Source organism: Dama dama, chromosome 7 (genome assembly GCF_033118175.1).
Source record: "Dama dama isolate Ldn47 chromosome 7, ASM3311817v1, whole genome shotgun sequence".
NCBI lineage: Eukaryota > Metazoa > Chordata > Mammalia > Artiodactyla > Cervidae > Dama > Dama dama.
This window is the reverse complement of record NC_083687.1, coordinates 35,467,136-35,539,224: the sequence shown is the minus strand read 5'-3', so window position 1 is coordinate 35,539,224 and position 72,089 is coordinate 35,467,136. Positions and strand designations below refer to the sequence as shown.

General features: G+C 37.9%; 1 long non-coding RNA gene across 1 annotated transcript; it reads right to left on the bottom strand.

Annotated features, from left to right (window-relative positions):
* Positions 1 to 34,777: 34,777 nt before the first annotated feature.
* Positions 34,778 to 67,010, bottom strand: LOC133059155 (uncharacterized). The gene is made up of 3 exons (XR_009693487.1): positions 66,931 to 67,010; positions 61,732 to 61,840; positions 34,778 to 34,986 (listed from the first exon to the last, which is right to left on the bottom strand). It is a non-coding gene; the product is annotated as an uncharacterized LOC133059155 (long non-coding RNA).
* Positions 67,011 to 72,089: the final 5,079 nt, after the last annotated feature.

Genomic DNA, 72,089 nt, shown 5'->3' with positions numbered 1-72,089 from the left:
AGGCATGAGGAGTCATTTTTACATTCACCTACCTCTCTCCCTTTTGTTTCCCTGAAATCTGGGGAGGAGAAACAGAGGCTGTGAAAAATGACCCCAAACAAGCTAACAAGCTGAGAACCAGCTGGGGCAGCCCCATTTCAGGGTGGCCCTAGAGGTGCCATTTAATTACAGCTCATTACACAAATAAATTCTAACTGGAGGGAGCTTAACATTTCAGTTTTTTTTTTTTCCTCATGCTAACCAAACCAATACTGGGCACAGCTGGAAGGTGACTGCCATCTAGGAGGGATCCTCTTCCTTAGTCTTTAAACACTACCACATAAGATTGCTTAAGTAACGCTCAGTAGCAACTACTCCAGAAAATTCCTAGACTGAAGTAGATAGTGCCTGATTCTTCCACCTCCTGAGATATATATACTAGTGGCCTAATGAAATACTTTAGAAATCAATTAGTAGGATGGCTAAGAGTGTGAGCTTTAGCAATAGACCTAAATTTTAATTTCAGCCCTGCCAGTTTCTGGCAATCTTATATCAGTAAAAATAGCATAAGTTCTCAGATTCACTTTTTCCACACAGGAAGTGCACTTTAGGGGTATTGTGAATATGAATTTCATACATAATAAGGATAGAATACTTAGCCCAAAGCCTGATCATGCACTCAAGAAATGATAGCTATCACTATAAAAATTAAATTATTATACTTCATTACATGAGTCACCTCAGTGATTTCCTACTATACATGAGAAAAATCCATGTAAGTCCAAATCCCTAGTAAGTCCCTTCATGCGTGGTATCCCACATATCTCACTCAATGAGCCGCATTATTTTTTCTGTTTCTTTTTTTTTTTTTTCATTTATTTTTATTTGTTGGAGGCTAATTACTTTACAATATTGTAGTGGTTTTTGCCATACATTGACATGAATCAGCCATGGATTTACAAGTATTCCCCATCCCGATCCCCCCTCCCCCCTCCCTCTCCACCTGATTCCTCTGGGTCTTCCCAGTGCACCAGGCCCGAGCACTTGTATCATGCATCCAGCCTGGGTTGGTGATCTGTTTCACCCTAGATAATACATGTTTCAATGCTGTTCTCTCGAAACACCCCACCCTTGCCTTCTCCCACAGAGTCCAGAAGTCTGTTCTGTACATCTGTGTCTCTTTTTCTGTTCTGCATATAGGGTTATCATTACCATCTTTCTAAATTCCCTATATATGCGTTAGTATACTGTATTGGTCTTTATCTTTCTGGCTTACTTCACTCTGTATAAGGGGCTCCAGTTTCATCCATTTCATTAGGACTGATTCAAATGAATTCTTTTTAACGGCTGAGTAATATTCCATGGTGTATATGTACCACAGCTTCCTTATCCATTCGTCTGCTGATGGGCATCTAGGTTGCTTCCATGTCCTGGCTATTATAAACAGTGCTGCGATGAACATTGGGGTGCACGTGTCTCTTTCAGATCTGGTTTCCTCAGTGTGTATGCCCAGAAGTGGGATTGCTGGGTCATATGGCAGTTCTATTTCCAGTTTTTTAAGAAATCTCCACACTGTTCTCCATAGCAGCTGTACTAGTTTGCATTCCCACCAACAGTGTAAGAGGGTTCCCTTTTCTCCACACCCTCTCCAGCATTTATTGCTTGTAGACTTTTGGATAGCAGCCATTCTGACTGGTGTGTAATTTTTTTCTGTTTCTTTAGTGTAACAACTTCTTTTCCCATGTGAGGGTCTTTGCATAGTTCTGTTCTTATTTCCAGATCAGTTTCTGCCTTTTTTTTTTTTTTTTCTGGAGAGCTAATTCTTCACCTTTAATTCCCATTTAAATGTTACTTCTCCACAGAGGTCTTGATTATCCAAGTCACAGTCTCATATCACCCATCACACCATTTATCATGTATAAAAATACATGTAATATCTGTAGTCTTTAAAAAATATATACACCTATCATGTCAGTCTGTAAGTTCTGAGAAATCCAGAACTTTCTTCCCCAGACACCAGTGCAGTTCAGTTAGTTCAGTTCAGTTGCTCAGTCGTGTCCAACTCTTTGCAACCCCATGGACTACAGCACACCAGGCCTCCCTGTCCATCACCGACTCCTGGAGATTACTCAAATTCATGTCCATTGCATCAGTGATGCCATCCAACGATCTCATTCTCTGTCGTTCCCTTCTCCTCCCACCTTCAATCTTTCCCAGCATCAGGGTCTTTTCCAATGAGTTGGTTCTTCGCATCAAATGGCCAAAGTATTGGAGTTTCAGCTTCAGCATCAGTCCTTCTAATGAATATTCAGGGCTGACTTCCCTTAGGATTGACAGGTTAGATCTCCTTACAGTCCAAGGGACTCTCAAGAGTCTTCTCTAACACCACAGTTCAAAAGCATCAATTCTTCAGCATCAATTCTTTCTTTATAGTCCAACTCTCACATCCATAGATGACTACTGGAAAAACCATAGCTTTAATTAGACGGACATTGTCAGCAAAGTAATGTCTCTGCTTTTTAATATACTGTCTAGGTTGGTCATAACTTTTCTTCCAAGGAGCAAGTGTCTTTTAATTTCATGGCTGCAGTCACTATCTGCAGTGATTTTGGAGCCCAAGAAAATAAAGTCTGCGACTGTTTCCATTGTTTCCCCATCCCTTTGCCATGAAGTGATGGAACTGAATGCCATGATCTTCATTTTTTGAAAGTTGAGTTTGAAGCCAGCTTTTTCACTCTCCTCTTTTACTTTCATCAAGAGGCTCTTTAGTTCCTCTTCATTTTCTGCCATGAGGGTGGTGTCATCTGCATATCTGAGGTTATTGATATTTCTCCTGGCAATCTTGATTCCAGCTTGTGCTTCATCCAGGCTGGCATTTTGCATGATGTACTCTGCATATAAGTTAAATAAGCAGGGTGACAATATACAGCCTTGACGTACTCCTTTTCCAATTTGGAACCCGTCTGTTGCTCCATGTCTGGTTCTAACTGTTGCTTCTTGACCTGCATACAGATTTCTCAGAGGCAGGTCAAGTGGTCTGGTATTCCTATCTCTTGAAGAAGAAATACAGCTCCTGGCATCCAGCAGTCACTCCACAAATGTGTGCTGACTCAACAAGCTCACTGACCTAGGTCACTGGAATATAATTCAGGGAAACACTTAGCTATAAGTTTCATGGTCTGAAGGCTTACTACAGTGTCTGAGTACATGAGTATGGTATATTATAGGTCAGTTCAGGGAAAAAAATGCATTTTATTATGCTTTGGACAAGGCACATCCCAAGCATCCATTGATTAAAATGTTGGTCACTGTTGCTTTTTGTGTATTTAATATTATCCTACAATTCAAAATCTACTAAAATACTTTATATACTTTTCACAGTAATTTCCTTGTCAAATATGTATATATACCATTTTTGCATATGTGTAGGCAGCAGAGAGAAAGAGAAAGGGAGAGAATGTATGTATATGTAAAACTCTCAAAAGCCACAAAAATAAACAAGAAAGTTAGTGGTTCCCATCACATTTATTTTTATTTTAAAAGGTATGGAATATCTCCTTTCTCTCTATTCTATTCAAAACATACTGTGGCTCTCTGTAAACACTCTTTATTTTGTCAGCATTAGAATCTTATGACACATACCAGGCTGTAATGCACTTTCATATAGCTTCATTTTCTAGACTTTATATGAATGACCCATGTGGGAGGGGGATGTTATTTTCCATTACTAAATGCCACATGCACTGTAATAAAGAACACAGTTTTGAACACATCTCCAGAGAGACCCTCTCATCTCCTATTTTATTCCCCCTAGCTTAGTCAAACAAAATTGAACACCCAGTAGGAAGGTGTGGCTGATTCTCATTCTCATCCATTAACAATAGTATATTAAAAAAAAAAAAAAAAAAAAAAAAAACAAGATGCTATTCCTTTAACACAGAGCAGAGTCATTTCCCAAAGCTAGAAAAGGAGGGCAGACAAGGGAGTAGTAATGCTAATCCAAAGGCATATTTGACATGAAGCAGAAATCGTACATAGATGGTGAATAATAATGGGACAAAGTAGCAGTTAGTTCAGAGAAGGGAATCAAAGGATTACACCAGTTCAACATACTGGCACAGAATTAATCACTGAAGATTGTCAAAGATGCTGGCCAAGAACCTAAAAGGGCTTCCCAGGTGGCATAGTGGTAAAGAACCTGCCTGCCAATGCAGGAGACAGACATGGGTTTGATCCCTGGGTCAGTAAGGTCCCCTAGAGTAGGAAATGGCAACCCACTCCAGCATTTTCGCCTGGAAAATTCCATGGACAGAGGATCCTGGCAGGCTATCGTCCATGGGGTTGCAAAAGAATGGTACATGACTGAGCAACTGATCACATAGCACATAAGAACCCAAAGCCCCCAGTCCACTGGGTTACTTAAAATCCGTGTCTAAATTGAGAAGCAAGAGAAGACTCTGATTGGTGATTTAGCAGCTTAAATGTTACTAAATATTACTACTTTCATCAGTACTATATTACTAGACTATATTACTATTGTTACCACTACTACGGCATTATAGCCATCATGCAGGGCCACGCACACAAAGGGAGCTCAGTTCATGAAGAGGATACACACACACACAGGTGTATTTGTGTGTATACAGCTAACAATAGTTCCCATGCCCACTTGCTAAAAAGGCATTTGTAAGATAATCACGATAGCTTAGGTTAGCATAATGGTTTACAGAGCATAATGATTACCTTCCATAAAACAGGAAATGCTGATTTTATGCATCTTTGGTAATGAGGGAAACAGAAGGGACATCCAAAAATAAGACCAGGATATTCTGGCTCCAAGTTCTGTTTTCCTGTTGTAACTGATTCTCTCCTCTTGAAGAGACTTCCTTTATGAAGAAGGGAGGAATTGAGGCTGCAACGTATTATTTTCCCTCTTCCAAATACTTATGAAAGTATAAACACAAATACTTTCAAATTTGCTTTTTATCCTCTACTCTAAAATTGCAAAAATAAATGTCAGCCTGAGAATTGTGTTTCCTGACATACTTTCAACTCCAGTCAGATAACAAGATTGGTAGATGTAATAAATAAGAAATTAAGTGCAGAGAGAGAAAAGAGCAAGTGAAACAAAACATGAAGCAAAGAAACATACCCATATGTTATGTGAAAACTTGAAATATAGTGGAGGTGAAATTTGAAAGTAATAGGAAAAAGATATATGTTGCCAAGATAATTGGTCCCATAGATGGAACAATTAAAAATTGATTCCTACCTCAACCATACAAAAATTATAATTTAGGTGGCACTAAAACTAAATGTGAAAAGCAAAGTCACTCAGCTTTTATCAGAAAATTGAAAAAAATATTGTATCTATGTGGCCAGGAAATGATACCTATGTATGTATCTTTCAGAAGCATGTATATATTCACAGGGAGACATGTATAAGAAAACCTATAGCAGTATAGCCTGTAACAGGAAAAGTAATGAAAGTATTCTTTGTAACACCATGGACTGTAGCCCACCAGGCTCCTCTCTCCATGGGATTCTCCAGGCAAGAATACTGGAGTGGGTTGCCATTTCCTTCTCCAGGGGATCTTCCCAACCCAGGGATCAAACCTGGGTCTCCTGCATTACAGGTAGATTCTTTACCATCTGAGCCACCAGGGAAGCCCAATTTAAAGTAATCAATGATAATTTTAAAACCTCTGATGCAAATAGATATCTTAAAATACAAAATTGTGGCTCAGTTATGTTACATGACTTACTGAAGGAATTACAGAGTTTTGATTCATATGCAGATCTCATAATATTCAGTTATCCAGAGATTCCTAGACCACTCATATTAAAGGATAACAAGCTGTTATCAATCTCTTTAGGCTTTTAGGAGACTCACAGGCCAAACGTATGCAATATTATACACAATGAGAACAACAGAAATCGTGTATTTTAATCATCTAGCATTTTATCTTTTTTTATATTTTTATTTTCAGCTTGCAAATATTACACAAAGTTTAAATACAAGTGCTACATAAATATAATTTGAAAACAAAAGCCTCTGAAAATTTCTCTGATCAGAAATAACCACTCTAAGTAATTGGATGCACATAATTACAAAGCTTTTCATGAGTATTAGCATATTTATCATTACTATTAGTTATCTTTACATAAGAATCAAAAATACTATTTTGCAAGTTCAAATTTTTCAGGTAATATAACTTGGGCATATTTCACCTGTCCATACATTATCTAACTTTCTTTTATTTACAAGGACTGTATAGGTTTTCATTATTTAACCAGTTTCAAATTGATGTGTATTTAGCTTCCTCTCATTGGTTCCTTTACAAAGGAAACTATAACAAACTTTCTTGTAGGTGTCTTATCAAACACTTGGGGGAATATTTATATAGAATAAAATCCAAAAAGTAGAAATGCTAAGTATGAAGGTATAGACATTTTAAATTTTTATAAATATTACTAAATCACCCTAAGAAAAGACTAGTCAGTCCCATTAATATTATACTACTAAGTAAGTTTTGACACACTTCATCTTATGAACTTGAACACCAAAAAATTTTGCAGCTCACAATCCTCTATTAAAAAAAGACAATAAAAGTGTCTGACAAATCAATGTCACATTATTATAAAGACCAGATAGAATACTATGCATGAAAGCATTTGATACAAGTCTTTATTTCAAAACTCAATCTTTTAATTAAAATAGAGTTACTGCCTATGATAAAAAGTACCTGCATATGTGTAAACAATACAAATGAGTTTTATAATCAAAAGTAAATATTCCTTCCACACCAGATGCCCCATCCGTTTCTGTGAAGGCATAGAAATGTTCTGTTTAAACACAACATAATCATGTATATGTTTATGTATATATGTATCTCTCTGTGTATATGTGCATATAGAGAGGGGACAAATTAGATGATGTTTTTGATGAGTGTGGCAGATTGTTCAACATCCATTTTAAACTCGTGATGTGCAGATGTGCAGAAGCTAGAAAGTGAAAGCTTATATCCCCTAGAATTCCATACAACTAGCCTTCCAGATCTGGTTTATTCCCCATGAGAATGATGGAGTGGGGTGAGATTTCTAAGGAGAAAACAGGTCAGAGGTGAAGCTTTTATGCTTTTGTGTTTGCTGCTACGGAGCAGGGTCATAGAGGCCTTTGGTTTTTCTTGGCAGTGTTAGTAGAGATGTCAGTATTAAGTCACTGTTTCATAATCATCAAGAGTCAAGGCATGGGCCAGCTGTCTTATTGATGTGGCCTGGTTTTGGAACTGGTAATAAAAATGGAATGCCATTCTCATTGCCTTATCCTGATCTCAGGAGGGATAGAGTTATATGGGTGCACCACTGATTTCCAGGCTAACAAGCCAATGGAACTTTTCAAGTCCTTATCATTTTTTCTTCATGTGCATCACACATAACCTCCCTCAATGTTCAATACTACTCACAGTGCTACGTGACATTTTTTTCATGATTTTAATAGCCTAATCTGCTTTAATTTAATCTGCACTGATATAACTCTCTCCATTCTTTCATTTTCATAGTTACTGAGTCATTTGATTGTTAAGGATGCATTTCTTTAAATACGCTATAGTTCCTGATGGTTTGTTTGAATTATACCTAGTATTAATTTTCTGTTACTTCTGATACTCTTCTATTCAGTCCGTGTACTGATTTTACAAATCAACAATTACCATTTCTATTTTCAGATCTCTAACAACTGCTTGTTCTTTTTGATAGTCATTTTAAACTAAATATTACTCATTTATTTATATATTACATTGTATTTGCAAGTTTCTCCCTATATCCTTAAGGTTTGTTGTTTGTCTTGTTTTTTATTAAAATATAATTTACATTTGAGTCAGTTCTAATGAGGTGGATGAACCTACAGCCTATTATACAGGATGCAGTTGGGGGAAGGATAGAGTGGGAGGAACTGATAGAGTTGCATGGAAACACACATTATCATATGTAAAGTAGATAGCCAGCGGGAATTTGCTTTATGACTCAGTAAGCACAAACCGGTGCTCTGTGACAACCTAGAGGTGTGGGATGCGCTGGAAGGTTGAAGAGAGAGGGGACATACGTATACCTATGGCTGATTCATGCTGATGTATGGCAGAAACCAAGACACTATTGCAGAGCAATTACCCTCCAATTAAAAATAAATATGTCAATGTATGACAAAAACCACTACAATATTGTAAAGTAATTAGCCTCCAACTAATAAAAAAATTTTTAAAAATAAATAAAAATAAATACATTAAAATAAAATATAATTTACATTTAGTAAAATTGTTCACTTCTATAATGAAATTCTATAAGTTTTGACAAAAACTTAGTCATATAAGATGTCCATCACCTCAGTTAAGACACTCATTACCTAAAAAAATTCCTTCTTCTCTTTTTAAAGCTAATTCTTATCCTCATTCCTGTTCCCCAACAGTTTTGCCTTTGCAAGAACATCATATAAGTGAAATCAGACAATATGTACCTTTGAGTATGGTTTCACACTTAGCATAACGAATTTGAGACCCATTTATGTTTTTTAATGCATCAGAGATTTGTTGCTATTTATTGTATCAGAGATTTACTGTATCAGAGATGTATTGGTATTTATTGCTGAGTAGCAGTTCATTGTATACCACATAGTTCATTGTATATCACAGCACAGTCTGTCTCCTTAGTCTCCAGTTAAGGTTAATCAAGCAAGAAAATGTGATTGCTTTCCATAAGATTATGATGTTTATACATATTAAAATAATTAAACGCTAAAAAAAAGTTAACACTTAGATATTTTATTTCTACAGAAGAACAGACATTTAGCTAAAAGAAAAATATCTGAATACTTGATTTTTGCAGCTTTTATTTAAAAGAATGGAGAGAAAACTTCTCTGGATTATCATTTAATAGTTCTGTGTAGCAAAAGGAATTTTCTCTACATTAGAGCACCCAAAAGAAGTTTTGAGATCTCAGAACAGGCCTAAATAAGTTTGCCAACATAAGCAAACCCATGCATTATATCCTAAGGAGAGATAACAGGTGAACACTTCACATTTGCTGGGATGGTTAAGAAATCCTGCAGAACATATACACCAAGTTTCAAAATTTTTACTTTTTCAGGAAAATTCCAATCACTTGAATTAAGAAACCAAAGTGAAAAGTGTTAGTCCCTCAGTCGTGTCTGACTCTTTGCGACCCCATGAACTGTATGTAGCCCATCAGGTTCCTCTGTCCCTGGAATTCTCCAGGCAGGAACACTGGAGTGGGTTGTCATTCCCTTCTCCAAGGGTTCTTCCCCACCCAGGGATCGAACCTGGGTGTCCCACATTGCCGGCAGATGCTTTATTTTCTGAGCCACCAGGGAAGCCCATAAGAAACCAAAATGGAGAGCAATTAAGATTTCTTCCCGAAAGAGCTCAAACATTCACAAGTGCAAATAAAGCGGAAGTCAGAGAGATTATGACAGCAATACGCTGAGATGATGATCTCCCTTTTTTGGCCTGAGGGTCTGTCCCATAAAGCCACATATCAACGACCTCATATTCTGAGTGAGAGATGAGAGAATTCCTCCATCACACCACAAAGAATAGACCTGAATTAGCTTCCCCCAGCAAAGAATACAAGCGTGAGATTTGGAAAAATATATTCCTAGTCCTGAACTGCAAGAACTTAGAAATGCTCTTACTGGTGATGGAAATATCCCAGACCTCCTAACTTGATTAATTCCATGTCAGCCCTATGTATAAATGTCTTTCACTTACTTAAAAAAAAAATCTGCTCTTTGATGTCAAAGCAAATTTTATTTCAGAAAAAATACTGAAGGAACTGGTTCTGATGTTTGCCAATTACTTGAGATAGCTCCATTTTTAGTAGAAATGGCATTTAAAATTATGAATTAAACACTTCAAAAATGTGTCACCCTGAATCTCAACCCCTCCCTTTTAATTTCTTTTTCCATGCTTTCTACAAACAGCAGTAGTTACGAGTGTTGTTTGTATGTAGTTTCAGATGGTGATTATTACTATTGCTTAACACCAATAACTAATCTCTCAGCAACTACCTCATCCTTCAGCAAAGTTCCCTTGCTTACATCTACATTTAGGTTTACATTTTACAAAATTAATAAAATTCCATGAAAATTTCCATGAAAAGTTTTTGACCCTATATTATTATTATTCTTTCACAACAGCCTGATTACTCATTCAAGTTCATCGGAAGATGAATACTAAAGATATATTTGTTCCATAGTTAGAAAAAAATGTGTTTTCTCTGCATTTCTATGAAATGAGGATTAAAATACAAATTCTTCAAATAAAAGCAATAAAAATGACTTTGAATTAACAGAAAGATGGAACTTTGTTTTGTAAGATTTAACCTCCAATTACTGTTATGGTCATGCACTGCTAAATAGACAAAGAAGTAAGATTCACAGTGACAGATTGGGGAAAGAGGAATAATCTTACAAATTCAGAAGACATCTGGGCTTATTCAGACAATAGCAGTCAACATTTAGAAAATATATATGAAATTCTTACAGATTTGTCCAGCTCCATCAGAGTGCTTGTTTTTACTGAAGACATTTTAGACTTTAAACTGTAGAGTAAGCTTCTTAAGAGTCAAATTCTATGTAATTGGCAAAATCTATTCATCTAGATTGCATTTTTAAAAGTAAATAAACAATTATGGTACAAAGATCAACTGATACTTGAACAGCAATCAAGTTCCTCAAAATATTGTTAAATGTGTATGAATTAAAATCAAGTACTAATTCTCTTTCAAGTTAAATTTAAAGTTAATCTTTTTTTTTCTCAACAATAAATTTGGATATTTTGTTATCATTTGGAACCTGATTACTTGAAAATTACAGATAAATGATGACTAGTTTGACAAATTCTAAAAGAACATTCCCTCATATCTCATGCAGTAGTCACTGAAAAACTCATCACTGATCATACACTATTGTACCCATCCTCTCCAAGCCAGAGTGAAGGAAGGAAGGGCTCTGAGAGGAAAGGGGGCAGTTCTAACATTCTATTTAGGTCCTAGGCTTGACCAAAGTATTTCATCCCATGCCAGGAATTCACAAAGCTTGCCAGTCTCTTTACTCTCTTCCCTTTTCTTTTTTCTTTCTTTTTTTTTAGGTCCAGTTTATTCTTAACATCTCCTAGTTAGGTTAATTTGGTTGTCCTGAGTGATTAATCACTGTAGTCAGAAGTAAATATCCTGTGCCACATCAAATTTCCTTCTATGTACTGTGTGTGGTCCTCCTGCATTTCTCTACGGATATGTATGTGTGGTGATTGAGCAAAACCATACTCTCTTCCACCCCCTCATTTTTTTTTTAATCACAAAAACAATTCCAAGTGAGGATGTATTCCTGGAACAGTATAGCTGCAAAGAGAGATTCAATGTGTTACAAAAGCATCACAATTAATGGCATGTTATACTCCCCAAAAGTGTTTTTATCTGAAAACGTTCCTTTTGTGTGTTGTCAAAATACCTTAATTAGAAGTTGAAAATAAGAGAATAATCTGGCAGCCTTTCTTCTCCTTTCACATTTTTAGCCTGCCTTTTGAACACTCAGTAACTGCTGAAAAAGTATTTTAAACTAATGGACGGAGTTAGACCATTGCTTGCTAATTATTGCCACCATTGGCAATAACAATAACAAATATTATTAATTATATCATCAAGTTAATGTTATCAATTATTATCCATACATCTCAGGGGACTATAACAGATTGAGAAGGGTAGGGTTGTCTTAATAATTCTGCATTGACTCGGTGGGAAAGGAAATCCAAGCTGGTGTCTTGACTATAAATTATTATTCATCACAGAATAGAATAAATTAAAGGCATACAGAAGTAATTCCCCCTATATCTAGTTACAGGTGTGAATCTTATCTGTTTACAAAGAAATGCACCTGTTTCTTTGCACAGAAAAAGCTTCTTCCTGCACAACAAGTAATGTGACAGTAGCAAGAAATAAATCTAACTACTGTTGGACAAAGAAGCATCATTTTGGAAAAATAGCAAGTCCAAATTCATCAGAGAAATTTAATCTTCAGTTAAAAATACAGAAAAGGTAGGTAGTTAGGAAAATTACATTGGTAAACATTTTTTTACCAAGTCTACCAAAATGTGTGTGTGTGTGTGTGTGTGTGTATGTGTGGGTGTGTGTGTAGTCTTCAGTTAAAAAAGATTTGCCATTGGGAAATGTGAGTCTATATTTGAAATGAAAGATTAGTAAAATATTAATTTAAGCATTTCACAGACTGTATCATCCTATCAAAATGGAGAGATGGAGAATTTATCCTGGGCCTGGAGAATTTTAAGGGCACAAAATATCTCTATTAGCTGTTCACAAAGATTGCATGCAGCATTTAAAAACTTGAGGCGCTACTTCGTTGGTCTGTAGAGATGATTTTTCTATCAACATCCTAGAGACTGCTCAGTTGCTCAGTTGTGTCCAACTCTTTGCAACCCCATGGACTGTAGCCCGCAAGGCACCTCTGTGGAATTTTCCAGGCAAGAATACTGGAGTGGGTTGCCATTTCCTACTCCAGGGGATCTTCCTGACCTAGGGATCAAACTCTTGTCTTCTGCATCTCCTGCATTACAGGCAGATTCTTTATCACTGTTCCACCTAGGAAGCCCCCAGAGACTATATTCAGCAAATGAACTGTAGTAGTAAATTATGCCATCAGATACAAGTTCCATGGGAAGGGGGAGATTTTTTTGCAATAACTTTGAGTAAAGGAATTTACAAAAGTATAAATCTTATATCAAATGAGTATCTTATATATTGAGATTGCTATAAATGCAGAATCCACCTTAGACTGTTAATGATCAATTAACTTGAAAAAGCTGAAAAAAATATAAAGAACCAACAAAACCAGATCTTTTATGAGAGTGGGAAAAGGCAGTAGCAATCTGCCTCTGATAGCAGGGCTATCAGTTTAAGACATATGCTTTAGTTTATTGGTTTGCTTTTGTTTTCATTTGTTTTTCTCCTTGATGATATAAACTAGCCCAAGTAATCCCATTCTCGTAGGATTAACTAGCCACGAAAACTAAACCACAGTTATTACTTCCTAGTTGATATATGCATAGCAATCTCTCTCACAGAATGGGGTGAGCAGCAGGAATAGGAATAAAATACAGGACCACGGTTTTGCAGTGGTGCATTGGAAGTGTCCAACCAAATCTCAGTTGAGTTGAGAGAAGTTGGCATCTAAGCAAAAAACAAAGGAGGGGAAAAAGCAGATTTAAAACTATATTTCAAAAAGAACTCTGTGTATACTCACTGGCCCATAAAACAGACTGGATGCAAATAGGCAGAAACCTACTAAGTTTCTAGGGGAGAAATAAACTATTTTGCCAAAGAAATCACAAGCCAAAATATACATTCATCATACATATTCATAGGCACACAATCCCTTTGACACTTTGAGAATGGAAACAATCCATAAGCTCTTAATATTTCATGTGGGAGAAGCAGGCTGAGAAATTTTGTAATTTGCAAAGTGGTCATATCCCCCAACATCTATTTCACATTTTGCCAAAGAAGATAATGGAAAAATAAAAACAGCTGAGAAGATACAGCCTGGGTTCCTGGAAAGAAAGGGACCAGGGAGGGAGCTCTTCCAAGAGAGAAGAGTAGGACATAATCAAGACCCCTCTCAAGCTCACAGGGAAGGAGGGGTCTTTAGAGTTTCTGCCCGGGGTGATTTCATAACCTCTACGGGGCACTGACACCTCCATATCATTCCTCCTCCCTCCCAATGGGATTTGTGTCTTTTGTTGCCTCTATCTCATCCCCACTTAAAAAATATATACATCTTACAAGGAGAAGCACAGACATTTTGCTATATTTCATTCACAGGCTTCAGGAGCCAAAGTAGTAACATCTGGACAAGATGAAGATGATATGGGACCACCCAGAGATCTGGGACTTGAGGCAATCACAGTTACTGAACAAGACTGGGTTATCTCCTTTCAGGGTGGGGAGCATATGGACTGTGTGTGGGGGGGGAGAAAGTGAAGAAGTACTGAATGACCAATGGACAGACTGCCAGAGAGGGTTACGGCTGACCAAGTATCTCTGTGCTTCCCTATATTCCCAGCCCTTCTGGAAGTTAGGTTGGAAATATGAAGTAAGTCATTTCTGATCTCAGAGTTCAGATATAGTTTGTCCCTTCTTCCCCATCCTCCCCTGAGACAGTTAATGGCTTTGGAGGCCATCTGTTCTGCTGATATGGCCCAAGTCCCCTCTTGGATGAGAACTACCCTAGGGAGGGGCTGCACCAGAATCAGATTCTGACATGACTGAGAATTAAACTTCTATTGTGTTAAATTGCTGAGATTTGATTGCATGCATTAATTGGCCTAATATAATAAGCGGGCACAAATGCAAGTTTTTAGTTTGAAATCCTCTAAATTTTCAGGCATAGCAAAGCATCACAATTCACAATGGAGATTAGATACCTCTTTGACATCTATTATCCTTCAAAGAGCCTGATGCTGGGACAGACTGAAGGCAAAAGGAGAAGGGGTGACAGAGGATGAGATGGTTGGACGGCATCACTGACCCAGTGGACATGAGTCTGAGCAAACTCGGGGAGATAGCGAAGGACAGGGGAGCCTGGTGTGCTGCACTCTATGGCATTGCAAAGAATCGGACACAACTTAAGGACTGAACAGCAACAAAATCCATTTTTCTGTGTATTCACATTTCAAACATATCTTTTTCAAAGACCAAATTTCTACTCTGTCCATGCAACCTTGGCCAAAGTGCACTTGAGCCTCAGTTAGGGTTAGCAAGAGTGGCTTCATACATAATTCTATTCCTGACACCCTTCTTCTCTCAGGAGCAATGACCTCTCTTGTGTTCTTCATTGACCATTTAATCTCAAGTAAGAGAAACCAAAGAGAAGGGGACAATAGAGGACGAGATGGTTGGATGGCATCACTGACTCAGTGGACGTGAGTTTGAGCAAGCTCCGGGAGATGGTGATGGACAGGGAAGCCTGGTGTGCTGCAGTCCATGGGTTTGCAAAGAGTCGGACACGACTGAGCAACTGAACAACAGCAACAAGAGAAACCAACTGTAGCTCGTTTATTCAGAAAAATAATATGTTAAAGTGTACTGGGCTTCTACTGGGTCCTTTGGGGATCCTTTGGGGACCAATGCCCAAATCACATGCTGGAACTAGATCCATAGAGAGACCGCTGCTGCACGCTTGAGCACAGACCTTTCCTCTTCTACCAACACTGAGAATGGTGAGCATGCAGAGCTCCTTACTCAACAACCTCTGCTGCTCTGGAGCTGAGAGCTGCCACCACGCACACGGTGCTTGATTCTTTGCTCCACTGGCTTTGTCAGCAAAATCTAGCCTGTATCACCCCTGAAATGTGAGGCTGGAAAAGTGAATGAACGCCTTCCCCAGAGAGCAGCAAGGTGCAGACATGGGTTTGGGAAATTCCCCAAACCCATGAAGATTTGTTCAGGGGCAAAAGAAACGGCCAATTTCTACTATAGCCACATACACACCACTACTGTGGACTGTAACATGATATAATAGACACTTAATAAATATCTGTAAATGGATGAAATAACAAAGAGTGACCAGGATGGAAGCATTCGGTTATTACGATTCACACAGCATCATCTGAAATGACACAAGAGGGATTGGATAGTATAGCATGACCACATAGCTCCCCTGAGTTCAACAGAATTATCTTTCAGTCCCATCCAGTTCAATAGCAATCAAAGCCAGAGCTCCAGAGAACGGGCTCCAACTGACACACTCAGCCACGTCCTATAGACAGAGAAGAGAAGCGCAGAGTTTAATAGGATGCTGAAGAAAACTGACTAGGCCTCCACTAGTGAAGTGGGGAATTAGAGCAATTTTGCTGACACTCCAGGCAAAAGTGGGCAGTTTGCCTGGATTATCTAGGTCACTGCCTCAAACTCTCAGATTCATTTTGCCCGTGGAGAACTGTCTATTAGTTCCACTTACCACAGAGTAACTAATTGAGAAGCGTGCTCAGGGTAAAAACAGCCTGGTTCCTAACAATCTCCTTTAAACTCTGCTTAAATGTCCACCATTTTTGATTCTATTGATCCAGGCTGGATTTAAAAGAGCAACTCTTTGGAGATGGATTGCAAATGCCACACGCTCTTAACTTGCTATTATATGTAAGGCAGAATGTGCCAAATCAAACGATAAAAAATGAGGAGCCGATTCTCTTTCAGGCTTCCTTGTAGGTTTCCCCCATGAGTATGATAGGAATGAATCATCTGAAATGATATTTAGGTTAGTAATGCCATTATAATAAAGTGTGTAATTTAGGTTAGTCTCCATTATGTCAAGAGAATTGCCACATCTTCACCTCCTTTCTCTGACTTCTCAGCTTTGCCCCTGTGGCTTACTCGGGGCACTGCTAATTGACACAATTAAGAGGGAAGCCTGATTGAAAGGACTCAGAGGAGCCCTGGGAGAGAGAGCTTTATGTACTCAGAAAAAGGTTTTATATACTTTGTAATGACTTCCTTCCGGATACCCCAATTCTTCTGTCAATCAGTGAAGAAACCAGGGTGGGGTGTGTGTGGGGGGAGGGTGTGTCAACCACAATGCCAGTGTTACAACTTGGTTTCATTCATTTTATTTAAATCAACACCATTTTAGGTCTGGCTCCCTTTAGAGGTAGGGATGTGACTCTAGCTTCCTTCTCATCCTCTTTCCCATTAGTTTTTTTCCTCATTATTTTTTGATACTGTAATAAATTGTAATCAAGTGTCACCCCAAACCAAAGTATTTTCAGAAAGAGTTTTCCCATGCTGAGCAAGGAAAAAGATAGTATGAACTAAATAACGTTTCTTCATTAGGTAAGGAAAATTCATGTCCATTCCCATTAAGAGAATTTAGCTCACTGTTGAAATTTTTATTTACCACGCAACCACTTGATCCATCTAGCTTAACATCTTAACTAGAGAAATGAAAAGAGCCTGGAATTAAGTGGTTGTTTTTCACATGCAGAGTCAGAGAACAAAAACAGGGACCCACATCTGTACTTATTTTAGTTCTGTAAGTCTTGCATCTCTTCTTAGGAGATCAGCACTAGCAAATTGCTGTTAACTGGGATAATTATACAGTTCTCTGAGCAGCGAGCATAATAACACTGTGAGTGTCCAAGGGTTTGAACAATTTGGACTGATTTTGTATGGTGTATAATTTACAGTAAAGATTCAGAACGTCTTTTTTTTTTAAGAACAGCTTTCATCCTTTTGCTCTGGATCATTATACATGGAGACACATATTCACAGTCAAATTTGATACAGATAAAATCTAAACATCTGCAAAACTAGGATAATTTTATTGGCATTTACACAGTGCTGTCTCGGGCCACTTCTGGTTGTGATTGGCAGAGCCCTAGAAGTTAGCTGAAGCTCACCCATGTCTAAAATGGGTAAACTGACATCAAGGCCTCAATATAATTGTTAAGAAATTAGTCAGTTGGGAAATGTGAATGAGAAAGACGAACTGAAAATGTTATAAAGAAATGCTCAAGTGTGTAAAGCAATTAAATGTATAACATACTGAGCTATACGTAAGATGTGATTATAGGGTGTAGTGGTGCCCGCTATAGTCCCAGCTACTCTAGAGGATGAGGCAGAAGGAAACTGGAGCCCAGGAGTTCTGGGCTGCAGTGCTCTCTGCCAATCAGGTGTCCCCACTAAGTTCAGTATCAACCTGTGGCCTCCCTGGAGAATGGGACCACTCTGTTGCCTAGAGATGGGTGAACTGGCCCAGGTCAAGCAGGTCAAGATGTGATTGTAGTTATGGTTAAAAACAAGGCAAAGAAGTTTTTAAAAAGCATGCTTCAATAAGCTTTTTTTCACTTGCTTATTTGTTGAGCATTTAAACAACAACAACAACAAAACATTTACTTTGAGGAAAGGTGATGGTGTTAGTCACTCAGTTGTGACTGACTCTTTGCGACCCCATGGACTGCAGCCCACTGCAGTGGGCTCCACTGTCCATGAGATTTTACAGACAAGGATACTGGAGTGGGTTGCCATTTCCTTCTCCTGAGCATCTTCCTAACCCCAGGATTGAACCCATGTCTCTTACATCTCCTGCATTGGCAGGCAGGTTCTTTACCACTAGCACCACGGAAGAATGCTGGAGACTACATAGCTGAACCACACATTCTGTCCTCAGGAAGCTCAAAAATTATCTTCTTGGTAAATATACATAAAAGGCAAACATAATAGCAATATTTCTAGGATAAATTAGAATTTCACCCCTTTCATAACTAATCAATTTATATTATTTTTCTATTAGGTAATGAAGCTCAAAGAAATCCAAGTCACATAGAAAATATAGTATATAGATAAAGCAAATGACAAGAATATTATATTGCCTGTAATTAATTCTATTAATTACACTCTACCTTTGTGTTAAATCATAGCAACTGTTTTAATGGTCTAGCCCACTTACTGAAAAAGAACTAGATGTTAATTTCTGATTCAATTTCTTTAACAGATGCAGTGTTATTCAGATCATCTATTTCTTCTTGTGTGAGTGTTTGCAGGCTGTGTCTTTCAAAGAATTGGTCCATTTCATCTAGACTATCAAATATGTGGGCATATTTGCATAGAGGTGATCACATATTCCTTCGTGTGTCCAACTCTTTGCTGCCCTCTGGACTGTAGCTCCCCAGGCGTGTTCTTTACCACTGAGCCACGTGGGAAGCCCAGATATTCCTTTACAACCCTTTTAAAGTTAATGAGATCTGTAGTGATATTCCTCTCTCAATTCTGATATTCGTAATCTGTGTCTTCTTTTTTTCTTACTTGGCCTGGCTAGGCACTTAGTGATTTTACTGATTTTTTTCAAAGAGGCAGCTTTTGGTTTTATTTATTTTCTCTATTGATTTCCTATTTTCCATTTCATGGATTTTTATTCTAATTTTCATAATATTTTTCTGCTTATTTTGGATTTAGTTTGTTCTTCTTTTTCTAGGTTCCTAAAGTGAAAGCTTAGATTAATGATCATAGATCTTTCTTCTTCTTCAGTACATGCATTCAATGCTGCTGTGTCCCACAAATTTTGATAAGTAGTATTTTCATTTTGTCCAAAAGTATTTTTAAGAACTCTTGAGAGTTCTTCCTTGAACCTGTTAGAGGTGCTTGTTAATGTCCAAGTATATTAGGATTTCCCGTCTATTTCCCTATTATTAATTTCTAGTATAAATCTGTTATGTCATGAGAGCAGGCACTGTATGATTTCTGTTTCTTTATTATTATTTATTTTTTTTGGTGTGTGTGGGGGGGGGGGTAATTTTTGTTTCTTTAAGTGTGTTAAGGTGTGTTTCCCAGTTAAAAGTGTGGTCTATCTTGGTGAAGGTTCCATGTGATCTTGAGAAGAAATGTGAACTCTAGCTGTTGGAGGAAGTAGTCTATAGATGTCAATTACATTCAGCTCATTGATAGCATTATGTGGTTCGGCTGTGTCCTTACAGATTTTCTGCCTCCAGATATGTCCATTTCTGATAAATAAGTGTTGAAGTATTCCACTATAATAGCAGATTCATCTATTTTTCCTCGCAGTTCTATTGTGGGTTTTTTGGCCTCACATTGGCTGACTCTCATGTAGGTGCATAAATGTTAAGGATTGTTATGTCTTCTTGGAGTAGCAACTACTTGAGTTAGTTAGTTAAGTCACTCAGTCGTGTCCAACTCTTTGCGACCCCATGGACTGTAGCCCACCAGGCTCCTCCGTCCATGGGATTCTCCAGGCAAGAATACTGGAGTGGGTTGCAATTTTCTTCTCCAGGGGATCTTCCTGATCCAGGGATCGATCCCAGGTCTCCCGCATTGCAGACAGACTCTTTAACCTCTGAGCCACCAGGGAACTTTACCATCATGCTATACACATCTTAAACTTCCCTCATAGCTCAGTTGGTAAAGAATCCACCTGCAATGCAGGAGACCCCAGTTTCATTCCTGGGTCAGGAAGATCCCCTGAAGAACGGATAGGCTATCCACTCCAGTGTTCTTGGGTTTCCCTTGTGGCTCAGCTGGTAAAGAATCCACCTGCAATGCGGGAGACCTGGATTCGATCCCTGGGTTGGGAAGATCCCCTGGAGAAGGGAAAGGCTACCCACTCCAGTATCCTGGCCTGGAGAATTCCATGGATTGTATAGCCCATGTGGTCGCAAAGAGTCAGACATGACTGAGCGACTTTCTCTTTCACTTTCATACACCTCTTATCCCTGGTAACATTCCTTGCTCTGAAGTCCACTCTATCTGAAATTAACATAGCTTTTCCTCTTTACTGTCGACTCATGTTAGCATAGTATAGTTTGTTGCATTTATTTCCTTTTAATCTATTTGTATCTTTAGATTTACATGGGTTTCTTGCAGACAACATATAGTTGGGTCTTGTTTTTGGATCCATTCCGACAATCTTTCTTTAGTGGTATATTTAGACTGTTGATATTTAAAGCAATCATTGATATAACTGGAGTAACATCTACTTTATTCATTACTGTTTTCTATTTGTTGTCCTTGTTCCTATGTTTGTCTTAACACATTTTTCCTGTCATTTGTGGTTTTGAGATTTTTATATGGTTTCATTTTCCTCCTTTCTTAATATAATTAAATTATATATATTATACATATTATTATATCAATTATAATGCTTTTAAAACTTTTTTAGTAGTTGCTTTAGAGTTTGCAATATGCATTTATAAATGGTCTCTGATTTATGATGGTATGGCTTACAATTATTCAACTTTATAATCGTGCAAAAGTGATATGCATTCAGTAGAAACTGTACTTCATATTTTGAATTGTGATATTTTCCTGGGCTAGCGATATGTGGGTGCAATACTTTCTCACAATGCTGGGCAGTGGCAGCAAGCCACAGGTCTCAGTCAGCCATGCGATCACGAAGGTAAACAACCTATATGCTTAACAACCATTCTGTACCCATACAATCATTCTGTTTTTCACCTTCAGCCATTACAGTATTTATAATATTCAGGTTATTTCTAGCTTTTGCTATTATAGTACTGCAATCATCTTTTCTGTCCAACTATCTTTATACAGAAAAATAAGCATTTTTCTATGAATAGCTCTTTAGACTTTGGTGAAGATACCCTTAGGGTTATATACAATGTCTCCATGAGGCATGTGAGCATAATTACTTTGAATTAAAGTAATTCATTTCAACTTCCACATTATTTTTTTCTTAAAGTGACCTGCCTGAGAAGGTATATACAGCGGAGGTATTGCGCTGCTTCTCCTTTCCCATCTCCACTTTCAAAATCACCCTTTTCTCACTTTACACAAGCCAGTTAGAACAAGTAAGATAAACCACACAATGTCAAGTGGTAGTGAGACTGGAACAACAGGAACTCTCATAAATTGCTCCTAAAAGTGAAATTGTACCGTCACTCTCAAAAATGGTTTGGCAGTTTGTTAAAACATCAAACATATACTTCACATGAGACCCAGCAATCCTATTCCTATGTATTACCTGATAAAAAAATATATGTTCACACAAAAACCTACACACAAGAATTTATAACAGATTTACTTATTATTGCACCAAAGTGAAAACAACCCAATGCCCTTCAGTGGATGAATGGATAAACAACGGTGGTACATCACACAATTGAATACTACTCAGTAACAAATTATATAAATCCCAAAGGCAGTGTGCTGTGTCAAAATATCTCAAAAGTTTACATATTATATAGAATCCATTTATATAACATTCTGTCTGGCAAATAACTAGTGATGGAGACCAGATCACTGTTTGCCAAAGGTGAGGTCAGGTATGGGAGAGAGTGTGTGATTGCAAGGCATCAGGGTGACACAGGGATGTTTTCGAGGGGGAACGTGCTGAGGCAACTATTCTTTCTCACTGCCATGGTGTTTACATAAATTCATACCTGTGTTAAAACTTACAGAGCTGTACCCATAGATAAGCAAAAGCATCTGCATGTTAATTTAAGGCAAAAATAAAATAAATACCTGTGTATTCATTCAGAATCTCCTGTGGAACATTGCTCAAAAATATAAAAGTCCCTTGAGTATCAAAAGGATAGTTTGAGCCATTGTAGTTCTTTAGAATAAGTCAATAATTCTAAAGACTATTACATGACTTTAGGCAGATTATGTGGTTCATGATACTTTCAAGAAAATTTTAGTGGAGTCTAATCCTTTTGTCAGCTAGTTTATATCTAAGAAAATTCAGTGGTAGATCTCTATGTGGTTTTTGATATGTAATAGATGGAGTTTCAGTAATTAAGAACTACAAGGACATTTTTTTTCCATTCTCATCTAGTTATTTATGTGAGGAAAGTTTCTTAGCTCTTAGATCTATAAAAATGAAAATGAAAAAAAACAACTCATAAGAATAGAACTGACGCTAAAGCTTGGCTTAATTGAACACCTGCTCTTGTTTGCTGACGTCTTTTCATACCTGTCTGAGATCTGTTCCTTGATTTCCTTCATCTTTTATGTTCATGGAGCATTAATAAGAAGACCAGAAACTTTGTGTATATTCATGGGTCGTGGCGATTTTATTAGCGTAATGAGTTGTATCATGTTTACTCCAGCCTAAGTACGTTGTTATGTTTCACTTATGTGTTTAAGTATGTTTCACTTATGGCAGAAAGTGAAGAGGAACTAAAACGCCTCTTGATGAAAGTGAAAGAGGAGAGTGAAAAAGTTGGCTTAAAGCTGAACATTCAGAAAACTAAGATCATGGCATCTGGTCCCATCACTTCATGGGAAATAGATAGGGAGACAATGAAAACAGTGTCAGACTTTATTTTGGGGGGCTCCAAAATCACTGCATATAGTGATTGCAGCCATGAAATTAAAAGACACTTATTCCTTGGAAGGAAAGTTATGACCAACCTAGATAGCATATTAAAAAGCAGAGACATTACTTTGCCAACAAAAGTCTGTCTGGTCAAGGCTATGGTTTTTCCAGTGGTCATGTATGGATGTGAAAGTTGGACTGTGAAGAATGCTGAGCACCGAGAAATTGATGGTTTTGAACTGTGGTGTTGGATAAGACTCTTGAGAGTTCCTTGGACTGCAAGGAGATCCAACCAGTCCATCCTAAAGGAGATCAGTCCTGGGTGTTCATTGGAAGGACTGATGCTGAAGCTGAAACTCCAGTACTTTGGCCAGCTCATGCAAAGGGTTGACTCATTGGAAAAGACCCTGATGCTGGGAGGGACTGGGGGCAGAAGGAGAAGGGGATGACAGAGGATGAGATGGCTGGATGGCATCACCGACTCGATGGGCATGAGTTTGAGTAAACTCTGGGAGTTGGTGATGGACAGGGAGGCCTGGCGTGCTGCGATTCATGGGGTTCGAAAGAGTCAGACATGACTGAGTGACTGAACTAAACTGAACTGACTGAAGTATGTTGTAGCCTTAACTCCCAGTCCTTCACAACGTGACCTCATTTGAAGATAGGATCTTTATAGAGGTAATCAAGTTAAAATGAGATCATTAGGGTGGAGCTGACCCAGGTTGACTGCCTTCCTTATAAAACAGGAAAATATGGACCCAGAAACATGTCTAGAAGCTGTACAGACACAGGGCTATCCCTAAGTCACGGAGAGAAGCTTGAACCAGATCCTCCTCTCATAGACCTCAGAAGAAACCAACCTTGCCAGCACCTTGAGTGCAGACTCCTAGACTCCAGAAATGTGAGACAATAAATGCTTTTTGTCTAAACCACCCAGTCTGCGGTACTCTGTGGTCCTCCTGCCTACTGCCAAAGTGTGGGAAGAAGTCTAGGGCTTCTAACTGCTTCTCATGCAGATTTCAATACTCCATATACATTTATTTCCTGATTTATCCCAATTACTATGTACCTGGTACTGTTAAGCCCTGAGCCTTTTGCAGGCAGGACTCTTGTGGTGTAAATAAAGTGATTTCTTGGCTTTCCTCACTGCCAGCTTCAAATTCAGCTTTTTTAGGGCTGCTAATTCCATTATCACAAGTGTAATGTTCCCTGGCTTTCAAAATGTTAATGCTGTTTTTCCCTTTCCTATTTTCCTCATCCTAGTAGGCTTGTGCCTTCTTTTAAAATACAGTTTTAATTAGAAGTATTGAGTTCCATGATTTCATATGACCTCAGCTACACATTAGATAAGATATTTGATATATTTTGGTGTATGTTTTGAATCAGGAGATATTTTTACAATGACTACTTAGGCATATGGCTGGAAAAGGCATATTGTAACCATAATACTTGCTTATGTTGATTAGAAGATATTAAATCACCTCTGTTCTAGAATCTGTTCTGTTTTAAGGGGCTAGGGTTGATCTAATGATAATTATATTAACCAGGGTTTGCAATCAGCTGTGCTTATTTTACTCCAATACAGGTTGAATTACTAGATAGTAACATATCTAGACATCCACATGGAGATACACTGATTTTGTAGAATAGTTTATACTTATATCTTTACCAATAGATGGAAAAAATGTGTCAAAACGTGACTTCTATTGCAGGTTCTGCCATTTACTAGATGTGTACTGTTATTACATTCAATTTATCTAAAGTCTGCTTCTTCTTCCATAAGCTATGTATATTAGTTACCAAAAATTCTATAATTCTGTACTTTTAACTAAGTCATCCTTCTTCATGCTTAAATTATTATCTAGCATCTAAAATAGAAATACTGTGTATCTATATCAATTAGAAAGCAGCTTCTCATATAATTCGGGCTAAATAGTTCTTTTTTATTTTATGTTAGAAAAAATAGAACACTCTACCTGAAAATCCCTCCACTAACAAAGAAATCTTCTTAAGTTTCTTTCTCTTTCACAAAGAACTCTTTAATTGTGCTAACACACAGATTTTTAAATGGTGATTTTTAACAACTCCAAAGTATTATGATTCAGTGATTTGAGGCACATTCACCATGTGGTACAACAATCATGAAATGGGCCCATAGGCTGGGAACCTACATTAGACAGAAATGTCGATCAGTTCTCTTGGACCACAAGGTTACCAGCTTGGCTCTGCAGGGCCAAGTGCTGTTGTTGACCATAGCAGATTCTTTCAGTGAACACCACCAATCTTGAACACAGTGGGTTCTCCAAGAAGCATCCTTCAATGATGAGAAAGCATGTGTCCACTCTGGATACTCTTTCCCACTGGAGAACCCACAGGTCTAGAGAGTGGGGTTCTTAGTGCCAGGCTGAGCCAGCCTGGTGGAGGGGCATTGCAGGCAAAGTCCTTCTTGGTCTCTGTGGTCCAGGGAACTGCTTCAGGATCACCCCCAGAGTTCTGGGATTTTCTCAGTAGGGTCATGTCTATGGAGAGTTGGTCACTGGTCTTCTTGTGAGGGACTGAAGCCAAGAACAAACTATGCACTGTCTTTATGACATCACCTCCACCTTAGTCAATTTCTACCACCCTTGCACAGCTATATACTTGCTCTGACACAGACTCCCCTTGTTCCACTATGCCTATCCTTTCACATAGCTCCATTTACATTATATTAAAGAAAAATCATGTCACTTCCTGCTAAAAATCCTGAATGACCCCACATATTACCCTGAGAATAAAACCAAGACCCTTGTTTCAGCTTGTAGGGCCATATGTGATTTAACCCATTCAGTTTCACTGATCTCACTTCCTACACTTGATTCCTTGGTCACCATGCTCCAGGCACACCTGCCTTTTTGATTTTTCCAAAACACTCCAGCTCAGCTTCTGTCGCTGTAGTGCTTGACCTCCAGATATCCACATGGCTTATTGCTACACTTCCTTCATATCAGTTCAGTTCAATCATTCAGTCATGTCCGACTCTTTGCAACTCCATGGACTGCAGCACACCAGGCTTCCCTGTCCAACACCAACTCCTAGAGTTTACTCAAACTCATGTCCATTGAGTCGGTGATGCCATGCAACCATCTTATTCTCTGTCATCCCCTTCTCCTTCCATCTTCAATCTTTCCCGGCACCAGGGTCTTTTCCAATGAGTCAGTTCTTCACATCAGTTGGTCAAAATATTGGAGTTTCAGCTTTATTATCAGTCCTTCCAATGAATATTTAGGACTGATTTCCTTTAGGATTGGCAGGTTGGATCTCCCTGCAGTCCACGGGGCTCTCAAGAGTGTACTCTAACACCACAGTTCAAAAGCATCAATTCTTTGGTGCTCAGCTTTCTTTTCCTTCATATATCATATATATCTTTTCCTTCATATATCAACCTAGATATCACCACATAGAGGACTTAGCACTCTCTTCATTCTCTGTTCCCTGATTAATCTTTTGCATAGAACTTAACATCTTATGTAATATTTCTTTGTTATCCATTTACCTCCATGAATTGGACTAATTCATGAGAGTAATTCTCAATACATATTTTGGAAATCATTAATATAGATATAGAAAAATTGGAAAGGAGTGATATGCTTAGTTTTAATTATACTGAACTGGACATGAGCATTGCATATAGCTTTTTTTTCTGAACTCAGGATAAGACTAGCTGGATACAGATTTAGAAGACATTAAGGTAGGTGACAGTGAAGCCATAAATGTGGGTGCTAAGTACATAGTTTGTCATTAATAAAACCATTAGCTCAAAGTTAAACAATTGTAGACGTTGGCATTGACCCTAAGATTCCTTTTATGGACATGCCTGATTAACTTGGCAATTGAGAGCATTGAGGCTATAGGACCTGTAGTCAAGAGCTCTTGAGATTATTGAGATTGAAATGCGTTTAGATTGATACCCATCTCAAAATGCATATCCTGTTAATGTTTGCTAGCAGTGACAAAACACACAGAAATTTAGAATTTCCAAGAATGCTAAACAAGTTGTCTTTTATTTTATTCTATCTTACAAACAAGAAAAAAAGATTTAAAACAGAAGAATTGGATCTTGTATCTAAGAGATTTTGATGTGTACACTTGCAACAGAATGCTGAGTTCTGTTTCCTGTTGCCTCAGAATTAGAGAATGGGGTCCAAAGATGAATACAGAGAGCTGATACTTACTTCTACATTTTAAAGCAGTCAACATTAAAAGGTTCAGAAAGGTTCCCTAGGACTTAAATACAGGCAGTCAAAAGTATTGTTTTGCAGTCATTTACCCATTAATGACTGCCTTTGCAGTCATTTACCTATTAATCTCTTCCAGACAAAGTTCTAAAGGAGGAGGAAACTCAAGGATATATATTCAGTGGTAAGACAATGACTCAGAGGGACAGTCCCACAGCTTTTCTCTCTGTTCCTGCATGGTATTAAGATGGAGACATATTTTTATCCCCTCCTTACAGCCAACTAAGAAGGCTTAAAAAAAGACTAGCAGCTCATTCCTGATTGTTCATCCACTTAGGAGGAGACTTCTGATCTGTCTTGTCCTTTTCAATGGAAGAAGAGTTAAGGGGTGAGGATGAATGTCTGAGCAGAGAAAAGAGGCCACAGTGAAATAACCTGCAGCTTGACAAGTTTTGAGTAGTCAGGTTGAGAGATATTTTGTGTGTGGTTTAAATAGACATAGAAGAAAGAAGACAGTCTTGAGCAGCCTAGTGAAGTCTAAAGATGTGCAGTCCTATATTTTATAAAACCTGGGCAAAGAGGTTTTCCCAGAAGTATGTAGTTTTTAGAATATCCAGCTGGAAAAGGTCGCTGAGGAGGTATCGATGAATGTCCAAAATGAAGTTTTCTTGAAAACCCATCACAGACCCAGTCCATGAGATGCACTGTGAGATAGTTCAAAGGCCCCAGGGAATGACCAGGCTCTGAATTCTTGACCAGAGTCTGCAGAGTCTTGACCTGTGTCAGAAGCCACCAAAAAAGATAATCACAGCACTTGCTAATCAAAAGATCTTGTATGCTTAAAAAAATTTTTCCCTTTCTTTTGAAACATAAGAGAAAGGGCAGAGGAAAGAGAAAGAAGAAGAATGATAGAACAGGCCACTCCTAGTTGTCAGCTAAAATGTCATTGGCAGGAGTGGAAGGGGAAGACTGAGTGTTAACTAGATATGAGATTAAGAAGTTAAGCATATTGAAAGAACTTTTTTTTTTTTTTTTAACTGCAAAAGACTGACTGAGAAGTCTTAGGGTTAATAGGGTAGACATTTTTCAAGCATAGTTGAAGACAGTGATGTAGAAACAAATTAAAACATTCAATTTTGTATTTGGTTGTACAGATTTTTCAAATATTGCATTATTGTGGATTGTAAAAAACATTTGGGGGGCTCTTTATTCCTTCCTGAGAATCGGAGCTTTGAATCGGAGCTTCCATCTGGCATCCTTTTGCTTAAATCTGAAAAACTTTCTTTATAATTTCACGTAGTGCAAATCTTTTGGCAACAAATTCTTGTAGTTTTCTTTTATATGCAAGTGTGTTTATTTTTGCCTTCATTCTTCAGAGGTGTTCTCACCCGAGATGGCATTTCCACTTAGCTTCAGGACTCCATTTTTCTTGAAGATAAATTTGAGATCATTTGACTCATTGCTTCCTTTCATGTGATGTTTTTTTAATCTTTTAAGACTTTAGTGTTCAGCACTTGACTGAGATTGCCTAGGTACTGTTTTCTTTGTATTTATCCTACTTGGGCTTTGCTGAATTCCTTGTATACTTAAATTTATGTCTTTCAACATACCAATATCAACAATACCAATACACTTTCCTGTCAAGTATTGAGTTTTAAATATTTATTCTTTGGATTACTGTTAAAAATATCTGTGAGAGAACTGGACTAATAAAAGTTATCTGGCCATTTCCAAAAGGATACTTTATTGATTTTTACATCATGTAAATATTGTAATATAATGCCAAAGAACAAATATTTAAAACTCAATACTTGACAACGCTGTATAAGGAAGTATACTGGTATTGTACCTAATAAAGATTATTTCAAAGCTTTCCTTTCAAAATAATGATAATTATAGAAATAATCAGTCAGTCAGTTCAGTTGCTCAGTTGGGTCTGACTCTTTGTGACCCCATGGACTGTAGCACACCAGGCTTCCCTGTCCATCACCAACTCCCAGAGCCTACTCAAATTCATGTCCATCGCATTGGTGATGCCATCCAACCATCTCATCCTCTGTCGTCCCCTTCTCCTCTCGCTTTCAATCTTTCCCAGCATCAGGGCCTTATCAAATAAGTTGGTTCTTTGCATCAGGTGGCCAAAGTATTGGAGTTTCAGCTTCAGGATCAGTCCCCCAGTGAATATTCGGGACTGATTTCCTTTAGGATTGACAGGTTGGATCTCCTTGCAGTCCAAGGGACTCTCAAGAGTCTAATTATTATAGCAATAATAATAATCATAAAATAATAATAGCAGTTAATTTCCACTGTATACTTTGTCACGTAGTATTCTAAATACTTTATATGTATCAATTTACTGAATACACAAATATATCACAAACAAGCATATACCATTATTGACTCAGTTTAAAAGATGAGCCCAGACCCAAGATCATCAGGTATTTAAGGAGGAGAAATTCACACTCAGGTGGTCTATGTTAACAGGGTCTATATTTAACCAATAGCTTTCATTGCCCTGATATTTTCCCAGCAAATAATTAAACATCTAATCTCAGTCAAAGGAATTTTAGCTCATATTGTTTTCAGCATAATTTGGCAGTTTTAAAGATATCCCCCCTCAACTTCACTGAGGACACTAGTCTAAGACAAAGAGAAGTGGGGAAACAGAGGCTGTCTGCATGTGTATATTTTCCAAATGGTGGGATAAATGGCTTGTCAAGAGTTAAAATGAATATTAGAACATTCTTACTTTAAAGATCACCTTCATCATTAGATCTTACTTTATACGAACACTAATTCACTGATATATTCGCTTAAACCAAAAGAATTGTTTCAACCTTGACCGATATTGTTGTAAAAGAACTGTTACAGTGTGCTCCTAGGGTGGGGAGACGATGACTGTGATTTTGAATGGTGATGTTGTTTTGGCAACTAACCTTGAAACATGTTTGGTGGTGGTAAGGAAACAAGATAGTAGAACTTTATTGAAACAGAAACACCATCTTGTGAGCTATGTTTCACAAATAAGAAATTCAGTCTAGAGGGCAACACAAATATAAGGACTCTGATCTTCCTATTATTCAACCCTTTTCCAACCTGAAAATAGTTTTTCGAGAAAATGCCTTTATCATTAAGAATGTAGAAAATACAAGTCATGTATAAACCCTCATTTCTCCAAGATTAATAGCCACTGGTGAAAGGTGAATATATACTTTTAATAACAACAAAAAAAAGTAGCCCACTTTGCTCTACCCCGAAATACTCTGAGATTTATATTTGTAGCAACTTGGAAAAGGGCTTAATTCAGAATCATAGAACAAGAAAGAAACTTGACCATCATGATATTTAATTTTAGAGATGAGTAAATCTTGATCAAAGTCTTATTAAGCATTAATTAATCTACTCAACAAACATTGGCTAAGCTTCAACTATGTGCTGGACACATATAGTCATACATGTTAGACTGTGAAATTCATGAACAAAGCAAACAATTGATTCAGAGAATAACACAGAGATAGGCTAAGAATTCAGATCTGCAGCTTCTGCATCACAGACAGATTCCTTCTTTACTGCTCAGCCCCTGGGGAAGTCCTGTAGGTGTCTAGTCCAGCACTTTATCCAGAATAAAAGTGGCTTAGAGCTTCCCAGGTGGCTCTAGTGATAAAGAACCTTCCTGCCAATGCAGGAGACACAAGAGACTCAGGTTTGATCTCTGGGTCAGAAAGACCCCCTGGAAGAGGGCATGGCAACCCACTCCAGTATTCTTGGCTGGAGAATCCCACAGACAGAGGAGCCTGGTAGGCTATGGTCCATGGGGTCACAGAGAGTCAGACATGACTGAAACAACTTGGCATGTGTGCAAGTTGAACAAATTGGTATCAAGAACTTTCCAGAGAAAGATAGGTAGGACTTGATTTTCTTTTACTATCTGAATTAAGCATTGTTATTACCTTCTCAAAGCAGTAGAGAATAAGTCAACCATTTGGCTTTTAGTAAATATTTCTGCGGTTTCAGATATCCTTGATTCAGTAAAAGCAGTTACTTTTTACCATAAAATCATGTCTTATCATTTCCATTAATTCTGAAGGCTTGGGTCGTTTATTTTTCTGGAATTGAGCTTCAGGAGTTGCTTGTATATTTTTGAGATTAATCCATTGTCTGTTTCTTCATTTGCTATTATTTTCTCCCAATCTGAGGGCTGTCTTTTCACCTTACTTATAGTTTCCTTTGTTGTGCAAAAGCTTTTAAGTTTCATTAGGTCCCATTTGTTTAGTTTTGCTTTTATTTCCAATATTCTGGGACGTGGATCATAGAGGATCTTGCTGTGATTTATGTCGGAGAGTGTTTTGCCTATGTTCTCCTCTAGGAGTTTTATAGTTTCTGGTCTTACATTTAGATCTTTAATCCATTTTGAGTTTATTTTTGTGTATGGTGTTAGAAAGTGTTCTAGTTTCATTCTTTTACAAGTGGTTGACCAGCTTTCCCAGCACCACTTGTTAAAGAGGTTGTCTTTTTTCCATTGTATATCCTTGCCTCCTTTGTCAAAGATAAGGTGTCCATAGGTTCGTGGATTTATCTCTGGGCTTTCTATTCTGTTCCATTGATCTATATTTCTGTCTTTGTGCCAGTACCATACTGTCTTGATGACTGTGGCTTTGTAGTAGAGTCTGAAGTCAGGCAGGTTGATTCCTCCAGTTCCATTCTTCTTTCTCAAGATTACTTTGGCTATTTGAGGTTTTTTGTATTTCCATACAAATGGTGAAATTCTTTGGTCTAGTTCTGTGAAAAATACCTTTGGTAGCTTGATAGGGATTGCATTGAATCTATAGACTGCTTTGGGTAGAATAGCCATTTTGACAATATTGATTCTTCCAATCCATGAACACGGTATGTTTCTCCATCTGTTTGTGTCCTCTTTGATTTCTTTCATCAGTGTTTTATAGTTTTCTATGTATAGGTCTTTTGTTTCTTTAGGTAGATATACTCCTAAGTATTTTATTCTTTTTGTTGCAATGGTGAATGGTATTGTTTCCTTAATTTCTCTCTGTTTTCTCATTGTTAGTGTATAGGAATGCAAGGGATTTCTGTGTGTTAATTTTATATCCTGCAACTTTACTATATTCATTGATTAGCTCTAGTAATTTTCTGGTAGAGTCTTTAGGGTTTTCTATGTAGAGGATCATGTCATCTGCAAACAGTGAGAGTTTCACTTCTTCTTTTCCTATCTGGATTCCTTTTACTTCTTTTTCTGCTCTGATTGCTGTGGCCAAAACTTCCAACACTATGTTGAATAGTAGTGGTGAGAGTGGGCACCCTTGTCTTGTTCCTGATTTCAGGGGAAATGCTTTCAATTTTTCACCATTGAGGGTGATGCTTGCTGTGGGTTTGTCATATATAGCTTTTATTATGTTGAGGTATGTTCCTTCTATTCCTGCTTTCTGGAGAGTTTTAATCATAAATGAGTGTTGAATTTTGTCAAAGGCTTTCTCTGCATCTATTGAGATAATCGTCTAAACAGACATTTCTCCAAAGAAGACATACAGATGGCTAACAAACACATGAAAAAATGCTCAACATCACTCATTATTAGAGAAATGCAAATCAAAACCACAGTGAGGTACCATTACACGCCAGTCAGGATGGCTGCTATCCAAAAGTCTACAAGCAATAAATGCTAGAGAGGGTGTGGAGAAAAGGGAACCCTCTTACACTGTTGGTGGGAATGCAAACTAGTACAGCCGCTATGGAAAACAGTGTGGAGATTTCTTAAAAAACTGGAAATAGAACTGCCATATGACCCAGCAATCCCACTTCTGGGCATACACACTGAGGAAACCAGATCTGAAAGAGACACGTGCACCCCAATGTTCATCGCAGTACTGTTTATAATAGCCAGGACATGGAAGCAACCTAGATGCCCATCAGCAGATGAATGGATAAGGAAGCTGTGGTACATATACACCATGGAATATTACTCAGCCATTAAAAATAATTCATTTGAACCAGTCCTAATGAGATGGATGAAGCTGGAGCCCCTTATACAGAGTGAAGTAAGCCAGAAAGATAAAGAACATTTCAGCATACTAACACATATATATGGAATTTAGAAAGATGGTAATGATAACCCTATATGCAAAACAGAAAAAGAGACACAGAAATACAGAACAGAGTTTTGAACTCTGTGGGAGAATGTGAGGGTGGGATATTTCAAAAGAACAGCATGTATACTATCTATGGTGAAACAGATCACCAGCCCAGGTGGGATGCATGAGACAAGTGCTCGGGCCTGGTGCACTGGGAGGACCCGGGGGAATCGGGTGGAGAGGGAGGTGGGAGCGGGGATTGGGATGGGGAAGACGTGTAAATCCATGGCTGATTCATATCAGTGTATGACAAAACCCACTGAAAAAAAAAGAAAAAAAAAAATTCTGAAGGCTTGCATTATTTAGGTTCTAGAAAACAGTTTAAGATGCTAGTCATTGTTTTTTAAATGTTAGATAAATGGCAAATGCTCTATATATTCTATACAATAAGAAATAACATTTTTCCACAGAGCAAATAAAAGGTATTATTTGAATTAAATGATCAAACCACAAAAGACAATAGAGGTTAACTTTGCACAGTGTATTTCCAATACCATTTGAAAGCTAATGCAAGTTCAAAGGACCAACTTGAACCTGAAAATGTTCCCAAATACTCCATTTCCCAAATATATACACAAAGTTATTGAAATCAAAATAATGATGAATGCTGAAACTTTTTAACAGTAAGGATATTGATTCTTTAATAATAAGCAATTAATAATAGGATATATCTTAGTAATATTTGCTCAATAGAACCAAAGATTATTTCATTATTCTGCTACAGTTTATGGCTATAAACAAGTAAAAAATTAGCATTTTTCTCAAAGTTGATGGACTGATGAGACTCACAGGGAGTTTTACTACAGAAAGAAGCTTCAGAAAGTCACACTGTACTCACCATTTTCTAAAGTCATGAATATGAAACTTATTTCATTGGATCAGTAACTTAACCCATATTTATTTATCTCTATCTGAAAAATATAGTGCAACGTGCTGTGGAGGGTAAATTGATGACTCAAATATAAATATTTCCTTCAAGATACTTAGAGATTAATAGTAAAGATAGAAAATATATGTAAATTAAAATACCAGTATACTGGGGGTCCCACTGCTATGTAAACAGCAACAAATCATTGGGAACAGCTATGTTAGAATTCTCCCAGGAGCTATTAGTTACTGAGTACAGAATTGATTTCCTAATTGCTGGTAAGGGAAGAGAAAGTTTTTAGGGAAGAGGAAATGGTTACCTGGTTTTTTTTTAAAAGAAACTTTCATAGGGGAATAAAATTGAGAGTGAATGTAATAAAACTTACTTGACAGCAGTACATTAGGGTAAGAAAGAGTGTGTCTCTTGAGAATAACTATGGGTCAACTCTGATATAGGTGGTCTGAGGTAAGCCACCAGAGGTGTTTATTAAAACCCAGCATGTGGTAATGGAAGAGGACACTCTTCACTGAGGGTTTCATGCTATGCTCAAGAATTATTCTGAGCTCTTGGTTAGGAATTGTCGAGAAGGCTTTCTTCTCTAGTTACCAAGTATTCTTTTTTTTTTTTTTTTTTCATTTATTTTTATTAGTTGGAGGCTAATTACACAGAGTGAAGTAAGCCAGAAAGATAAAGACCAATACAGTATACTAACCAAGTATTCTTGATTTGATTGAGTGCTCTATCTTTGTAATGATTCTTCTCTACTTGGTGAAGGTATGCATGTTATTGAGGCAAGAACAGGACACAGATTCTTGATTAAGCAAGAATTCCAGGATACCTCAAAGCAAGCCTGATATGGGTTGCTCTGGATTAGCAGATTACTTGAGTTTGAGAAAGACCATCATCTTCACTGCCCTAAAGAGAAAACAAAAACACACATGTCTCTTGGCATTCCAGGAACTGACCAAATTAATGACAGAATATAAACTACTGATACTATGTATAAAATAGATTGGAAGGACTGATGCTGATGCTAAAGGTCCAATACTTTGGCCACCTGATATGAAGAGCCAACTCATTGGAAAAGACCTTGATGCTGGGAAAGATGGAAGGCGAAAAGGAGAGGGGCAGCAGAGGATGAGATGGTTGGATGGCATCACTGACTCAGTGGACACGAATTTGAGTAAACTCTGGGAGATAGTGAGAGACAAGGAAGCCTGGCATGCTGCAGTCCATGGGGTCACAAAGAGTCAGACATGACTTAGTGACTAAACAATAAATAAAATAGATAACTAATGAGAATCTACTGTATAGCACATGGACCTCTACTCAGTGCTCTGTGGTGACCTAAATGGGAAGAAAATCCAAAAAAAGGAGGGTATGTATGTATACATATAGCTGTTGTCTTTTCTGTACAGTGGAAATTAACACACCATTGTAAAGCTACTATACTCCTTTTTTTTTTTTTTTTAAAGAAAAGAAACCAGAAGTTTCAATAGACCATTCTATCTGCCATTATTGCTCTAGACACTCACCTCAGGATCAAAGTCTCTTAAAAGCCCTTCGGATTAGATCAGAAACCAAATCAGGATTTCATTCATTACTGTTATTTTATTTTATAAGCACTTGAGTGAGTAAGTGAGTGAGTGAAAGTCACTCAGTCATGTCCGACACTTTGCTACCCCATGGACTGTAGCCCACTAGGCTCCTCTGTCCATGGAACTCTCCAGGCCAGAATACTGGAGTGGGTAGCCATTCCCTTCTCCAGGAGATCTTCCCAACCCAGGGATTGAACCCAGGTCTCCTGCATTGCAGGTGGATTCTTTACCGTCTGAGCCCACCGTCTGGGCCACCAGAGAAAGTGGCCCTTCAGCTGACTTTTAAAGAATGTGCAAAAGGCAGCTGGATTTTGTGATGAAGAATTTCATATGGAGTAGGGTCATGGGAAATGCATGATAAGTTTAGGAGACCACAGGTATTCTGATAGGTTTTGAACCACAGCCATATTGTATGTATGTATATTGGTTTCAGTAACACCATGCCATGATGGGCCTTACTGCTAAGTTAAAGCTGGGTTTTCTCTTGAAAATTAGAGACTCAATGACAGAGATTAACAAGTGAGAGGCAGGAACAACCTTCCATTTTAGAAAGAATTTCTCTAGAAAAACCTGAACAATAATTGGTGTGTGTTTGCATGCTCAGTCGTGACCAACTCTTTGCCACCCCATGAACAATGGCCCACCAGGCTCCTCAGTCCATGGAATTTTCCATGCAAGAAATACTGGAGTGGGTTGCCATTTCCTCCTCCAGGGGATCTTCCCAACCCAGGGGTCAAACCTGCGTTTCCTGCCCTGGCAGGCAAATTCTTTACCTACCACATGCACCACTTGGGAATCCCAGTAACTGGTGCTCAATAAATAATAGTTGAATGAATTAATAGATGATGAGGGTCATAACTAATTAAATGACAAAGAGATTAAAAGGACAATTACAAAGATAACAAAACAATACATTTTTTAAAACTTGAAAAAAGACTGAATTGTGGCTTGAAAAAAAAGAAAGAAATAAAGTATGTCTGTATGAAAACAAACAAACCAACCCTGGACTTATCGTTTAGGACTTTTCAACCATACACACCCTTATGGACAAGCCTGTATTTTTGGATATACAAATGTTAATGCCATAAATTAATGTATAAATTAATCCATAAATAGCATTTATTGAAGCTACAGGGGGATCCTGGGTACTATAGGACTTATTTAATTTGGCCTAGATAGCCCTTATACAATATCTTAGAAGGATTTGCCATTTAAATCATGTCCTCAAAATTTCTAGCAAAATTGGCATATTGTCTCAGCAAAAACAGCTGCTTTGATTCAAACAGTTCATATAAAAAGCAACAACACAAACTTAGTTATAGCACTGAAAAAAAAAAAAAAAAGCCACAAACAACCCACAAGTGGTAAGCAAGGCTCTTTGTCTATTTTTAACATTTGCTTTAATATCAATGGCAACGCATTTTTAAACAAATAATATTCTTTTTTTCCTACGTTATTTTCAAATGCAAATCTCTAAAAACACTCTGAGGCAAGCCTTTGGAATCTTTCAACTTAATAAACTCCAGCTGCCTTTAAAAAAGCGATTTAATCTTACACTATTTGCCTGAACCTTTTCTGATTTTAAGATGTAATTGAATTGGTCCAGAGTCATATTACAAAAGAAAAACTCTATGAGGATTCTGGGAAAGGCAGATGAAATGTTTAAAATTATTTTTTTAGTTCATTTGGAGGACAGCCATATAGACTTGAAATTGTCATAGCATTAAACTCTGAACAAGTAATCTCAGAATATATAAGCAAACTTGGGGAAAAAAAATCCTACTGTAATCCATTTTTAATTCTGGAGGAGATGGGAATGGAATACATTTAGTTATTTATCAAACTGTTTTTTAAGCATTTTACCAAGAGCTATCAAATGCTGTATTCTTATATTTTGTAAGGCCAGGTTTTATCTGGTGTAGTGGAGAATGTTAAACATCTATACAGAGAAACTTCAACCAACATTTGGCTAGACAGAAATTTATTACTCATTGATAGGTTATCAGGCCCCACAATCACCTTCCTTGTACATGTTGCTAATATTTTGCACTGATTAAAACTTTTTATTTTGAAATAATTTTAGATTTATAGGAAAACTGCATAGTACAAGAAGATCTTGGATACCCTTCAATCTGTTTCATCTTATGTTAAAATCTTATATAACCATATCACAATTAATAAGAAAAGAAAATTAATGCTAAAACAACACTATTAATTAAATTACAAACCTTATTAAAAATTTTACTAATTTTCCACTAATGTTCTTTTACTGTTCCAGTATCCCATACTGTGTTTAGTTGAAGCCATCATCAGTAATATCAGTAGACAGCATAGTCCCTTGATGTGATGTACAACAAAAGACACATATCATTTTTGTGGATGATTTTTTTTTTTTTTTTTGAGAAAAATACATAAACTCAATCCAGGCAGAAGAAAACATCATTCTAACCCAAGCTGAGGGACATTTGAAAAAAAAAACAACTCTTCAGTGCTTTTCAATAGCATCAAGTCATGAAATACAGACTTCTATTCCAGTTGCATTCTCTCTCTTAACATTCTCTCTCCTAACATCCCTGAAAGTCTGAGAATTATAGCGATCTCCATGTTGCAGTTTGAAACACTGAGGTCCAAAGATGTTCATTTCATTCCTGCACGCAAAGCTAATAAAAGGTAAGGCCACAACTAGCATCCTGGTCTATAAGATTCCTAAACCATTAACCACTTTAAAATATAATTCATTTTATTTTTCCATTTTGACTGTGCTGGGTCTCGTTGCTAAGTGGGCTTTTCTCCAGTTGCGGTGAGCAGGGTTACTCACTAGTTGCAGTATGCAGTGGCTTCCCTTGCTGCGGAGCACGGGCTCGAGGGTGCAAGGGCCTCAGTAGTTGAAGCTCCCTAGCCCTAGAGCACAGACTCAGTAGTTGTGGCACACAGTCTCAATTGCTCTGTGGCATGTGGGATCTTCCTGGATCAGGGATAGAACCTGTGTCTCCTGAATTGGCAAGCAGACTCCACCATTGAGCCACCAGGGAAGCCCCTAAACCATTAAACTTTTAAATTATACCATACCATTCATAGAGAAAATATTTTATTGAAATTATATTTTAATAAAAAGAAAACAAATGCATCCTACTTTATACTATAAAAGTTTTACTTTTCAATGATTTTAGATTTGGAGAAGTTTTCTAATTGCCTCGTAGCTGTGAATAAAACAAATATATTTCAACAGCCAGCCTTGAAGGAAACTGATCAGTTTTCATGGTTATAAATTTTCCAGCTTCCTCATCTGAAACAATGATACAATCCTTCTTTATTCAAATGTCTCTGTTGTAAAAATTCTACTGATGTAACTACTTGAGATCAGCTACTAATCTGCTTAGGGACAGGCTGATCAATTGTCAATAGGACTGAGGCCCTGGGTGTTCTTTCCTCTAAGAAGTGCTGTGTTCCTGAATTCAAATAAACTCTTCTACTGCATCATTCTGAAGTTTTATTTACAGTGAATTATCTTAAAATTTACATTCTATATGTAAATTTGGAAAGAAAATATTTAAATGGTAGATACACAGAAAGAGATTTGGAAATAAGAGTATTTACAATCAATTCTTATCCCTAAATCAAGTAATTACCCATTTTCCCTAATCTAGGGTTAGGCCCATACTCATGCTTTTTTTTAATTAATAAACTTTATTTTTAGAGTAGTTTTAAGTTCACAGCAAAACTGAATGGAATGTATAGAGATTTCCCACACACATGCAAACCTTCCCAGCTACAGACATCCTACACCATGGTGGTACATTTCTTATAATCAATGAACCTACATCAATACATCACTATTACCTAAAAGTCCACACTTTCTTTACTTTAGGGTTCATTTTTAGTGTTGAAACTGTATGAGTTTGAAACAGTGCTTAATGGAAAGTATCCATCACTGTAGTATAGGACAGAATAGTTTCACTCCCCTAAAAACTGTGTTATACCCATTCACTCCTCCCCCAATCATTACCTGATCACAAATCTTTTTACTATTTCTACTCTTTTGCCCTTTGGAATGCAATATAGTTGAAATTATATACTAGGTAGCCTTTTCAGCTTGCCTTCTTTCAACTAGTAATAATGCTCTCAGGGTTTCTTTAGATGAAAAGAAAAAGTCATCTTTTCATGGCTTGATAGCTCATTTCTTTTTAGCACTGAAAAATATTATATTGTTTGGATTTACCCACTCTCCTCCTGTAGGATACCTTGTTTACTTCTAAGTTTTGGCAATTATGAATAAAGCTGCTATAAATGTCTGTATGCAGGCTTTTGTGTGGACATAAGTTTTCAATTCATTTTGGTTAAATACTGGCGAGCACTATTACCTGAATCGTATGATAAGAGCATGTTTGGTTTTGTAGTAAATTGCTAAAATGTCTTCCAGAGTGTCTGTACCAATCATGATCACATTTTAAAATAACAAATATTCTCTGTGATAATTATTTTCTCATTTTTAAAATAGTCCAAAAACTCACCATAAATGTATGGATTGTTTTCATTTAAAACACATAAACACCGAACCTCACTCAAAATCCATTGGATCAGAATGGTGACATCCAGGCGCTGATACATGTCTTTGGGGTTCCTTGATTCTGTTAGGCAGCTAGGATTGAGAATCCTCGGTATTAATCATCTGGGCAGCTACCTAACTATCCCACAGCACTATGTGAATAAAGTGCTATCATTGCATTTGTATTTATACTTATATTTGTGACTAATGCTCTATTAACATCATGATATTTAACTTTGCATGCCTTGCTAAGTGTAACTGGCTATCATTAAGCTGCTCTGTTCTGTTACAAAACTGACAATTGCATAAAGGCAGCCATTTATTCATGTTGAATTACTTTCCCAGTTGTAAAAATAAAACTTCTTTTGTGCTAGTCATTCATAGTTTAAAAATATTTGCATGCAAACCACACTGCAGTTTAACAAATGACTTTTTTAAAAAAAATTAGGCTTGTAATCACAAGAACAACATGAAGTGAATATATTGCTCTTTAATTGTTCCTGGCAATGGAGAAAGAAATGGAGAAAGATTTAATATGAAAATGAAGAAATTTTGGCAAGTGAAGTCCAAATGACCTTTTGAACATGCTGTACCAACAAGATTTCACAATATATGAAAGTGGAGGAGAACTGAATCATTGAACATCTCTTTGTTATACAAGCATCTCTACCTAAAAAAGATCCTGTTTGTTAGTAGCTAGTATTATTGAACTGAATGTAACCTATTTATACATTGATGTATAATAATCTGTACTAGTAAGTGCAAGAGTAGACCACAAAGATACTAGGAGGAATACCAAGAGGGACACTAGAGCAGGTTCCTTTCTGAGACATCAGGAATTTTCTAATGTCCACCTTTAGCTCACAGACTTCCCAGTAGCTTTGGAAACACTTCCTTAAGCTCCCAGCAGTCTAGAATATTCAACCAGCCTTCCTCCCATCCTTCCATCACAAAAGGTCAAACTGCTCTCACACTTCCTGGCTCTCCTCCCATTCTTTCTCCAATGTCTTTCTTCTCCTAGTAAAATTATTTCATGTCCATCTTGTCTTCTGCTCCTCAGAGGACCCAGACTAACACATGGGTAAATATATATATATATATATATATATAGCTTGAAAATGTGATTTTTCTTTTCCCTTCAGCAGACATCATTTATCATATTAATTGGATAACAATTTTAACATCAGACAGTTGATTTTCTTTACTTAGAAGTAAAAATGTTTTTCAACTATTTTATGTCGCTACTAAAAATAAGGAAGGGTTTTACATTTCTTTAAAAACTGGTGTGTATGTCATTTGAGTTTGCAAAGCTGCAAACATTAAATCATTACAATTCTCTGTAGCTGAGGGGTCTAAGGGGAACAAACTTCCATAAGTTAATCAAACTGACTTCAAGCAAATTGTTTTCTAGTTCAGCTATGTTACCTCCAGAGACAAAGCCGTGGAGCGTGCTGAATTCTCCCTGAGCATTATTCTGAGCTGTGCGTGCATACCCCTACTAGGAAACAAAACCACCATTACGGCTAATGTGTGTTTTTACTAACTGCATCAGCTCCACCCAGTCTTGCTCATTCACCACAACCCAGTTTTTTTAAACACTGCTCAGATTCCTGCTTCAACCACTTGTGCTCCTTGTTGGCTGCCTTCTCCAACAATTTAGGAAAGCCTAGAGGCCAATAAACAAGTAAACTTGGACAGCCACAAACCACAGTGCCCCAGCTGTAAACTACTGAGTTTGCTTACTTAGCATACCTCAAGCTGGGGCACATCCATTGCCAGCCTTAGCTGAAGGCCTCCGGACAACCTCCTGAGAATGCTGGGGCAGGGAACACATGAACATATGTAAAAATCCTAGCCTCCCTTGTTTAAGGATCCTGCAGTGAACATTAGGGAGAGCTTCTTTTATTGCTCCAGAACTCTGTTATCATTGCCACCATCCTTAAAATGTCTTCTATACCTCTGAGATCTAACCTACTTCATTTTCTAGGACAACTGCAGGTGGGGAAATGGATAAAAGGAAGCATAAGATTCTTGGCATTTCTCTCCCTGTTACTTACTTTTAAAGTGAGGCTTTCAACAAACAAGTGAACTGAAGCAGAAATGCAGGCACGGTTTGGGTCTTCTCCATCACTGAATAACTCTGAACAGTGTTCAAAGTGCCGTTGGGGAACTGGGCTCTTGAAATCTTTACATGCTACAGAATCACTTGAGAGGAATGCACCATCAGGGACCAGGCTGTTTCAACATTTACAGGCTATAGAATCACCTAGGGAGCAGAGGGTGGCAATTTGCGAAACTAGAGGGCAGTATCACAACCAGAAGACTGGTGTTAGTTCAACCCACTACCCAGGTCAATTAAAAGAATCTCTGGCAGTAATATGAGCATTTGTCACCCAAAGATGACTCCTATTTTCAACCAGATTTAAGGTCCATTACTCTAGGTCTAAGACATTTGTTCTCAAACTTTATCAAGCATCAGCATCATCTGGACACTTGTTGATACAAATATAAAGATTGCTGAGACCTGTATCATATTTCTGATTAACTATCTCCTAGATAATTAATCCTGAAGGAAATCAACCCTAAATAGTCATAGGAAGGACTGTTGTTGAAGCTCCAATACTTTGGCCACCTGATGCAAAGAACTGACTCATTGGAAAAGAGCCTGATGCTGGGAAAGATTGAAGGCAGAAGAAGGGGATGACAGAGGATGAGATGGTTGGATGGCATCACCAACTCAATGGACATGAGTTTGAGCAAGCTCCAGGAGATAGTGGAGGACAGAGAAACCTGGTGTGCTGTAGTCCATGGGGTCACAAAGAGATGGACGTGACTTAGTGACTGAACAACAATAAAAACAAAGAATTTTGCATTTCTAACATGTACTCGGGGTATATTAATGCTGATGGTCCAGGCATTTTGAAACCCATTACTCTAGGAAATTTTGCTCCCCAGAAAGTCCACCGAGCACACTTGTGCTACATTTTATTGGCAATGACTCTGTCACTGGGACCATCACTAGCAGCAACTAGTATAGTAAATATTTTCATTGAGCACAGTACTTCCCCAAACAATATCAGAATTAAGAAAGAAGGGGAGAAGAGATATCTGGAAGGTCAGTACTTTCTAAAAATTAATGTCATGTGAACATAAAAGGGATTTTTTTGTATGTATTTGAGGCACATAGAATAACTTAACATTTATGGAGCCTAGACAGCAGCCAGCATCTTCTGGTACAGGCTCTGCAGCCATCCAGGCTCTATCTATCCACCAGGGGATGAAAGTTCTGTCCATGCAGATGATGAAACTCTGGACTGACCGCTGGAAATGTCTGCTACAAAAATGTACCAAGGTGAACCACTATTCCCAAATTTGTATGATAAACTATTCTTTAAAGGAAAAAAAGGTTCAGAGTCAGCAACTTTAGCAAGTCAATTTACATGGCAGCAGGTATGATAAAGAATTAACTTCTAATGGCTAAGATGTCTCCTCAGCAGGTTACACTCAGAGAGTCACTAGTGAATTTACAAACATATAGGATATGTTAGCACTTTAATCTGCTCTGGTTTCAATCATTCTTTCTTATATACCATTCCCTTCAGATTTTTTTTTTTTCCTGTGAAGAGATCTCACACAATTCCTGGCTCAAATCATGTAGTTTTAGCATTTTAGCATCATTTCAGAATCTTAGCTGAGTGACTGACCACTGGAAGACGTACCCGTATAAAGAGTTCTAATACCTCTAATTCTCCTCTTACCTTCTGCACACTGTGCCCATTTGTCATGATTGCAATGCTTCCCATTTTTGTAATAGCTGAATCTGAAAGGGAAGTGGGCCCTGGGATGCCTTAATGCAAAGCCATTTTCAAAGATTTGAAAGCTTTTCCCTTAAAGTCACAAAATGTTCTGAAAGCTTCTGACCACTTGACTCTCTTCTATCCGACATAGATCTGACCAAGTTACCATCTCATCAGCCCCACAGACATTGAAAAATATCTGTCTTTAATCATTAAGAAGTTCCCTATTGCTTTAAATGACTCTACTGCTCCTATAAAAGCTAAAATTATTTTCACTTGAGAAGGTCCAAGATGGTGAGTTCCCTTGCCAAAAGGATAGAGTCCATCAGTAAAAATTACATAAAAGCAATGGTTTGCATTCAAAATATATCTTAGTGTGTATAAATAAAATGTAAGAAACTCCTGTGTACATTGGTCTCCTTTGCTGGGGAAAGTTGCCACAATCTTGATGACATTACAGCTGTTAGACTCTGGGTGAGAGTAGAAAGCTCAGCTCATTGCTGGGATGACAGAGTCACAAGGCCAAACACTCAAACCCTTTGGTCTGTGGCTACCACTGTAATTTCCAAAACCTATCATAGGGTAAAGTGCTTTTTTGTTTCTCAGACTGCTTAAATCTTTGCTCAAAATTGGCTACACTGGGTACAATTACCATCTACTGAGAGGGCTCCTCTAACTGCTCTGGGCATTTATAGGGTAGCAGGGGCTTTTTGGTAAATGTATTCATAAGCAAGGATTAGCAGATTCTGTAGGACTATAGATCTTCATGACCACATAAAGTTTAAGGCAGTTTTCTAGCTGTGATGGGGAAAAGTAAGCAAAAGAAAATAATCTTTCCCTCACATACTGAGTGTCCTCTTCTTTTGCATCATCTTTACTTTCTAATCTTTGGTCCTCAACTCAATAGCAAGAAGTTAGTCAACTCATCCCTTACTTCTGTCTACCCCCTCACTAGATGGTAAGATCCTTTCTTGAGCACAGAGGAATGACTTTTCATGCATAGTTCCTTCCCATCCCTGATATTCTTCCCCTCTCACCCAGCAAATACAGGATTCCCATCACTGTGAGAGCTTAAGACATGCTGGACAAATGGACAGATAGATAGATGGGTCTCTGGATGCCCAGTTCTGCCCTTGAGAGTGTCTATTGGACTGGTACTTTACTGAAATGACTACCACAAATTATTTAGTCCACACAGCTCCCTCATAAGTCCAAACTTACTTCTTCAGATTTTAAAGGATTCTGTCAAAGCAGGTCCTACGCCATGTTACAGAAAAAAAAGCAAAAAAAGAAAAAAGTGAAGTCACTCAGGTGTGTCTGACTCTCTGCGACCCCGTGGACTGTAGCCTACAAGGCTCAACAGCCCATGGGATTCTCCAGGCAAGAATACTGGAGTGAGTTGCCATTTCCTTCTCCAGGGGATCTTCCGGACCCTGGCATCAACCATAGCAGGCAGACACTTTACCCTCTGAGCCACCAGGGAAGGCAGATCATATTTTGCCACGAAGAAAAAACTCTTTACAGAATCTGGAAGGTATCACAAAGAACATGATTTTCCTGTTTCCCATGATTTATAGATGAGAAAAGGAACCATGAAAGGTGAAATGGTCTACTAGAGCTTATTTTGCTGGTCAGACCCAAAGCAATGACTAGAACCCAGGCTTCTTTACTTCCAGCCCGGGGATCTTCCCAGTGTACAATATGGACCACACTTGTGAACAAGACAAAACAAGGCCGCATCGTGAATGTCTTCAGCAACCCACTACAGTCTTGAATGGACAGATGGTTGACCATGACTCCTGGATGCCAGCCAAAGGTCTGGGTGGGAGGACGGGGCACCTTGAATTTATATTTGCTTAAGAGGCTACAGGATGCTTACCCAGAATGTGTAGCAGATGCTGCATCTTTCTGTCAGCTGGTTACGATGCTGAGACTGAAATTCTGTGCGGCCACATTCTATGTGGCACTTCAGTTGTGTCTACTGCCCACTCGATGAAAAATTTCAAAAACAAAACAAAATAATAATCTTAAGAAAAACTTGAGCTTTGGGAAAATCAAGATATTACTGAAACCATGCTAGATATTCCTTAATTATAACATAAGCGCAAGTTTTAACACAGTGGGGTGTTTGAAATAAAGAGAGCAATGGTACAGAAAGGCATTAAGAAGAATTACTGCCTATGCTAATGAAAGGCATTCCCTTTATTATCTAAATTAATAGTGAGATTGTATTGGTTTATGTTGTTGTTCACTCAACATTATCACCCACAGATGGAGTAGTGTGTATAATCTGAGAGGCAAATAGGGAACTCTGCCAGCCTACAAGCTAACTTATTGCAGTGTAAGTAGTAACTCCCTTGCGTTTCAAAGGCTGACCTTAAAAGTGCAAATAATTTGGAAGTTATGCCATAAAATTACATAATTATACCATCAGAGTTTATAACTTAGTGAACACACCTTTAATGAGATGGCACACATACACACACACAAAAAAACCCTGCCAATTCTCTCATTGGTAGAGTGGGCTTCTTGCTGCTCTGGGCCTGCCTGACATCTACAGCTAAGTGAATTCCACACTGGGTAATATAGAACAACACATTCTTTCTTTTCCCAGATAACTCTTAAGATGCTTCCAGTTATAAGTGAAAGGATGATATCTAACTCAAACAGCTTTTTGCCTTTGTGATAATCTCAGATTTTGGTCTTTGTAACCAAAAGGTGAAAAGGGTATGCAAGCATCTTGTCCCCTGTTCTATCCCTGAGTAAAGCCAAGAGTTGACTCTTACTAGGCCAAACTCCAATACATGACCTTCCCTAAACAGATTATTGTGGCCCTGGACTGTTCTGATTGGCTAGAACTAATTGGGGCCACACCTAGAACCAAGGTGATATTACAACAGGAAGGCAGAGATAGATGTTTGCTGCCATGACCACCACAGAGTGCACTTTATTCCATGTTGTTAAGAGACAGGAGATTTCATGGTAGATGGGGGAATAGGAGAAAAGATAGTCAGTTTAGAACCTGGGGCAGTGCCTGAAGAGGATGGCTATCCTTGGACTTGAAAATGGGAATTCTATAGTGCTGGGTTAATGCATCTCTCAGTGGCAGAAGAAGGGTAGGTAGTTGAAAAGGGTTCAAAGCACAAATGCAATAATCTATAGATATGTTCAGTAAATCTCTTGCTCGAAGTTATCAGGAGGGGATGAAAAGTAACAAAACATTCACATTTCTCATTTCTTTTCTCTTTCCATATGAATGCAGATCAAATTCAATAACCATAGGATTCTATAAGCTATTCACAGCCTTCTGGGTGGGAAAAAAGCATATAGAAAGAGAAATAAGTTCCTTTCAACCTACTGACACCACTCTGATGCTTATTTTACTCTTCAGATATAACTGTTTAAGATCACAGTCATAATTTTCTTTAAAATTAGAGGTTCATTTGTTTGTTTTGTGTAAAAAGTCTTTAGAGTGTAAATGCTGAGTCTTAAAATTATTCTTCCTTTCTTTTTGTCCTGTAAGGTCATCATGTATTCTTTCTCAAGTCTTTCAACAGTGAATCTCTTAATATACCATAATGTGATAGCGTTTTTATGAGGTTAATTCAGTGTAATAAATGCTGCTGACAGAAATTAGCAGCACAGAATACTAACAAGTGCACTGCATTTGGAAAATGCAAAATCTAGAATTCTACTATTAACTGTGAACTTTGGTCAAGTCATTCATTTCTCGGGGCTTTGGTAGTGATTTTTGTCCAAGATGAGGTAAGAATTAAGACCTTACCTGTCTAAAAACAGAAAGGTGAACAAGATGATCTCTTGATTCCCTCTCAGAATGAAAATATCTATTATTCTTGGGGAAAAGTCAACAAATGACACTTGCGAATGACATGGTAATAATCCTATGATATTTTGAAATGTTAGTATTAACATAAGTGGGCTATTGCTATATTCATTGACGGTAAACAAATACGACCGCAATGTAAGTTAGTAAAAGGGCAGCTTTCATTTTGAGATTTTGTGTCCTGTGTCTCAATCAATCATTCTTCAATTTAGAGATCAGGTTTAGTTGTAAGCTTTTTGTGATATGTCAGCCTATGAGATAAAAAAGGCAGTTGTTACCAGGACCCAAAACTTACACCAAACTGATGACTTCTCCACTATTCTATAAATGCACTGAATATTTAAAATTAATATGTTAGAGGACATTACTATTAGCTTGATCACTCTTTCTAGAAACCTGCTTTTGTATTTAACTGTTTCCTTCATAGTCCCAAAACAAGTATTAGGACCTATTGTAGCAGGCAGTTTCAAGCAGATTATTTTTTTTTAATTAATAACAAATTTGAATAGAAAGTCTTTTACTGGAGAGGGCTGAGGGCAATGGACCTAAACAAGTGTGTTTCAGAAAGTTGTAGGGATTCACTAGTGAGACTTGTGGATTGCTTTAAAAGGCCACCAAAAATGTCTGCACTAAAAGCTAATTTATAACACATGTAGTGGTGGTGGTGCTCAGTCGCTCAGTCGTGTCTGACTCTTAACCCCACAGAGGCTCCTCTGTCCCTGGAATTTTCCAGACAAGAATACTGGAGTGGTTTGGAATTTCCTCCTCCAGAAGATTTTACAGACCCAGGGACTGAACCTGCGTTTTTTGCATCTCCTACACTGGCAGGCAGATTCTTTATCACTTTGCCACCTGGGAAGCCCATAACACGTGTACATGTAGGTAAACATTCATTCATACATGCATGCATTATTCATAGCCACTGAATACTCATTATGTGCCAGTCGCCATGTTAGGAACTGGTTACAGAAGAATGAATGAATGGAGGCTTCCCCTGGCTTCATGGAGCTATGAGCAAATGTCAATGACAGCACAAAGGAGGACATGAGCATTCTACCCAGAGGAGCCTGAAAGGACTTCACAGACTTGGGTGGGCATCTACCCTGTATCTATGACGGCTCAGTGGGTGACATTTCCCAGCAAACAGTGCAGAGCTGGAAGATAAGAAAACAGAGTACATAATATAGGGGATACCCTAATTTTAAGGAGCTAGTGGAAAAAGAGAGCTAAGAAAAAAATAGTGAACAGTATGGAAATGACAGAGAATATCACATGACAAATATGTAACATTTTATTTACAGAATAAATCCCTGGTCTATAGAAAGCATGGCACAAATGAGATCAAATGAGATTGAAAAGCTAAGGGACGCTATAGCACCTATAACTTTATAATCAGGCAATTAAGATAATCTATCCATGGCATTCTCCAGGAAAGAATACTGGAGTGAGCAGCCATTCCCTTCTCCAGGGGATCTTTCCGATCCATGGATCGAATCCAGGTCTCCTGCATTACAGGCAGATTCTTTACCATCTGAGCCACCAGGGAAGCCCAAAAACTATGGGAGATATATAAAGGCCAAACAGCCTCTATCTTGAAAGGAAGGAACACAGTTTCTTTCTTTTACCTCCACACTGTAATATCAATCTTTGGGTCTCCTACCTTTCATTAGCCTCAGGTCACACTGCACACAGGTAAATCATCTTATGCTCATTTGGCCCATAAGAGAGGAAATCTGCATATTTTCTCATTTATAACTCTACACTCCCCCCTGCAAAAGAAGAACCCATGTAATTTTATTCCAAACAGGGAAAGAAATAAATCCACTTCTGCTGAAACTTCACTTTGAATGATAATGATTATATAATATCTCAGTAAAGTGTATTCCTTTTGTTACATTCATGTAAAGTTGATATTCATAATCTGAGTAGTAAGCATCCTTTGTAAATACCCTTGCTTCTAGCTGCATCCTCATAAAGCCATTTTAATGCATTTCCCCAGGGCTATAGGCAAACAATACAACTCATGCTTTTGATAGGGCTATGAAAACGGGAACAAATTATGCTGTATAAAACCAGAGGGCAAAGTGAAAAGCAGGAGAATGAAAATAAATACTCAGTTGTATAACCATCAAGGTGTTTGTGTTTTGTTATCTTTTAATCTTTGACTTATCTATTTAGAGACAAGGGCTGCCTATCAGATTGATTTATTCTTTCATTATGTTTATTAAAGCACAATGTATTTTCCATTTTTATCCTTCTGCTACAGGGAATGTTGAAGGTAACCTTGAATTGTGTTCTGTCCTTTAAGGAGAGATAGGGAACTTCCTGTGAAGGTTTTGCAAGGCAAAATAACCAAGCTTGTTCTGGTGGCTTGAGCAGTCTTAAAAAAATCCTCATGTACGCAATGCTAGACCTTACTATACCTAACTCACCTAAGCCCCTCACACATCTCATTCTCGGTCCGCCCCTTCCTTCCCTCTGCTTGCTGCTTGGGCTTCTGTCGCATCAGGCAGCACTCTTTTGAGCTGTAAGTCACTCCTTGGAGCTTCCTGACTGTGTACTTTCCTTCCTCTCTCCTGAACCTAGTTCAGCTCCAGAGTGAGGTCTTTGGTCTCCCCGGGTACCCTAAACTCAACATCTGCAGAACAGACCATATCCTTCCATCCACCACTTCCACCAAGCAACCAATTCTGCGCCTCACTGGCTGCTGTTACTGCTGCTGCTAAGTCACTTCAGTCGTGTCCGACTCTGTGCGACCCCATAGACGGCAGCCCACCAGGCTCCCCCGTCCCTGGGATTCTCCAGGCAAGAACACTGGAGTGGGCTGCCATTTCCTTCTCCAATGCATGAAAGTGAAAAGTGAAAAGTTAAAGTGAAGTCACTCAGTCGTGTCCGACTCTTCGCAACCCCATGGACTGCAGCCTACAAGGCTCCTCTGCCCATGGGATTTTCCATGGAGTGGGTTGCCATTGCCTTCTCCGATCTCATTGGCTACCATATTTCAAATCTAAGATATCCAACTTTCTTATTGAAAAAATTCTGAAGCCTGCCTAATAATGGATGGCATCTTAAAAATACTGTTGCAGGGCAGAAGTCTTTAAAAATGATCTTTGAATAGAAGAATTTAGTCCTAAATGGTCATATAGCTGAAGAGGCTTACCTTGCATATTATCTCTGTATATGAAGTAGATATATTCCTCAAAAACTGACTCTAAACTACAGGATAAAATACTCCCATTCTCCTGTTAACTTACTTGAAAAAAGAAAGTCACATCCAATGGCACATCAAAGTCATTCTAAGAACATTTCTAATGCAAAACCAATTTTAAAATTAAATGTTAACATCCCAGGAAAAGTCAGAAGATAAAAATACTTAAACTAAAAATACGATGATCAGCAGATGAGGAAGGGGAAGTAACACATCCTAAGCTTTCATGATTTGACTTCAATTTTTCACCTGCTTACAAACCACATTTCACTTCCAATTTTAGTAATTATTTTGTGCTCCGATTTGCACTGTCTGCTATCATTGCCATTTGGCCTTCCTCAGACTATTTTGACCTCAGTTAGTCGATCAATCTATCAATCATTCAATGTCTTTAAAAAATCTCAACAGCTAAACAGGGCATTATACAAGAGGCCCAAATCAATCCAAGAAACTCTAACTACTCCCACGCTCAAGATGTATTTTAGATTCTTTAAGAGATAAGTTATAAACACATTCACATCTAGCATCCCAGCCCACACATGCAGACGCTCAATAAATGTCTATTGCATAATAGACATTTTATTGACATAATGACAGCAATAAACTAATGCTAACAATAAAATACATCATGTGACAATGTCACATGAGCAGTGCAGATCTCAAGAACTGTTGGCTTTCGTAAGAGGGAGACATGTCTATAGGCTGAACTTATCTGTGGGTACCTGGGTTCAAAGGTGAAGTCTATGATAGCCCATACATAAAGTTTGTTTTTGCTCATTTGGAGAAAGCATCCTTTCCTGTAGGCAGATGCACCCCTAGACTGTGCTGCTTACCAAACAATGCATACGCTGCATTGTAGCCCCTTGTTCACACACGTCCAGATGGTCTTGTTCACTAAGCATCCTGAACAACTAACTATTCACGGCAGCACTGAGAAGAGGACAATATGTACCTGAGAAACAATACTTCTCCTCGATTAAATTTGCTTTTCCAAATTCCTCTTCCCTTCTTGCAACGGACATAATCCTTATGTACTTAAAAATGCTAGTGTTAGTCTCTTCATACCTGGGTCTGTCTCACTCATGATGTAGCAACATCATGAAGGTTATTTCATGATGAGTGAAATTAAAAGTTATTTCCACTTTGAAGTCATGTTTTGCTCCCCACTTTCTTCCTGATCGACTTTAAAAATCATTGCTGTCTCTCCAAGGAGAATATAAAATCTTAGTAAAATATGGATTAAAACAGGCACTTCATATCCAATAATTCACCATCTGTGTAAGTATTCGTTACTATCTCCTTTAATCTTGTCAGCCAACTAAGAGGTAAGTATGATCAGGAGCCCCATTTTATAAAACAGAAAATTGAGACCTGAGAATTTCTGTGACTATTCAGGTTCTTGAAGGGGCTAATGGGGACTGGACATGAATCTTAGGATTCTGAACCTGAATTCCTGAAGGCACAGTCCGTGAGAATAGACCCTATGTATGTCTCCTCTACTTTTGAAATCCTACGTCCTGAAATATTTATCAAATTCATATTTATTAAAAAGGCAATACATTCAATGCTTATTTTTTAGCCCCTACTATCTGGCAGTTATCATTTTAGACACTAGAGATATAGCTGTAAGCAAAATCAATAAAAATTCTTAACCCTCCAGAAGGGAAGATAATAAATAAATTAGCAAGTAAATTATCTGGCCTGCTGGATGTTGACAGATGTTATGGAGATAGATCAGAAAAGAAGGAAAGAGAATATGGGATGGGAGGAGGAAGGAGGAGGTAGTAGGAGACTTGCCACTTAAATAAGGTGGTCAAGAAATGTTGTAACAGTTGCCTGTTACTTGAAGGAAGACCTGAAGGAGGAGAGAAGTAAAATACATCAGGTCAGAGCTTGTCCTGCAGAAGGAACAACCAGATCTAAAACCCTGATGAAAACACCTCATTGAGGATTTCACTTTGTATGTCTGAGTAACAACAAAGGAATTAATTTTGCTAGAAAGAAATTAATAGCAAGAAAGAAAGATAGGAGTCTAAAAGGAAAGGGTGAGGCACACATTAGACCACTGTTAGGACTTTGCCTTCCACCTCCAGCGCGATGTGAAGCCACTAGAGAATTCAGCAGAACAGTGACAGAATCCATTGAAACGTTCCATTGAAACGGGGTCAATCTAGACACATACTTACAATAGACTCTTAAGCAAGGATGAAAGTAGAGAGATTAGTGTGGAAGAGTAATAATGACAACAGCTTTGACACATTTGGAGACAGAGTTGAGAGAGTTTGCGGATAAATTGGATGCGGAGTGGGAGCAGAGGTAGAGAGAGAGAGAGGAATCAAGGATGACCATGGAACAAATATTCAGCCTTGCTCTTTACTATACTTTACCTCCTCTTAATAATGACAACACTTCTATAGTGTAGTTTATAAAATAATTTTCTATACATTATTTTGTTGAACTATGAGCCGGGTTCTCAACAAGTGTCACCTCCTCCCAATTGAAGTTTATAAGTTTCAGGGATTTTTTGTAATTAATTAAGTTGGTTTCCTTAAATAATTATTTTAAATGAATAAAAAGAATAAAAATTAAAATAGGGAAACCTCAGGAGACTGATCTACATTGAAACATATGATTCAGATATTCCAAAGTTGAATAAAAGATTCAAAAATTTATAGATATAAAACTACCTAATGTTTTGTTAATAACCTGTCTTATATTTTTCTGAAAGTTTTTCATATCATAAAGAGCTCACATATTTTAATTTCTTTCCACAGAAAGACTGAATAGTGTTTTTTGAGGATTGTAATCAAGAGTATTCTTATGTTTTTGAGAAGTTGGATACTTGGGTTTCACATTATGGTTTTACATTTATTTTTATTGTCTAAATGATTTACTTAGCTTATTTATTTCAATCAATGCTTACAAGCAAAAGTTAATGTATTGTTTTAGACTATTACCTAATTTATGTCCATAAGACTTTGAAAATATTCCTGGAATCACTGACCTAGAAAGAACTTTAGTGCATACTTGATTCAGCCCTTCTCAATTATTCCTCAATTACTTTTAATCCACAATATTTTTAACATTGTGATACTTTTTAGTATTACAAGACTGAGTCATGATAATGTGTCCTTGAATATGTGGATTTTTCAGGAATAGGCCTAATAGGAACATATTTTCTAAATTCTGAAGAACTAGAAGAGGGTTGACCATGAAAATTAAATGAGTTCATACACATTTACTGTCTTAAACACCAACTAGCCATACTCAGAACTGAGTCTTTCTATAATTTGGGGAGTGATCAACTAATCCCTGTTTCTTGGAATTTTCCCCTTTTGCACTGAAAATCCCAAATCCTGGAAACTCCCTCAGTTTCAGACAAACTGGGACACTTGATCATCCTCTTCCAGAGACTTCTCCTCCCATCCCCATGATCACTGCTCTAACCAGACTTCTTTGTTTCTCAAAATCACAGAGTTTGCCCTAGATCCTGGGTCCTCTTACTCAAAAAGAAACCCACAGACTATGAGAGTTTAATGATAGGGAATGTTCAGTGAATAAACACTTTGTGTCACCTCTCCTACTTTCAAACTGTATATGTATGGGTGGTTTGTATGTTTGTGAGCATGTAAATTGCATTTCAATCAAATATACGCTCTTAAAAACAGTAAAGTCAAAATCGAATTATATCATAGGTCAGCAATACCATTCTGTCTTCACTACTGTAGCCTCACAATATTAAAATTGGATGATATGATTCCACCAACTATGATTTCCTTTTTCAAAATTGTTTACCTTTTCTTATGAATTTTAGAATCAGCTTACCTATATTTATGAGAAGTCTTTCCACATTTAATTCACTATTCCTTTCCTGGTTCCCTAAATCAGAAGTTTAGAATGTGGACTTAAGACAGCGTTTTTCTCTATTATAAGCGCTTAATATCGTAAATTTCCCTTTCAGTACTACTTTAGCTGCATCCTACAAAATATTAGTATTTTCATTTTAATTCAGTTTGTAATATTTTATAATTTCCCTCAAGATTTCTTTCACCCTTGGATTACTCGGAAATGTATTATTTAAGTTTCATGTGTTTGCAGATATCCTTGTAACCTATTATTGTTTTAATTACATTAAAATCTGAGAACATAGTTGGTTTGAGTTAAATTTCTTTTGCATTTCTTAAGTTTTATTTTATGATCCAAGTTATGGTCTATGTTGGTGGATGCTCCACATATGAACTTAAAATATGCACTCTGATATTTTTGAGTAGTGTCTGTAAATGTCGATTATATAAAATAGGTTGACGGTGTTACTCAGTTCCTCTACATTCTTGCTGATTTTTCTTTTGTATACTGATTCTATTACTGAGAAAGGAGTGTTGAAATCCAACCATAGTTGTGGGTTTGTTTATTCCTTCTTTCAGTTTTGTCAGTTTTCCTCTCTTGCATATTTGACTATCTCCTAGGGGCAAACAGGTTTGGAATTGTCTTACTAGATAATTGCTTATTTATTATGCATTATCTCCCTTTGTTTGGAGGACAGGATGAGATAACAGTTGTAACCAGTGAAGACCTCACCAGTGTTCTTAAAGTCACAGTTCTCTCTACTTATCAAAAAGGAAAGTTAATTCTCCATGGAGTTTTAGCTCCTAGCATTTCCTGTAACTAGCAATGCCATTTCTGACACACATGATGGAGGGGGGAAAAAAAGAGAGAGAGAGATGGATTTCTTCAATATGAAAGGAATTTTCTTTCCATTTCTTAAGCCACACCTGGGGGGCTTTCCTAGCCCTCTCTGTCTGTACCATTGTTAACTTCTGGTTTCCCAGTTGCTTTATCTTTAGGACAGAAATTAACAGAGTGAGAAAAACTAGTTAATTCACCAATCTGATGGTCCTTCAAATTCTGATGTTCTTCCCAATCTGCCTGTTGGGATGTTCTTCCTGTTTTCCTGTAAAGGAAACCTGCCCTATAGGTTTTCTTTACAATTATATAATGTACTCCTGGAAGTCAAGGCCAATATGTTAGTCCCCTCTTAATCATTCTGGTATCTAGACAAGCACCTGGAATGTAATATGTGTTGAATTTTAAAAAATAACATTTCATTAACAGTAAATGATGTAGAGTCTAGAATATCAGGCAAATGCCAATTCAAATTAAATTTTCTTGGTAAAATTATTATTTAAAAAAACAAACCAAACTGACTAACACAGTGGCCAATAAATGTGGCCACAATAAATGTGGCTAATACATTTATTTATTCAAAATGTAAAGTAACTCCTCTTACCTAATGAAAAGAAGAACAGACAGACTTCCCACAGTCTTGGAAGACCACATAGGGGTCTAAATATGGAAGACTGACTCTAAGAACTCACTAGCATGATTTCGAATGCATAGGGCAATGGTTTTGTCAGAAAGGGGAAAATATCATATCAGAAAAGAAACAGACATTAATGGCTGATATCACTGGTTAGAGGGCTTCCCCAGTGGCTCAGCTGTAAAGAATCCACCTGCAATGCAGGAGCCACAGGAGATGAAGGTTTGATCTCTGGGTCAGGAGGATCCCATGCAGGAGGGAATGGCCATCCACTCCAGAATTCTTAACTGGAGAATCCTATGGACAGAAGAGTCTGGCAGGCTACAGTCCATAGGGTCGCAAAGATCGGACTTAGCACACATGCACGCACGCATCACTGGTTAGAAGAGTCATGTTAAATTGGCTTACCATAAAGCTGAAAATACATTCTTATTAAGTGTTATAGAAGAGCACGTCATCTTAAATGTGGGTTAACTATTGCCTAACCAAGTCAATCCAGTTGGAACCTTTCTGATTATATAAGAGGCTACATCATGAAAAGCTGACCAATTCTGTATGATTACTTCTATTATGGTGTCATTCAGAAAAAAGTTTTTATAGTTAATCATTTAGAAGTAAACTAAAGTTTACTAAACATGACAATCATTGGGACATTTTAAAGTGTCTAAAACTAAAGTACTGACATAGCTTCATAAATTCCTATTTACCTGGTACATATTATTATTTATGTCTCTGATGACATTATTTATCTGAATATATATACTGAGCTTACAGAATAATTCAGAAGTGGTTTCTTTTAAATTGAATAATCAATAATTATTCATTTGTATGCTTACTCAAAGTTCCAGATCATACTATGAAGAAACACTAATATATAAAATGAATTAAACATACTGTTCCTGAAATTGTCTATTCATGTATTCATTTTTCAATAATTTTAAGTACCAACACATGTAACAAGAAAAGTTTGAGATAAATATATAGTTCCTTTTAGGATAATAATAAAACCAAACTATGTTCTTGAACCCCTCTTTAGGAGTATATGTCACCTTCCCACAAGGGAGGTGTACAGAATGCAAAATACTCTCACCCTTCTCCTCAAGGATGATCATCTTGTAAAGAAGGTCCACATATCAGTCATACCAGCTCATCCAACAAGGTTTTGCAATTCACTCTCCCTCAGGTTAAATAGGAAAGTAAGATTACACAGACATGTGTGTGCACGTGTATAGGCATGGGTGTCCAAGTATGCATATCTCCCAACCCTTCCACTGAATAACAGACGCCACATCAAAGATTCAACTTTGTTATATAGCTCTCATTACCAGGCACTTTCATATATATATGTGTGTGTGTGTGTGTGTGTGTGTGTGTGTGTGTATTTTGGTCAGACCAAATGCAAGGAAGATTACATAGAGGGGAGATAAAATTAGGGGCGAGGTTTGGTGGTTTGGAGGCCCAGTATCATTATTTTTTCATGCTTGTTGCCTGAGAGATTTAACTGCAATTTCAAGTTTAAAGTACAGTAGTATAAATTACATAACAGAAGTTTGATATATTAAATGAAACCACATAGAGAAAGACACTGTTATAGCTCAAACTCCTTACCTTACAAGTGACAAAAAGAAAACCCTCACCTTATCTAGAAATTAATTAAAATAACCTTAAAATAACCTAACAAAATTAGAAGAAAAAAAAAGTGTGCTGAATCTAAGTGGATTTGTTGAGTGATGGAAGAATAGCATTAGAAGCAGGTTGGGTTTAAATTCCTACTGTGTTACCTCACCAGCATCTCTTTTTCTTCACAGAGAAATTAAGGATAATTATACCTCCATCAACTCTTCTAAGGTCTTTGCAAGGTTTAAATGAGAAAGGCAGATAAAGCTATTTTCAACATATATGTCACATAAAAGCACTCAGTAATGCTAATTGCCAAGACAGTGTCTAAGAAAAGAAAGGAAAGGAAGCTGTTGGTAAAAAACAAAACAAACAAACAAACAAACAACCCATTTACAAGAGGAAGGCGTGTTAGCACCCTAGTCTCTGACATGTAAGGTGGCTTAGTCCCTTCTGTTTAGAAATAAATATGAGTTCAAACTCTATGAAATGCACTGGGAAGCTCAAAAAGAAGTTCCAACCACAAAAATTAAAAAAAAAAAAACATTCCCTTAAAGTTAGGGGAATAAGTGGGCTGGCCCTGGTAAACACATATTTTTAGAGTCAGCTTTAAGGTTTAGCTGTGGGATTAGCATTCCTATATGGTGGCAGATGCAAATAAGAAAATAATAGCACAAATCTCTAGAGTTGGGATGGGTGACAGTTCTATTTTTTTCAATCTCTAAACAGAAGTATGAACAGCATCTAAATTATTCCACTTTAAATTACTAATTTCAGAGTTCAAGTCATCAAACTAAGATCTGAACTAAATCCACACACCCCTCTAGAAAGAGATTTCAATTTCAGAAGGGACTATATAACAAGGCACTACCCCAGGAAGTCTCCCTTCCCTGAAACGTCTAGTATTCATCTTTCACAACCACAAAGTATTAGAGAAGTTGCTAGCTTATTCTCTGCAAGACTCTTGGAAGAGTTTGCTGGCACATCGTGTCCTATCTTGAGGTTTACAAAAGGGAAAGGACAGTTTGACAAAGCCATGTCAGGGAAATATCGTTTTTACCAGCAAGTCAAAGGTCAGATTGTAATTTAAGCAGCAGTTGGCTTGTCAAGGCTTAGAATACGCCCTGGTTTCATCTCACAGACAGGGAGAAAAGCAATCCGTTAGCAGTCTTCAAATGGAAAGTTTAAGTCAGGACAAAAAAGAAGTCAACTTGTTTTGCCATTTTTTTTTTTTTCCTGATTGGTCAGCAGACAGCTTTGTAATTGTTCTGTTGATGACACAGGGTTTTTTCATGTTAGTTTTTTTTCCTTTTTTTTTTTTTTAATGTTAGAAACATTAGATATCTGATTTTGTTTGATGTCCTTTTTTCTCTCTCTCTGGTCTCAAAATACATGGAAACCTAGGCAACTGAAGGTACACCTGGACACCAGGAAACGAGCAATCACTACCCAGATGTTGATTTAAACGAGTCCAAAGTTCAAAAACAACCTAAATGATTTGCATACAAAAAAGCCCATAACTGCTTACACAAAGACAGCATTACAGCTGACCTTGATTTGATTAAGAAGCCATGATTTGTGATGCAGGTTCTTTGGAAGCACAGCCATAATTTCAGGGTAACACTTTGGGAAGATTTGAGGGAAAAGAGTTTAGAACTCTGAGACCCACCTCTGCTTCCTAGAATTTGAGTTGACTCCACTTTCAACTTTAACCCCACTGAAGAGAGCTGCACCTCTGCCTATTGGTTTATTGCTAGAATTATCTTTCGGCCTACATGTTTTTGCTGTTGTTGTTCCTGCTGTTATTTCATATACTATTAACCGGATTTCGCTTGTCAGCTTAGTATTTAGCAATGTTAAAATATTGCTTAAGTTTGTTGACCTAAATTGTAAAAATACTACATTTCCATTGCAAAGGAAAGAATCTAACCATCCAAAAAAGCCTACTCCCCAAACAGCAAATCTTAGTTATGTTGAACTCAATCTCATTTTTAACACCTGGTCCTTGTGGAGTGCCACGTTTCTCCCATGGACTGCACCAACAGCGTTGTACCCGCCTCCCTGGGGCCTCTCAGACCCGGGGCTTTTCACTTTCCAATTAGCAGCCAGAGTGATCTGTTCAAACCTAAGTCAGATCGTGCTACTGTCTGTGCTCAAACATTCCCATAGCTTCCCACTGCGTTGGGCTGGAATCTAAACAATCCTGAGATGAACAGCCCCTTCCAACTCTCTCTTTGCTCTCTTTCCTCCAGTCACACTCACCTTCTTGCATTTCCCTGATCTCACCCACACTTTCCTGGCCCAGGCTCATTGCCCTTGCTAAACCCCTCACTGGGAACACCTTCTCATTCAGGTGTCTGCTCAAAGAGGCCCACTTATCCAAAATAGCAATCCCTGACACCCTCTCTTCTCTTATCTTGCTTAATGTTTTCCTAACACCATTCATTATGGAGACTGTATTTCATAGTTGTTTGTTCTCTGCCTCCTTCCTGAATATGAATTCTGCAAGAGCCAGGACTTGTTTGTTCCCTGCACTGGGTTATCCAGCTGAGGAGGGGGCATTAATTATTGACTGAAACTCACTCCACTAAAGTAACCACTGTTAACACCTTTGTGTAGACCCTTCTAGATATTTTCTACCTACTCACAAGCAGGTTTTCAGAAACAATTGTTTTTAATGACATTGCTTTGAAAATGTCTATGTATATGCACGTGCATTTTCAAACACTCTGTTTACCTAGATTTCCCAGAGCAGAGGTCACCAAGTCCCTCTCTGGCCATTTCACATTAAGTTGTCTCTCCTTGCCATGATCCAACCTTTCATCTGCCATCTTCCTTAGGGCTTGCTCCATCTCCTTTAGATGTTAACTTTGTCAATATTCATTGTCTCTTTTCTATTTTCTGTTGATATGCTTAGATCTTGGCTTTTGTTTAAGAAAAAACAATGTATTTTTCCTCAAATCATTTCTCTCTGCTATTTTATCATTTTTCCCCTGTAACTACAAGTGTATCCTACATTTTCGGTCTCCTCTTTTCCACAACTCAATTGCTCCATAAGTCCCCCCTACACTCTGCTTTCTGCTCATAGGATTCTAATAAAACTGTTTTCCAAGTGCACCAATTACTTTCTATTTGCTAAACCCAAAAGCTTTTCTTTGTATAATTTTCTAGATATCTGATGAGCACCTAAAAATAATTACTATGACAATTTTTTTCTCATGACAGGCACTGTACTCTAAGATGGCCATGATTGAGGGAGTCTTACCACACCTCACTTCTTCAAAATGAATATTCAATTGCCTACAGGTCAGTTCACGCTTTTCCTGGAAAAGTAGTAGAATCTAACTAATCATATATCAGAACCACTTGACCCACAATTCCCTAGAACTTGGAAATAGTTCTAGTGCGTCTTATACCCAAAAGGACCAGTAACAAGTTATTGAACTAAACTATAAAAACAGCAACTTCCCTACTTCTAATTAAATAGCCTTGTGATAAAGACTGATCTAACTGATCCCTCTAGTTCAAGTCTTTAGGAGTTTTGTCCAATAGCAAGCCCTAACTTATATCCTAGCTACTTGGGCCCAGCTTCCTATTTTGTTTTATTGGCCCCGGTCTGCTGTAGAACTGGGTTTTGATCCCTTTCTGGCTTTTTCATTTAAGTGGATTCCACTGTTACATGAAGTATGCAACTGTCTGGGCTGCCCTGGTGGCTCAGGAGTAAAGAACTCACCTGGCAATGCAGGAGACAGGTTCAATCCCTGGGTCGGGGAGGTCCCCTGGAGAAGGAAATGGCAACTCACTCTAGTTTCTTGTCTGGGAATTCCCATGGACAGAGAAGCCTGGCGGGGTCACAAAAGAGTGGGACACGGCTTAGTGACTAAATAGCAACAATAACATTCTCAGCTTCACTAAGCTTCTGCTGGCCTCTGGCTTATTCTCCTTTCTTTGTTTCATTTCTACTTTTGTTGCTCATGTTCAGCATGGATATCTTCATCCTGTGAGGTCCTCTAAATCCCCTTCAATGCTGATTCTCTGTCAAAAAGACTGAAAACAATTAGAAAGAGTCACATCTATTGTTACTAAGGATGGTTTCTTGTATTTTGATGGAAATATGCACTGTTACTGGAGAAGACAATGGCAACCCACTCCAGTATTCTTGCCTGGGAAATCCCATGGACGGAGGAGCCTGGTGGGCTACAGTCCATGGGGTCGCAAAGAGTCCGACCGACATGACTGAGCAACTTCACTTTCACTTTTCACTTTCAGGCACTGGAGAAGGAAATGGCAACCCACTCCAGTATTCTTGCCTGGAGAATCCCAGGGATGGGAGTCTGGTGGGTGTCCAAACCAGCGGTTCCAATGTGGGAATCTCTGCCATAGCAATAAAAGTAGCAATATATAAGATGTCTACATAAAGGGGTATTTATTGAAACACTGCTTATAATGGCTTAGAAAACTGGAAATAAATGCCCATATCCTAGGACAAATGTCTTAATACTGGATCATATATGCATATCACAGGATGACCATGAATTAGTGCTACTGAAGATTACTTTAAGGGACTGTTGCATGAGATAAACAAGTGGTAGAAAAGGTTTTTCTTAGGATGATATCACTTCTGTAAAAGGAAACTATTACCAACTCTTCCTTATACATACATACATAAATATATATATGCATATTTTATGCAATTATGTAAGTACAGAGAAAATACATTTAAATTCCTATTAAATGAGCACACCGAAGCATGGGCTATCTGGGGTATGAATGGGCTTGGGAACAGTGGCCTTGATGTGAGTGGAGGAGAAAAGTGAGAGGAAGAAGGGAACAGAGTCCTCTCCACAAAAAAAGACCGCTTTTTAAAAAGCACAAATGTTCACATTCATCCATTTCTATAAAAATAATAGCAAATATTTTGATAGCTCCTACTCTATTCCAGGCATTGCCTTAGTGCCAAATATGTTAAATGTACTTAATCTTCCACCAACTCCGTGAGGGAGATACTATTATAAACCTCGGTTTTACAGACGATAAAACTGAAATACAGGAAAATTAAGAGACAAGCTAAAGTCACACAGTGAGAAAGAGGAGCTTTGAATCTAAATCCAGACAGTCTGGCTCCAGAGATCACATTCTTAACCATATGTGATGATGCCTCTCAGGGTATATGCAGTGTATAAAGAAAAGAAAATTAAAGGTAATTCTTAAAGATGCACACACGAAGAGGTAATTAAAGGAATAATATTTCTTTTAAATTGTGCATTTTACTAAACTAGATGAATCTTTTCCTTTATTTGGACCTGACTGCATTTTTGTAAGTTTTATATTTAACTATATTTAATATGAGCTACTATTACTTTGCAGCTTGTGACTTCTGTTCTGAAAGGATTACCTTCTCTTGGATGGTATCAATTACACCTATAATGATTTTGGTCCCAATAGTCATCAAAAATCTAAGTATCAAGGATCTCATTTCAAGAGCTGTTGATAGAAGTGATTAACTGCTTGTTACAAGTGCTTTTTTAGATATGATTCTCTTCCGCAGTGAAATATGGATTAGCTAAAAGGTGTTTTTTGGTCAGAATGAAAGAAACTTCTTGTGGTTAATGCAAGAGTCTACAATATATTACCCTCTATTTGGTGGGGAAGGACCAACGTGAAGGCAACATTATTCTCTGAAATTGAAATTAGTAAAAATCAATTCCCATCACAAGAAAAGACTTTCTTACTACAAGAAAAGAACTTGGGGCTGGAGGTACAGGTTCAAACTTGACTCTGGTTTACCAGGCAGAGTCTGAGTTCTTCCCAGGAGGACCTGCGTGCTTAGTGATACTCTTCAAGTTCTCATTCAATCAAGCAAGCTTCAAGCTCTGGTTTTATTTTTGTTTGTTTTGTTCTTATGTTTTTCCTACTGAACTCATTTAAGCAGCAGTTTCTTCCTGACCGGAGGAAATTAACTGATTCGGCTTATCTTGTGCAAACTATCTTCCACTTCAAATTTATACTCTGACATCCTGGTTTCCAGATCAGTGTTTGTGTGTGTGTTCTTGTTTGGTCTGAATTTGTGCTCCAAAGTTTAGTCACCTCTGAGGAAGCTGATTAATGGAGACTCTGGACTTGCAGCAAGAAGCAAACTTCATTCCCATGTCACCTCCCAGGCCTTGTCCTGTATCCAGGCTTCTTCCCACAATTTGACATCTGTGAGCTGCAATGCCTCACAGCGAAAGGCCTCTGACCATGAAACCGTCTGTCTTTAAAGATACATCTTGATCTTGACATGCATCAAAATGCATATTCAGGCTTTAGAAGAGTGATGCCTAAGGTGATTCTAAATGATGGAATGGAAGAGGGACAAAATGAAAGATTCTTTCATTCTTAAATAGATTGAGTATGCATCTGAATGCCTGGAGGCAAACTCTGATTGACAGAAAAGATATATATTGGGACAGAGGTTAAAGGTGGACAGAGAGGTTTCAGAATTGTCAATGTAGTCATTGTCACTAAAGCATTCAGCCAAAAGAGGCCACTGAGATATGTGGAGAAAGGGAAGGAAGCTAGTGGGTCAAGGACAGACTTTTCTGAAAAAAGAAGAAAGATGTGGCAAAAGAAAGAAAGATGAATAGAAAGAAATAGCATTTATAATGAATGCTCTTGCTAAATAGGAAGGACTGGGATTTGTAGGATAATTGGAAGAATGGGAGGGTTGACATTAGGTGAAAATCAATGGTTCTTAATTAACACCACCCCAAAAAGAAAGGATGATGGAGGTAGAGAAATGGATGATTTATACAAAGTAAGGTCAATCTCAGTTAGAATAAATTACAGAATTTGTAGATGGTCACAGACACTGTGCATTTTTTTTTTTAATTCTAAGTATTGAGTTTATGAGTAGAGAAGCATACGAGTATAGAACAGAAGCTATTCACATCCAATCAATAGCCTGCTTTTACAAATAAAGCAAGCTGCCATTACTAAAACATGGAACAATGAATAGGTGGCCTTATGTCCATGATCCAGAGGTCAACTCACTGAAAGGTTCTTCACTTTACAAACACTCATTGTAGCCTGACCCTGTTTCATCTGTCATGACTTCACTCTGTACACTTGGTTTTCTCCTACAAGTCGAAACAACAAACCTGAAAATCTGAATCTATAAATCCATGTATAGAAACATATCAAAAATATAAAAAGAGAAAGGTTTAGCCTGTTTAAGAGGAGAACTAGATGTTAAAAAAAAAAAAAACTTCACACATGTAATGGAAAGAATATGAACCAGCTTTTTATGAAAGGACAGAGTAGTGAGGGACATAAGAAATAAAAAAGAAAAGGAGTTTTCACCACTACATTAAGCTGGCACTCAGTTCAACTCAATTTAGGCACTCAGACAGCAGTATGGAGACGGAACAATGAAGTCATCAGAGGGGCAACAACCAGATAGGACAAAGAGGGAAGGAAAAAATGTAAGGCTGTCTGCAGAATACATGGTTTTCCTTTTCTGATCATTAGGAAAGGAAAAAGAGATGCTGAATATTGAACGTCCTAGGAAAGATAGTATAAAGTAGAAAAGACCCAATCTCAATGTATTTAATAAACTTTGAGTGTTTTATCAATTTCAAGGCAAAATCTTGAAGACATTTAAAAAGGTCAAAGTTTAAAATCACAGAGCTACTAAATTGACTTACATGAATTGTCCTAGCTATGAAAGCTTAGAGACATTTAGATGTGAAAAATCACAATTAGATTAACTCACATGGTATTGGTAACAAGGGAAATGGTATTTATCTTGTGCCTTGTTAGTATATTATTTTATATCTCACTCTTTGTTAGCAGTGAGCTAACCAGTATTTCTCCAGTGCAACAAACAACTCAAAGAAGTGTTCAGATATCTTTATTTGCATCATTTGCATATTGTTTTAAAAAGGGCCTTTGGTGTGTAGAAGGAGGTTGATATTATTTTCCGTGATTTTCCTGGTTTGGGTTTTGTTGATTTTTGTTTGTTTGTTTTTAATCTCCCTGACCTCATTTATTTACTTCTGGATTAAGTCCCTACTTTGCTCAAGCACCTTGCAATCATTCCACCCTTAACACCAGTACGCCTGGTGACAGCTTCCAAATTTTATACACAGATTTTCAGCAAGAAGGAACCAAGTAACAAGAACCAGACCTAGGAATTCATTCTTTGAGGGTTATGCACTAATACACAACCAAAAAATAGAAATTAATATTAGAACTATTTCCTGGAAAAAGGCCTTGAAAACATAACGGTGCCTTTACCCACCCAGAGTGAACTCCTGTTGCAGGAAAATCACAGTGTAAGATTAAAAAAGAAATTCAAAAAAATAAATCATCAGTGGCCAATGTAGAGCCAACATTTATTTTAAGTTGGTTTCCGCAAGAAATAATAGACTTGGAAATGGCATAATAGGCCTATTGGGCTGTGCAGTCAGGAATAACCACCACAAGGGAGTGAGAAGAGAAGAATGAGGCCCCTTCCCATCCCAACTCTCAGCTGATGCCTCTGCCCGGTCAGAGCTCCCACTTAGCAGAGCAAACCTCTTGGGATTAACTTTCTCTAGGACACTGTTACCCTTATAATTGTGTCCTGGATCTGATCTTCAGATTTTCCTGCCTCTTTCTCCAGAATATTAGACTCTTTTTGTATACCACTAATGAGCTCCTCTAGCTATCACTCTTTGCTTTAAGTTGATTCATCTTCTTCATCCTTATTTCTTCAATGCATTCAACCCCCCAAAACAGCCATCTAACCTTGTAAGCACGGGCTCCCTGGAACCTGTCAAGTGCCTGGGATCTTTTTTACACACCCATGCATCACTTTCTCTGGTCTCTCATCTGAGTTCATCAGTTCAGCACTAGTGACAGTTTGTATAAAATATCAGTACTTTCTGGGAGTGATCAATATTCTATTTACCTGGAATAAGAGAGTCCCTGTTGTCAGCAGGCTGGCAGACAACCCAGCTCCAAAATCTCGTTTAAAAGAGTCTGTTTCCTAGGACCACACCTGGCAGTCTGTGTCTCTAGTTGGTTTCTGGAGAAACAAATATTGAGATGCAGATTTGCATTCAGAGGGTTTCTTGGGCTGTGCTTTCAGAAACATGTGAAACAGGAGGAGGGAACCCTCCTACCCAGAGAGAGGATGTAATTGCCACAGAGGACTCAGGTGCTCTCATAAGAGGCTCTGAAGCCGCACCGTCCTACTGAGATGTTTCTAATCGAGGCAATGGGTCCCAGAATTATACTCCTATGTTGACCACTGAATGTGGCCTGCTCTTGAAGGAGGCTGCAGTACTAGGCAAAACCATTTCCTTTGGCTGAGGCCAACTCCCAGGGCAGGAGCTAGCTGTGAACTGACACCTTCACCATTCTTTAGCCGCAGGGAAATGAGTGTCTCATACCTCAAGAGTGGCTCTCGGAAGAACAGCGGATCATCCACTATGGCATCGAAGCTACAGGTGGCGTCCTGCAGTGGAGGAAGCCAGGTAATCTGTGCACACTGGGTCCCAGACTGACGCTGCAGCCCGAAAGAATTTTCCCATTCAAATCCTGTATGACCTCCCTCTTAGTCAATCAGTCAGGCTGAGGTGCCTTGACCGACACCTTTTCACAGAAGAGAGTTGTCAATAATTTGCCTGATCAGGGTATATTTCCTCCTGTGGTAAGGTTCTTCCACAATCATTAGAGTCAGCATGGCATAAATTACCTCCGAACCGTGGTTCTGAACACATTTTGACAGATTATGAGTAACTACCCGGTATATCGCAGGACTAGTTAACATCCTTGCTTCCTCTGATCCAGGAGACATAATGAATTCCAGGGGGTTCTGGTAGAGTTGAAAGCCTTTAGCAAGCCAAATGCTCCACATAATTAAATGTAGATTGGGGAGAGTTCTGCTTGAAAATCAGAGTGAAACAGCATAACATATGGCCCGGGTGTCAAATTTAAAAGGATATTTGGAGAAAGAAGTGTGCCTATCTGGAGGCAAATGGCCATGAAGCCCAGGAAAAGAAAATCCTGGAATCATTTCAAGGTTAAAACTCAGTGCGGCAAAGGTGATCCACAGTATTAATGTTGAAATTTCTCTCTTCCTTTTCGATCACCTTTAATGCTTCCTCTGTGAGTCCACATAAGCTTCATATGTCGATTCCATGAAATTTGGAATGAGTACCCCCATAAGGAAATAGGAAGAAAAGCCAAGTTTTCAACTCAAGGTTGAGTATGTGCTTATTTGCAATGCAAAGTAACTGATAACAGAAGATGGAGAAGTGAAAAAAAGCATCTCACTCAGATTTAATGCAGATATTTTTACTCCTGTGAATGTGTGCTTACCACACATTTCATTAATAAACACACAAACAAACAAACCAAACAAAAACATTCAGAATTTTAAGTAAAAACTCTCAACTACACATGGATTTTTCTCATTCATTGCAAACAGGGTTAACCCTCTTGTACAATGTAAAATGGAAGGCCACTGTCTATCCACTCCTGAAGCTTCTGAATTCAGTGCTTCCTTACTTGCTTTCAGAAGATGACATCAAGTTTATACAGCAACTTTTAAGGGAAAAAGAAAAATAGAAGTTACTGACTGGAATTTCCTCAACTTTTGGTTACTAAACCTCTTTTCCACCTGTTATAACAAGGGAGAGTTCCTCCAGCTATATACCACCAATCTTTCAGCCTGTGGTCCTATTCCATCCCCCATAAAATTCTCAGAAACTTTCTGCTCATGATTCTGCTTTTTCTTTCCTGTGCTCATGTTTTTTTTCTCTTTTCCCACTGGAACATTTCAGTAAGCCAGGTAACATGTGTAACTTGCACTATGCTAGCTGCTTCTATATCTTCCTCTTAAGTAAGACTTTCCAGCTTACACTCATATAGTTTCCATTCTCACCACTGCAAAGGCTCTTGCTGATATTACCAATAATTTCAATGTGGCTAAAGCATCTTTTCTGAATTTACAGTAGAATTTTTTCCCCATTGAATAATCCCTGCTGTATGTTCAGGCAACCCGAGATGTCTGTTCTCTTGCTCTCTGTACATCCCCACTTGACCAGTACCTGCTTCATCTACATCTTACTCACATAAGTGACTTTCTCTTAATCACAGAGCCCTGCCCAGACTAGTGATTGTTCTCAGTTCAGTTCAGTTCAGTCGCTCAGTCGTGTCCAACTCTTTGCGATCCCATGGAATGCAGCACACCAGGCTTCCCTGTCCATCACCAAATTCATGTCCATTGAGTCAGTGATGCCATCCAACCATCTCATCCTCTGTTGTCCCCTTCTCCTCCTGCCCTCAATCTTTCCCAGCATCAGGGCCTTTTCCAATGAGTCAGTTCTTCACATCAGGTGGCCAAAGCATTGGAGCTTCAGCTTCAGCATCAATCCTTCCAATGAATATTCAGGACTGAGTTCCTTTAGGATGGACTGGTTGGATCTCCTTTAAGTCCAAGAGACTCTCAAGAGTCTTCTCCAACACCAAAATTCAAAAGCATCAATTCTTCAGCACTCAGCTTTCTTTATGGTCCAACTCCCAAACCCACACATGACTACTGGAAAAACCATAGCTTTGACTAGATGGACCTTTGTCAGCAAAGTCATGTCTCTGCTTTTTAATATGCTGTCTAGGTTGGTCATAGCTTTTCTTCCAAGGAGCAAGCGTCTTTTAATTTCATAGCTGCAGTCACCATCTGCAGTGATTTTGGAGCCCAAGAAAATAAAGTCTGTCACTGTTTCCATTGTTTCTCCATCTATTTGCCATGAAGTAATGGAACCAGATGCCATGAACTTCATTTTTTGAATGTTGAGTTTTAAGCTAGCTTTTTCCCTCTCCTTTTTCACTTTCTGTAAGAACTATCTCTACTATAACAGTTTATCAAAGGGACAGGCCCCTCTGCTGGTTTTCCTCACAATCAATGAACCAACCTGACTATTTCCTCACCCTCTTCGTAGCAAAGAATGACTCCATGTCCTGTTTGCCCTCTGCCACATACGGTAGGGTGTCACTCCAAGACCTTGCTTCAGATGTGTAAGATCCCCAATATCCATTAAACTGATGTCTCTGTCCCTGACTCACAGCTCTTTCTTCAGTCTTGAGGATGAGCAAGTACAGGGCTTGCAGGCCTGTAGGGTGCAAGCACTTACTTACTTCTTTGATTATCATGAACTTCCAAACTCTTGATCCTTCCTTTTCTCCTCTAGCTACTTCTCATCTCCCCAGACTTTAAGTGTTGACATTCTCCAAGATTTGTCACTAGTCTCTTTTCCTATCTTGCCTTTTATTTTCTCCTTAAAGTGAGCTCATTGTCCTAGAAAACTATTGCTGCATAATATATAACAATAAAATATCAGTGGCATACATCTTGCCAGTGAATCTATGAGTTGGATTCTTGTTAATCTGGACTGGATTTGACTTGGTTTGTCTTCAAGAGACAAGTTAGGTCCAGGTCGGCTCACTTCTTTCCTACTCCTTGTACCAGCAGCTCACCAAGGCTGGTGAAAGGCTATCACACAATAGGGAAAGCCCAATTGCATAAGCACAAGTTGACTATGTCACATTTGCTAACATGTTATTGGCCAAAACAAGTCACATGGTAAGCCCTAAGTCTGGGAATGGGGAAGTAAATTATTTTCATGGTGGGGGGTAGGGGAGGAAGTAGATGTTTTGTGAACAGCGATTTAATCTCCTATATTAATTATATATTTAGGACAATGATTCTCTCTCTATATATATATATATATATATCCAGTTCAGAATTTCCTCTTAACATTTGACCTGTATATGGAGTTGTCTACTTGACATCTTCAACTGGTTAGTCACAGATACTTCCACATTAACATATTCAAAATTCATTCTCTCTCTTGTCAGATTTTATCTTCCTTCATGATTCCCTAATTCAATACATAGTATCATCATTCACCAAGTTGTATGATCCAAGTATCTTTAATATCTTCTTCTTAACTACTCCCAGGAAAATAGAATTAATCAATAATGGACATTTACTTAAAATCCAAAATATCTCTTAAAAAAGTCTCTAGACCCACATACAACCTAAAGATACTATCATCTCTTGCCTAGACTATAGCAATAGCTTTCTGACTATTCAACCCTACATCCACTTTGTCCCACTAAACTCAAATCCATTCTCGACAACGTACTCTGATATTTTTTCAAACAGGACTTATTTTCAGTGATCCTGCCACTGACTATACACACTCATGTACATACACACACAGTGACATCCCTTCAATAATTTCAACAGCCTTCTCTTGTGCCTCTTCCTTTGTTTTACTCTTTGTTCCAGCCATACTAATCTTTCTTCTATTTCTCAAAAAGTTAATGTTCCTTCTCATTCAGGGCCTTCAACCATACTATTTCATCTTTCAGAATGACTGTTTTTCCCAGCTACTTGTTCATCTTTCACAAGTCACCTCATAAGTCATTCTATTTACTGTATAACTTCATAGCATTCTGTACTTCTTCAAGACTCTTAGGAAAATTATGACTAAATTACCAATTGTGGTGTCTATTCCACCCCTACCCATCTGCATTCTTCTCCCAGAAATAGAGTATAAGCCTCATGTGAGCAAAGACCATTTATTATTTATTCATTTCTGTAAATTTAGCACCCAGTTCCTGGTACTTAATATATAATTAATAAATATCTGTTGAGTTATTGAATAAGTAAATAAGTCCTAGATTATCACTGAACATTAGTGTTAAAATAACCCTTAAGAAGACCTTAAAATAATCTTCTTTAACCCTCAGTCTTACACCTGAATTCTCTGTGAATTCATCCGCCACATAACTCCAACAAGATTAAAGAAAGTTTCCAATATCATTGAATCAGTGTTCGCACATTTAGAGTTTAGAACCACTACTCTTCTTTAATGTTTTTGTCCATACTACCTACAAAAAATTAAAACTCATATGCCCTTAGAATATAAAAATTAAAATCAAAGTTGTAAGCATAAATCCTTATGTCCATGATATTCTTAGAGTATCTGCATATATTAGTGCTGCATATATTAAGTGAAAAAAATAATATCACTATGAGAGTCAGAAGACAAGCCA